The 71,918-nt window shown below is 47.3% G+C and overlaps 1 protein-coding gene and 2 long non-coding RNA genes across 5 annotated transcripts in view; 1 reads left to right on the top strand and 2 right to left on the bottom strand.

Moving 5' to 3' along the window:
* LOC149364358 (uncharacterized) overlaps window positions 1-278 on the top strand; it is a 2,988-nt gene extending 2,710 nt beyond the window's left edge. Inside the window, exon 2 of the long non-coding RNA XR_016288616.1 lies at window positions 108-278. This is a non-coding gene — a long non-coding RNA (uncharacterized LOC149364358). The remainder of the gene's footprint in view (window positions 1-107) is intronic.
* A 32,855-nt stretch (window positions 279-33,133) lies between these two features.
* On the bottom strand, window positions 33,134-42,868 carry LOC149364357 (uncharacterized). Of its 2 annotated transcripts, none has more exons than XM_089570086.1 (2): window positions 42,625-42,868; window positions 33,134-33,553 (listed from the first exon to the last, which is right to left on the bottom strand). In XM_089570086.1, the coding sequence occupies exons 1-2, from the start codon at window positions 42,742-42,744 to the stop codon at window positions 33,233-33,235; spliced, it is 441 nt and encodes a 146-aa protein (XP_089426212.1). In that variant the 5' UTR covers window positions 42,745-42,868; the 3' UTR covers window positions 33,134-33,232. The 2 variants fall into 2 exon arrangements, with proteins under 2 accessions (XP_089426212.1, XP_089426213.1); XM_089570087.1 differs by lacking the exon at window positions 42,625-42,868 and adding an exon at window positions 34,343-34,354.
* A 19,273-nt stretch (window positions 42,869-62,141) lies between these two features.
* LOC149364356 (uncharacterized) overlaps window positions 62,142-71,918 on the bottom strand; it is a 19,791-nt gene continuing 10,014 nt past the window's right edge. For both annotated transcript variants that reach the window (XR_016289177.1, XR_016289176.1), the window contains exon 3: window positions 62,142-62,383. This is a non-coding gene — a long non-coding RNA (uncharacterized LOC149364356). The remainder of the gene's footprint in view (window positions 62,384-71,918) is intronic.

Here is a 71,918-nt window from a genome sequence, read left to right as displayed (position 1 = left end):
ATGGCATAACCAGGATATGCCTTACATTGTAAAGCGCATGTGTAGAGATGGAATGGGAATTTTTTTGTCAGTTCCTCTTATATTATTTTTTCCTTTGTGCTGTACAGGTGAACATGCCGGGATGATTTACTGCAGACAACAGGCCACAAGAATGCTTCTGAGGAAACTAGCCGGACTGTTACTTTCAACTTTTATGTTACTGTGGTGCATTCTTATGGTGCATGTATTGCATATTCCCAGCCTGGATAGCTTGGAAATAAACTAAATTTGTAAGTATATTGATTGTTTCATGTGTGAACTCTGTCTGGTGACCTTTTTCAATGATTGTGGACAGTCTATACGCAGTCTATAGATAATGGTCTACTAATAGTTTAGTAGACACAGGTCTATAGACTGTCTATAGACAAAGGCACTGCCAGGTCACACACCTATGGAATGTCTATAGACAGTCTATAGACATATGTCTACTGGACCAGTGGACTTTTGTCTGTAGACTGTCTATAGACAGTAATCTACAGGAAGTCTATGGCCATAAGTCTATAGGTCGTCTATAGTCCGTCTATAGACAAGTGTCTATAGACGGTCTATAGACAGCTCTATAGGAAATGCATGACCATAAGTCTATAGATCGTCTATAGACTGTCTATAGACCTGTGTCTATAGACTTCCTATAGACCTATAGACTTTCAGTAGACATTTGTCTATAGACTGTCTATAGACAAAAGTCTACTAAAAGTGTATGGCCATAAATCTATAGACTGTCTATAGACCAGTCTAAAGGATTTGTCTATAGACAGTCTATAGACTTCATAGACTAAAGTCTATAGACAGTCTATGGACTGTCTATAGAAATTTTTATAAGGGCAAGCGTACCTGAAAGGTTATGCGGATTCATCATCGCAGACCCCGAGCTGCTAATAACCGCCACACATCGAGCATAAGCAATCTACGATACTCTTAAATAGATGGAGAATGATTTTGAATCCTTTTCGCATAAAGCGCCTTTTTGCCTTTAAGCAAAACAGTCGCTCAGGTATGAAATACAAAAGCAAGAAGTCAAAGAAAGCTGCACCCTGTAGTCCTGACAACTAAAGAGTCAAGTAGTCGATGAACTCATCAACTCACCAAATTATTCACTCAACCACTAATTGCACCATATGCGTTCACGAAATAATCAGCTCATCAATCATTCGAGCATATGAAAGAGTCGCTGCAAGGTTTGAAGAAAAAATTGCATCATAGCAAAGCTGTCGTGGGATTCGTTGCGTAAGACCTGCCTTTAGGGAAAATGGTGCGTAAGTACTGCATAGCATTACTTAAGAGCAAAAGATGGGTTGGAAACTTTGTATCATCGTTACTTGTTTTTACCTGTCTTTCTTTAATGTAGTTCCTTCCTTACACGCTTGAACGCTACTTCAGTGTGGTCGAAATGTTGCGTCACACGAATGAAGACGATTAGGGGCGCTTGTATGAAACGCGGCGCGACGACTACGATGTACGCAGGGGAATTCCAATTCTATATTTAACGGTGAACAAAGCGGCTTAGCAAAGAGCGAAGTTACGAAAGCCTCATTCGTCTTCTCTCCGTCGGCAGGAATTCTGACTCGCGCGGCGGATGCCCTCCGTGAACCGACGACGAGTGACGCGAAGGCGCTGGCTTGGAAGGGCAATTACGGAACATTTTCTTTTGTTCTCTTTCGACGGCTTTAGAGGGTAGGACCTTTGTCTGAGGGAAAGACCGTGCCCACAGCAACAACGGCTCACTGGCCTCTGTTAAATGAACAGCAGTACTACCCAAAAGGAGTGTTGCCCCAGAACGAGTCTTCAGAGGTTCCTGCAAGAATGCTTGCGCGCGCGGTTGACTGCTTCATTTTACCCAAATTTCAAGAACAGGAAAAGCAGAATTTTGGCACTATTCGCAGTCAACAACAAAAATAAGACGGAAAAGGCTGACAAGAAAAAATATAAACTTCTGGAAGCTTCTGAAGGACAAGTTTCTGTCACTTCTATAAAATGAGCGGTATGACTACCGCAAGACCCTTGCTTCAGTCACGTGGTAGCAAATAAAATTGAATTTTCCACCTCCCTTTACATCTCCTTTACAACAAAAAACAAAGGTAGACTACGAGTTGGTTCATTCGATAGGAAATGGAATCTGGAGACAGAGGTAACATATATTCAGTGCAGTGTATACGCAGGACGACCGCATCAGTACATAACACAGGAACATAGTATACGTACTGTGTACTCAGAGCACAGGCTATACATGTGGGGTTCGGCTATTGAACCCAAGGTCGCGAGATTGAATTATGCTTTGGGTTTCAACAGCGCAGCTGTATGCGCGTTAGCGATTAAATGAAGGGACTCCACCAACATCTGTGCTAGGAGCGCTCGGACGTGACGTCACCGGTCCCGAGTGAAGGCATGATCACGTGAGCCGCGCCTGTCACATGATGTGTTACATCATCTCCCAACTCAGATGAGACGACGACGACGTTCACTCGTCAAGCAAGCCACTAATAGCTTCGCTGTAAAATGCCTTTTCAATGCGCGATGTCGGTGCGCGTTAAAGAACCTCCTCAGCCGGTAGAAATTATCCTGTAACGCACCTGAAGCTTTTGGGCGTCGAACTTCACATACCTCATTAATTCATGTGCATATGGCACTTGATATATGCATTCCAAAATGCCCTTCATAAAATGTTCATCTTCGTCGTTCGTTGTCAAACACGTCATGTGAAACAAATAAGCATTGTCAGAGCGCTTAGCGGAAGGTCCCCTGCGGGGCATGGAATCGTATGGTCAGGTCAAATGGGGAAAGCTAACAGCGCTAAAAGACAAAATTTTTGTATCTTTCACATCGCGATGTGTATTGAATTGAACATTTTCATGGGCTACACAAAATAAAATATTCTGAGAAACTAAGTGCCCACAGCTCAGAGAAATGAATCAGTATCGAACTCCGGTTTCAATGTTAGAAGTATGCATATGTCCTCAGATGCTTCATCAACGTGTGAGCAGGGCGTCGACAAAAGCTACGAACAATGGGTTGACTTCTTTTATCTGACAGGAGAAAGATAGCCTTTACTTTATATCGACGCTTGGCATTGAGACATCGGCAAATCTGGCGGTTATGCTTGAGTACATTTCATTGTCTGGACTGCTCTGTATTACATCAACTAAAGGACTACTTTTCTTCCGTCGCTACTTAATTCTTCTCGGCGGGCAGGGGAGTATTTTACTCGCTTACATTCCTCACCATCTCGCCTTGAATAAGAACAACATAAAAACAAAAAGCAATGAGGCACGGCTGCTTGGCGAACTGTGCCTATTTTTGCGTTAGCGTGCTGACGAGAAGAGAAAAATCACGGAGAGAGAGAGGGGTCGAGATAAAGTGCGGGAGGAGAGGGCAAGGAAAGAACGAAGAATACGGGCCACACAGAGGGAGAGAGACAAAAGAATAAATGAAAGAAAGGAGGGTTCTTGCGTCGTCCGGCGAGCCGCCGCCATCTTGGCCGCCGTCATTCTGCTGCCTCGCCACGGGAGCCGGAAGCCCCGCGTGGTCTGCGGCGAGCCGCGAGGCCGCCGCGTGGCAGCAAAGAAGAGTTCCCGCTAAGCTGCTCGCCGCCTCCCTGTTGGCCCCCTCCGGAGAGCCGCTGCAGCAGTGCCTTTGCTTCATCGACGCTGCCGCTGTACTGCTGCTGTTGCTGCTGCTGCTTGGTCGGCGCTGCCTGCTACGCGGGGGTTTTCGTGCTTCGCCACCTCGCGACGAATATAGAGCACCGGCCCAGATTGTCTCGCGCCGGCCGGCGTCTCTTTCTTTCTTCCCTTCTTTCTTTCCTTTTATTTACTTTGTTTCGTTCCTTCCATCTTTCTTTCCTTCTCTCATTCCTTCTTCCTTTCTTTTCTTTCGATTCTTTATTCATTTCTTTCGTTCATTCCTTCTTTTTTTTCTTTTCTTCCCTTCTTTCATGCGTTCTTGGGTACCTTTCCTTTCTTTCAATTGGCCTCCTACTCCTTTAAAGCTATCAAAATTGAGCTGTTTCCACGACCCGGAGTCAAGATATGTGGGATAAAGTAGATCACTTTCTGCATCAGTGTCCTTGCTACTGGCTGCGAGGTAGTGGGTTCGATTCCTATCAAGAAGGCCCTCTAAAAAGCCAATTTCGGTGCACATCGATGCAAGCGGTCGAAATTTATCTGGAACCCTGCATTATACAGCTCGCTTCGTAACCACTCCCTCCCACTTGGCCACGCCTAAATAGAGTTTTTATTACTTATTATATGCTACGCAGTATTTACGTGTTACTTGTATCTTTTTTTTTTTTTGTCACCATCTTATATCTGGGTGAAGGCTGGGACAAAGTAGTCAAAGAACTCCCACAAATGCAAAAACTCCGGGGAGCAAGACCAAGTTTCCTAAAAATCGCGCACTCGCACGCACATACGCACGCACGTACGCACGCACGCACGCACACAAGCGCTTTGCGATATAGCCGCCGGCGGTTTTCAACATCCCTGGTATTATCTTGACAGCAGTGTGCGCATAAATGAATGACCATCGAAGTAACACAAGCGAGAGCGCGTCAAAACGAAACGGCGAAAAGTCCTGAGGGCGGTCATACGGTAGTAAGGCCCCGGAGCAGTATATACGCTTATGCGCTCCGCGCTTTTCGGAGGATAAGGCGAGATCCCTTTGATCTGTGCTGGATTTTGCGATCACGTTCGCATTGAGAATATAAGTACCTGAAGCTTTAGTTTCAGCCATAGGTGGAATTCATACGAGTAGACATGCAGGTCTGCATTATACAAGGAGAGCGAAATTACTCGGTGCATTTTATACTATATGAACGATGAAAGAGAAGAGCCCCTCGGCGATCATTCGCGGCCGCCGTTTGAACTCCTGTGGTATGCTGCATCGTATGCATGTGAAAAGATCTTCCTCGGGCTTCTTTCTCATATATCCCGTATCATGCCCTTCTAGATTGCGCGCACGCTTGTATTTCATTTTTCTCATATAGTTGCCTTGTATAAAATTATAAATTGCGCAAGTAGTTAGTTATTGCGTAGGCGATAAACGTAGCTCGATCTACATTAAAGGATGCACGCTATTAGTGACCGTTCTTTTTCATTTTATTTTATACTTGATGTCATTTTTTTTACACTTTGTTCCTTATTTTTTCTTCTCATCGTTTAAGCCTTTTGTTCAGGATCTCTCATCTCTTTACGCGCTAAAGACACGACACACAAGACTCTAAAGTCTGTTACCTGTGTTGATGCTGTTATGGGCACTACCTCACATTCTCCTGCCTTTCCGTCCCCTCTTCCAGTACCTCTTCGTTCATGCTCGTGTATGGAAGCGCCGACGGGACTCTGAAAAATCTAATTCATGGCAAATCGTATAGTGGAGCGACACAGCTGGTAGCTGCTCGTAGGTATGCAACCTCCAGTGAGGCATGAATCACTGCAGTTTCAAACGCCTCGGGTGTTTCACTTATATTTTTCAATTTTGCATGCGGATCCTTGCTTTACTTCTTCCCTACTACCTCTCTTTCTTTCTTTCTTTCTTTCTTTCTTTCTTTCGTTCTTTCTTTCTTTCTTTCTTTCTTTCTATCTATCTATCTTTCATCCTTTCTTTAATTTTTTCTTTCTTTTCCATCTTTCTTTCTTTCTTTAATCCTTCCTTCATCTCCTTCCTTTTTCCCAATCCTTTCTTTTTTTCTTCCATTCTTCTCTCATTCCTTAATTTCCTTGCTCACCACCTCGCTCGCTCGCTTGCTAGCTTTCTTAATTCCTTTCTACCTCTCTATTCTTTTCTTTTCTTGCTTGCTCTTTTTTTCCTTCATTTCTTTGTTTTATTTTAGGTTGTTTTTCCCGAAACGACTGCCGATGGACACTAAGACGTTGGGAAAATAAAACGTCTCCTCCGGAAAAAACTGTCTAGACCGGATGTTTTCCTGCGTTTTCGGACCTTTTATTCCTATTCGCTCTGCGACACGCGGCTGATGTAGTCGCGCTGTTTTTCTAACGAACTGAATTTGAAGTTTCTTCGCCTAATGCAATACTGACGAAGAGATTCCGGATAGTCGTCTGCACAGCTCCGCCTTTATTGGAGCCAGTCACACTGCTTTTAGTATGTGTATGGCTAAGCGGACAAGAAAGAATAGTTAACGCCAGGTTAGTAGTTTAACTAAACGGATCGTCGTTTTTTTCATGTGCTGAGTGCACTGTTTACGATTCGCGGCTTAATACACATCAAACTAATGAACGCCCAGTTTTCTAATGTTAATAAATCGCAACATGGGCTTTTTACTGTGCCTTTATCTTATCTTTTTTGGAAAATTAAGTGTAGTGAGCCGTCGGTATAGATTGCAGTACATTTCTTAGAAAAAAGGTAGTAGTACTTAATACCTTTTGGGGGTAGTAACTGGTCGTCACATAAGTTACTACCCTGCTAGTAACTGCAGTTAGTAACGGGAAGGTTAGTAACAGTTACTAACCAACTGAGTTAGTAACGGCTGCTCGCTGCAGTTAGTAACGGGAAGCTAGTAGCATTTACTAACAAAATGAATAGAAACTCGCATATGTTGCTAGATTCATCGCACGGTGCTGGCGTGGCTTGTCAAATTTATGCGTACTCGAAAAATAAAAAAATGCTTCCCAGTCAATTTGACTAATACCGGAATCCAGACAGAGCTATCAGAGCGTGCTGGCCGTAAATAACACGCTTAGGTTTAAGCTTATCGCGCATTACATGTAGAAATTATGCGAGGTGATGGCATCAGCAACCTTACCGTGCGCACACAAAGATTCAGAATGCAGCACAAATCAGGAAGAATAAAAGGGAAGTTTATTCAACAGTGCAAACAAACAAATCAGGAAGAGTCACACTCGCGCACTGCGCCTGCAGATGTAGGGAAATCTTTCTCATTCTTATATACTTCGTAAATCAGACTCTCATTTACGGGCTAGTGGCTCTTACCGGTTGAGCTAAGATACGAGCGGTAATTATGAAGTTGAGATTGTAGAAACAGCTTAGTCTACTAACCATATGCCCCTGCAGAAATGTTTAATTACAAAACCAGTTTATTAGTACGACAATCTGTGTCAGCTTATATTCTTTGTCTTTATTTTAGGGTTAAAGGAACGGTTACTAACTAGGTAGTAACTAGCGAGCATAGTTAGTAAAAAGGTAGCAAGGGCCACTTTTACTAACTATACATTGAAGAGGGTATTAAATTCGAAATGACCAGCGCGAAAACAGACGGAGACAACAGAAGAAACACAGACGGCAGCGCCCGTCCTGTCGTCTGCGTTTCTTCTGTTGTCTCCGTCTGTTTTCGCGCTGGTCATTTCAAATCATGTGCCACCAAGTCGCCCAATCAGAAATCTTGATTGAGGGTAGTAAAGAGATGATAAAAAGTGGTAAAACGAAGTCAGTGTTAGTATCTGCTGTACTTACTACCTTTTTACTAACTTTTTTTTAAGAGTGCAGACAAAGCCAAGTAATAAATTATTACAGACATAATTATCTCGAGGCAATATAAAACACTTGTCTGACAGAGGAAATTGAGAAAAAAATCGGTTCAAATAAATCAGCCTTAAATGCAGTACCCCCATGTTTAACGTTATTTGACAAGAAAAGATCGCAATCAAGGGTGCCTTTTTTTTCTCAAGCGTTGCCTCTTTTGGAAGGAGAAGAAAAAGCTATGTGTTTCCTGATCCTTCAAAGAAACTCAAGCAATCAAGTGTTACTAGGCGCCTCTTACTGCGCTGTAACTGCTTATCGTAAATTTTGAACTTAGCATTGGCTTCGTCGCGCCATATATATACTTTACAAATTTCTTATCTTTTTCTCCGTCCCTGTCGGCTACAGTTTGCGGACTGCGTTAAAGAGGTCCTGAATAAACAATAGTAATATCTTGGGATTAGAAAAAAAGAAACAATTTATAAAGAGTTTCCACAGTGGCCGGGTGCATTCAGGCCTTCTTTGGGGTGTAAAAAAGCGATGAAAAAGTACAGCAGTCAGGTTCATACAACAATACCCTTGGACGCAATACTACATGGTGTTAAGCCTGTAGTATTGAAAAAATTACTAAATCAAGAGCCAAAATAAGAAAATGGCCGAAAACTTATCATATACTCCAAATTATGATATACCGTATTTACTCGCATAATCCTCGCACTTTTTTTCGCAGAAAATCGGTGCGAAGTTAGGGGGTGCGATAATTACGCGGGGAAAATTTTTGAACAATGCTTTGGAGTGCTGAAAGCAAATGTAAATAGGCTGTGAACCGGGGGGGGATGTTTTTATGTAGCCCAAAGATTCCGCTTTGCTTTGAAGTAATCATTTTCTTTCCTATCTGAGCTGTAGTTGTCTTAGGCTGTAGCTGGGTCATCCGCTCCTTTGTATCTGTTAGTCCTTTTATCATTAGTTTGGTAATGCTATATTTTGATAGTGCATGCACTTTTCCTTAGTTCTGTCGAGTGATGTTGGGGATGCGATGATTATGCGAGGAAAAAAAAAATTCCAATTTTCGATAGGCAATGCAATGTGGGGGGTGCGAGCATTATGCGAGTAAATACGGTATATATATATATATATATATATATATATATATATATATATATATATATATATATATATAAACAGCCAATAGCGATGTGAGCGTTGCAGCTCCATCTCGAACCGAAGGTGGTATATCATCAATTAATTCTTTTATTTCCCACTGTCTAGAATGGAGAAGGTCGAGATAAAAGCTGCATGCAAGCAGCTTCAGGGGCCCTCGATTCCCGTACAAGCAACAGCAATGGGAGGCATACGCGTGTAACTTTGGGAGCACTTTCTTATGCTACTGGGTAACAGATCACAATGGCTGCAATACAAATGCTTAAGTTATAACGCATAATTCGGAATATTATGATAATTTCAAAATCAAAATATGCAGTAATAGCTCAATAATATAGTCTCAGATTAATGCAGCGTTAAAAGGTCTTGGAGAGCAGTGGAACATATCTATTAGGGGAGACTGATCCCGAGCAATTTGAATTTTGAGGGAGTTAGGTTGAAAATTTCTGTACCTCTGTCATGAAAACTGATTAAAAGTTTGGATAGACGATAGTGAAGCATTTCATCGCCACAATTAGTACAGGATCCGGGAACATTCCACATTTCAGTGTATCGAGTAGGTCATGCAGGTTCAGACTTTCCCAAGTTTTCTATTTCAGCGATTATCCTGGAATATATTCGGTAACCGGGATGAAATTGTTCAAGAGTCTTTTGGTGTATATTTGCTGAATTTTAAGAGGATTATATTTATCAAAGACAGGTTCAGTGAATTCTGTATAACGTAACGTTTCGCTAGTACGCGTTCTTTTTTTTTAATAGTAACAGTTTGTTATTGCTCGATTCAGTTATTGAGCCCTATACTAAATAGAAATGCTCTGTATGGGAGGTGAATAATGCATTATAAATTAAGAGCTTCACTGACCTAGCAATGGTGTATCTATTTCGACTCATGTAACATACAACTCCGCGAAGTACAATTCTAAACAGTGCATCAATTCAAGGATATCATAAAATTTTATAGAGACTGCAACACTGCATATGTTTACTGTTGCGAGGAAAGTAAAAAATAAGGACATCGGAGCAAACAAAAAAAGTAAGCATCTCACCGGACGTTTTTTAAACATACTCCTCAGTACATTGTGTTCATCTATAAGTACATGCAGGGATCAAAATTTTTGTAGGGCTAGTCGGTGGTTCATCTTAAGGAAGGTAAAAGCAGCGCAAAAAAAAAAAACTGGGACACAAGAGAGACACAGACTGGCGCTGAACTAGCGACTGAAATTTTATTGAAAACGGCTTAACCTCTGCCGTTTTAAATAAAATCCATCCTCGTCACTCCATCACTCGTCACTCCAGCGCAAGAATTTTTGAGCTACACATGCCATGAAATCAAGTTTGTCCCTACCACTTCTTTCCCACCGCAGATCAATAGCCTCATTGTGTCTTTTTCATAAAATTTACCACAACAGCTTTCTCAACCCTAAGTTACTGTCAAGACCATGTTACATATCAGCACGCGTTGATCACCGTCATAAAGTTGGAATCCCATCTTGTCACACCAAATGTTTTCATGACTCATTCATACCTCGAACTTGTGCCAGCTGGAATCACCTTCCCCACGACATCGCAGGTATTTCTGATAACAATGCATTTCGTCAAGTCCTTAATGTTTCTTTCTGAGTATGTGTCGTTTATTACTGTATATAAATTGCCTTTCACTGTCTACACACTGTTTTAATATATCCCTACTGCATTCTAATCTTATTGCCTTCCTGTGTTTTCAATTTGTCATGTATTCCTGGTTTATTTTTGTTTTCTCTTGTTGTTGCTGTTTAGACTGAAAATTTTATGTATTCCCACTCCCCTCTGTAATGCCTTCGGGCCCTGAGGGTACAATAAATAAATAAATAAATAAATAACAACAAAGTTATAGGCGATTAAAAATCACCCTCGTCCTCTCCCCCCTCAACTCGTACGCGCGGGGCACCATAAAAAAATAAAAGAAAACAGCTCCGGGACTGGGCTCCGCCCATGAAAACGTCATTCGCTGACATTCGGTTTACAACTTCCGGTTGTCGCACTCCCGAGGAGCAGCGTGCGTCGGCAGCGTCTCTCCAGTCTCGGCGCTTTCTTCGATTGCGGCGTGCGTCGGGTTTCTTTGCTAGTTGGCAGAATGGACCCGGACCTGTTCCCGGCTCACACAATATTTTATTTTTTTGTGCGCTGGTTCGGCCGTCACACCGATGCTGCCAAGTCTTGGCGTGAAACATCGTGCATATGCTGAGCCTAGCTGTCGAATGATGTTGGACACCCGGCTGCGGGATCGCAAAATCGCGCCGCCCGACTTAGAACACAAGGAACATACGGTATTACGGTCGTAAAACGGACGGGAGAGTGAAAGAAGGTCGGGACCGAGTCTGCATGTCGAAGCAGCAGCCGAATGTGAACCGCAGCAGTACGTAGCCGTCAGGCCAAGGCCCTCCGCGACAGCTAACGCTTCGAATTCGTCCTGTGTCCTAAGTAAATGCGGTACCTTTTTTTAAGTTCTCGTAGATAAAATTGTCTTCCATCGCAGATCATATCGTGTAAACGTTCATACCGATCGCTGTAAGCTGGAAACTCACCTTCCCGGCGGGAAGAAACAGTGTCGGCAGCGACTTCGGTCGAAACTTCAGGTGCTTGACATTCATGCCTGACTGTCGAACGAGCGCTGGGTTAGAGTAGTAAGCGTCAGGTGCGAAGTGTCGACCGCAAACGCGGAGTCTTCGGCGGGCGTGCGACGCTGGCAGTCCGATGCGCTCCATCCAGGCTGCTCGCTCACGCACGTCTCTAGGAATAACATGCCTGAGTTCAACACCTCGCCAGTCACTGGGTTTGCAGCCGACGACACAGCAAGGCGTATTCATCTTGGGCGGTCGAAAAAGGCACTGCGAGTGGCTCCCGAACTCGCGACAGAAAGAGGCGGCAGAGGTAAATTAAAACCATATGCGCGAAGGCAATGCCCTCGCTCGCGCTTGCCCGAGGGGGTTGCGCGGCAGCTCGAGCAGACGATTTCCGCCGCTACCGGAAGTGTGCCCGTGACGTCGAAACTGCCGCGGCTCTAGCGAATGACAGCGTATGGTGGCCTGCCGACGTCATGGGACTAGTGACGTCTGTTTTCCCGATTTTGGTTTCAGAATTGCTCCCTACGAAGACACCAAGCGGCCCGCGAATTTTAAAAAACACGATTTTCAAAAATTCATAATAAATTGCCGGCTCAGTTCCGAAGACTCATACTTGGTGTCAATGCTTCTGAGCATCACTTCTAACATTTACAAGCGGCTTTTAATTCTTTTCATGGTCCCTTTAACAAGCAGGGAGTCTACCCTACACACTTCGTGCCAAACTCCATTACAGCGAAGTCACGTTTAACCAATCTGCAGCAGCACCACTCAATAGAGCAGTCCTTGTAATGCGACCCATCGGTGATCTCATTCATTTCGACTCCGCAAGAGGATTCACATATGTTTCGCACCTCTCGCTACTCACCACGCTTGACGAATAAGGCTGCCAAGAGCCAGGAGGCGCCAAAACAAAAAGAATAAAGTCGGGTTATATTTTAACCACCCTTTCACTTGTAATCGATGGGACTGATGACGAGCCAACTTGATTACCTCCACCTCTCCCACGCCCTTCCACCTTTCTGTTCCACCTTTATATGTATACATTTTAACGAGTCAGTGTCCTGTACTCACGCGCGCGTGATTAATTGATCTGGGTCTGAAACAAAAACAAAAAGGAACAAGGAAGGAAGAAAGTAATCATTAGGACATCAATAGAATCCACGTGCCAGAGCAGAGCTACCCCCAAAAAGAAAAACAGATGGAACGAAATGATTAAGCGGCCGATGCCCCGCCCTTGGCGTGTCTTGCCTGTTTGCCTTTCCACGTGTTCTTTGCGCGCGGCTCCCTCTTGTCGACTTTCTCTGCACGCAGTGTTTGTAATTCGTTGCTAATTCCTTTCTGGATACATCTGACGGCACGTACGAAGAGGTATACATAGATGCACATACACTGCAGTTTATATGTGTGTAGGTAGGTGGCTCTGTATTTAATTGTCTGTGCACGTGAGGAAAAATACATACCAACCACGAATGTACGTACAGTCTGTTGCGAAAGTTTACAGTCCACCGCGCTATTCGAATGAACGGCGCGGTGGATTGTAAACTTTTGCCATGGACGGTACATGCTTGTAAAGTAGAATGACACGTGCAGAAAAAAAAAAACAAGGTTTTACTAACGTTTCTAGTGGGGACTAACGTTTATATATATATCGAAACATCGACAATAAGTGTCTCACTGAGTGGTGACACACACACGCGCGCGCACGCAGGCACACGCACAAGGGCGTCCGCAGAATTTTTTGCAGGGGGGGGCCCATTGGTTGTTGGCGCCGGAGGGGGGGGGGGGGGGTATATTCGTGGCGAAAAGGCACTATTTGCGGAGTAAATTTATTTATTTATATATAAATAAAAAATAAGCAAAATACACACATGAAAGAAAATTACAAGCAGCAAATTAAAGCGCGGATTGTAGAGATACATTGGAGTTTATCAACAAAGAAACAATTAAAATTAATAAAAATGCAAAAAGATACTATCAATACTCGAAGTGCTCAGTCTTACTGCATACGGGTTCTCGACTCACCCGAATTGATGACCAGCACACAGCGCAATATGTTCACAAACACGCAACTACAGTCACTCAGTCAGTCTTCCTTGAACAGCAACTGTAGGCGCCTCGGATTTTTCTGGGCGAATTGCGTAGTTACACGGGTGATAAATTCATTTCTGTGCTTCATTACACGCTCTCAGTGCACAGTCATCATATATATTGATTGGAAAAATGGCTGAACGAGTACGTTGAAAACAAAAGATGACTATATATACAACGAAAACTTATTTACAAGATAAATGCACGCTCGCAGCTTCATACACCTCGCTCCATCTTGCTCGCGCATCCGCACAGTCGAGCAACCGCACACACACTGCTCGCCGCTCGTCGTTTTCTCGTCCGCTGTCTTGGTTGTTCTCACCTTCGTTGACAACCCGCCACTAAAAACACCGAAGCACAAACACAGAGGCGCGCACACGTGCAAGGGCTTACTTGCCACAATATCCACGAATGCGCACTTTTGGGGTGTAAGGAACGCCGCGCGACTTCCGAGGGGAAGGGACACCCGCAACTAATTCGGCCGGAAAATTTGTTTTTGTGCTTTTATGGGGTTCAGAGCCCCAAAACGACTCAGGCTATGAGGGACGGAGTAGTACAGAGTTTCGGATAATGTCGACCACCTGGGTCTCTTTACCATGCACTGACACGCACAGTACATGGGCGCTGTTGTGATTTGAGGCCCAGCCAGAGGTGACAGGCGAGCCAGGCAGGCGCCATCGGGCTGCGTTGACCAAAGGCGCTGGTTTTCGGAGAAGACGCGAGGAACGCTGGTGTGGGGGCGCCTCTGGAGACTGCGTCGCCGTGAACAAAAGCAGCTAATCCCCTTTGCCGAAGGTTCTGAAAGCGGCGCTTCTACCGCACCGAGCTCTCCCGTGGATCGGAGGAGACAGCGCGCGGCGGCGGCGCCAACTCGTCGCCCGCTTGCCCCTGAGCAGCCTGACAAAGCGGGGGTGGACACGGCTGATTTGTCCTTCCCCCCTCAAGAATTCATCGGTGGCCGGCGTACGAACGTATCATGATTATAGCGAGCGACCTGTGCCCTGTGCACTGTCTGCCTCCGTGTCGCTATCTCTCTAGAGATCAAAGAAACAGACACCCATCTCAAGACGGCTCGAAACACATGCTCGCCGGTGCCGCTGCATGTCTGCAACAGGTCGTCCTTCAGCAGAGCTGGCGGTGGCGTGGTTTGAAAACAGCGGAACGACGCGCGCCCGGACGCGGCATTTCGCAGATGTGACCAAGCGTCGAAGCGGGGCTGCTTTTACCCTTTTGGCTGAGCGCACCACCGCCCCTGGCGTGCGGCCATCACTCACGGTTCGAGTGAGTGATTTTCCAGGGGGGTGCAGCCGCCCCCCCTTGCCCCCCCCCCCCTCCGGACGCCCATGCACACGCACGCGCACCACTCAATGAGACACTTATTGTCGACGTTTCGACTGGGGACCAGCAGGTGTCAGTATATAGATGTGACACTTCTGGTTCATATATATATATATATATAATATGTGTGTGTGTATTTGTGTGAGCGTGTGTGTCAGCGTGTGTATCAGCGAGAAAGAAACGTCCTCCACCGAGAAAACGATAGAACTCTTTTCGAATTTAGTGCCGTCCTCACGGGAGAAAGAAAGAAAAAGATCCGAGAGGCCGGCATGCGAGAGGCCGGACGCGCATGCAACTTATCATTTCCCCGCCGTGCCAGTTCTATCGGGATGAATGATTCATGCCCTTCGCGCGCTTCGGCCGAGCGAAAGCTTGGAACGCTTGCAGCGTTTCTCGCCCCTTCTTCCTTTTCTCCCATTACTTCTTCTTCCCTCCTCCCCATCTTCCCCTGAATCCCCCTCCACCTCTTCCTCCCTTCTTTCCGGATTCGATTCTCGCTCGCACTCCGCTAATCTGATGAAGAATGTCGAGTATGAATAAAAGAACGGGGCGCAAGAAGGTACAGCTATTGACGGGAAGTTTTTTTTTTTTTTTTCGTGTGGGAGGAAAAATAATAGATGGAAGGAAAGGATGGGGCATCCAAGAGCGGTGTGCGCGTTTATTTGCTCGGGCGGGTGTGTCGGCCGTGAGCTGTGCGAAAAGAAAGACGGGCGCTGAGAAGAAAGAGTTTGCGCGACTCTGCCTCCAGGCTTCCTTTGAATGGGATGAAATATTCGCGACGACGGGTATTAGAGCCTGGCACTGATGAGTTATTTATGCAGACCGGCAATTAATTAGCGTGCAGATTGGTTGGTTGAAAATATAAACTCGAAATCGCCATGAAAATTTCAGTCCACTTTTTTTAAGAATGAAGTCGCACTCTGAGGGTAAAACCAGGGCGGTGTAAGGGGCCGGGGACCAACAAAACCAGAAATTTTACTTAGCGAAGCCATGCTGAAACATTGAACCCGATTTTTTTTTAGAAAGAAAGTCCAAAAAATGCATGGTTCAGAACTGACAGCCCCTTCGTAGAATGGCCCATAAATCCTCCAGTTGCAAACAACCGAAAGAAAATGAAAAGTTCGTTTACTATGAACGTTTCTCTTTTTATTTAACTCTCCGCTAACACCAGTCACCGCCTTTTCAGAGCTGTCGTTCCTTTAAAAAAAAAAATGCGAATGACATGCATGGCTTGATCGATCCATCCGTTCACGCCTCAGATGTTTTCGCGTGCCGACGCCTACAGAGGTAAAAAAAAAATATCTGTGCAGACTTTTAAGGACATTGTCTGCAACCCCCCAATGCGTTTCTATTATCTCTGTTTCGAGCGTGAACCCTTTCGATACAACTGCGAAAAAAAAAAAGTTCCTATATTCACGGCTTCGGAAATTACAAACTTTTGCATTCCTATTTAATATATTTGTGCAAAGGTCGAGATCAGCTGTTCTGCTGGCATAAGCACTAGACACACAAGGCCTTCCTTCATCGGAGTCGAACGAGCCTGCCTCGACGGACTATTTTATGTTTCATACACCAGGTGCAACGCTGTCAAAGCTAGCGCTCTCGTCAGCGCTGCCTACATCCGCCTCCCTGTATTTCTTCATGCGGACTACTTCTCTACCTTTCGTAGCGTCGCACGTGATATATGAAACGGAGTATAGGGGTAGTGCTTCTGACTCGCGACCCGAGGATCGCTGGTTGGATTCAAAACTAATTACCGATTTTTTTTTTTTTTTACAGCGCAGTTAATTTACTTCACATTCTCACGCGTCATAATGACGTTTGAGTCATGTTGCGGCATTATAATCACCATTTATCGAATGTTTTAATCACTTTTTTAACTCCGCAGCTCCACTTGTGACGCTACGACCATCTCGACCAAACCGGATTTTCTCGGCACGTCAACGCCATCTACGACGCCGGGTACTGCGCTGAAGGAGCCTCTATCTCTATCTGGTTAAAATTAGTGTATTTAGCCCAGCCATGCATCGCAAGCACAAAAGCTCGCTCGGTCAACAAACATTCGTACTAGTAACTCCTTTGCCGACTGTGTAACCATGTAATGTTTCAGAAAATATCATGTGCGAAAATTGTTCATTCGATACAATCTTATCGCGAAAGAGTTAAGAGGGGAAAAAGCGCTGCGATACTTCCTAGAGAATGAAAACGAGGACGGTCAAAACAAAGCCGCTCTGTCCCCGAGCAAGCGAATCCAGAAAACAAACGTTAGCGTGCGGGTATAGTCCCCAGCGCAAACAAATATAATCCAGCTTAAGCCCACTCGGGAATCGCTGCGCGGTAAGATGGCAACGAGAGGAAGAGGAGGAAAATACGAGCCCCTCTAGCGGCAAAGCAATGCACAAGGAAGTGCTGTATGGCCGCTGATGACTTATGAAACGCTGGCCGCAATCTTTACGCATTTAGTGTACAGCGCGGTCATATACAGACTGAATACCGTACGCTTATGACCGTTAGTCATAAAGCTACTGCGTCGTACCCGTGGGGCACGAACTGGGTCGCGCTTAGCTTCACTTTTTTAACTCCTGAGTAAACAGAGCGCCGGAGCCGGCAAATCCTCGGGATTTCGTGAAACGGCCGCTTTCAGAATGCGTTTGTTGATGTCTCCAGCGGTATACAGTTTATTGTTCCATAAGCCCAAGTTATGGGACCAGCAGTTACGAGTGAACGAGCTCGATGTGACTTGACCTGGAGGTAAGTGGGCCATTTTTCGCAAAGTTTACTGCAGAGGAAACCAGCTCATTTTAAGAGAAAATATAAGATGAAAAATAAAATAATGAAGAATTATCGCGTGAACTGTGCGAGCGCAAGTGACAGGCCATATACGTTGCTAGAAAAGCGAAACGACCCTCCATTAAATTTGTTTAATTTTCCCGCCAGGAGACGGCACAATCTCTTGGCACCAAAATCGGAACGCATTGGCAATAAGCGGCAGAAAATCTCGACAACTAAGTAGGCTATAGTCAGTAAACACTCTGTGCAAGCTTAACCCACTTCTTTGTAGAAGAAAACAAAAGCGCAAAATTTTACCCAAACACATGATTAGAACATGCCTACGAATTCTCGACAAGCGCATTTTTTAGCGGGAAGTTGCTTATGAACGCAATTTTCCCATATATCGTAAGATTCCACAGTAGCAATCGATATATGCACAGATCTTCATTCGGCAGGCTTCATTTTTTTTTTTTTTTGCTATTAACGGTTTTTTTTACCATTGCTAAGGTTCCCCATTGATTTTCAGTGGCAGTCTTAACTACACGATGCGAGTGATGGACAAACTTTAAAAGAAAGTTGTTGCTACTCTTCAGAAGAATGGAGCAATACCTTCAATATTTCTATAACAGTACCTTACGATATTCCACAGTTGCCTCGCAATCAAAAAATATCTCCAAGAAGCCTGGACTTGATAAATGTAAGGAAAGCCTTTTTACTAGCGCAATAAACTAACCCTGCAAATAAATTATGTCTCAAATCCATAGCAGAAGACTGTGTTCGACGTAAGAAAGCAAGAGAGTTTTTAACAGAAGTCCGAAGGAAGCGAGAAAACAAAAACACTCAGAATCCTGATTGAAGTACACCGCGACCAAGATAACTAGGATAGCAAGCGGCACATCAAACAAGTTGTTTCTCGGTTCCTTTGCCAGGCCACCGCTTCGTCGTACAGACGCACGTAAGGGGTGAGACGCACGTAAGGGGAGAGCTCCCCGCGGCTATCTGCTCATGTTCTCCGACAGGAAAATCGAGAAAGAAAACCAAAACTAAAGGAAAAGGCAGCAGCCCGACGGCTCGAAAAGAAACGGGGTGGCAGCCGTCGCCAGATCTTCGGAAGCTCAGATGCCTTTCTGTCCGCTGTACACACGCACGCCTTTGGATGCTGCCTAGAGAGAGAGAGAGAGGTACAATTATGAGCGGAAAGGCAGAAAGGTTAACTAGGCGACGCCTGGTATGCTACACTACACGTGGGAAGGGGGACGAAGGAAGAGATAGAAAGGGGAGGGAGAGGAAGGTAGATGGCTTTTTCGCGTGTCCTTAACTAACACTGGGCACACATTGAAAGTTTGCAGCCTTGAACTCAATCTTGAGTTTTTCAAGAATTTTGCTGCCTAAATAGACGAGAAACGCGCGCGACAAACGCAGAAATGGCTTGCGGCATTTTCGCCGAGGAAGTTGTCTCCCAATAGTGAATTTTTAACGTTACAGATCCTTGCTTGCAAACAGTCTGCCTAAAGGATTCATGTCTTGTTCTTTTCCAAGGTTGCTTGGTCGACCCCGACTATGGCGGCCGTATTTTTATGGAGGCGAAACTTAAAAGGCGCCCATGTGTTGCGCGATGCCGGCGCGCGTTAAAAAAACAAATGTGGTCTAAATTAATTCGATGCCCTCCTTCATGTGGCATCCCTGTAAGCTCATGTGTCGCTTTGGGGAGTTAAACTTACTAAATACAACATATCTTGTTTATAAGTTCTTTGTGTCCTTGAAGTTGGCTATTGTAACCTTTGTTCAAGGACAAGTTAAAATAAACCAAGCATATCTTAAGTGTTTGCTGAAAAGAGGCTCGGCAAACTCCAGAAGCCCTTGCCGAAAAGAGATTACTGAACACTGCATCTGCCTCTGACAGGGTTTCCGCTGCACTCCATCCACTTTGTTATCACTGCAGGAAGTTTTAGTGTACCGTCTTCGAGAATTTCGCTGCCTACACATGCTCATATACACTTCTAACAAGCCTATATACCTAAGCTTGTGAAAGCGGCCTTTCTTTATTTTTGCGCACGTCACCAGCAGCTGCCGCGCAAAGCTCGCTCGAATTATACAGCGCACGCATGGCGAAAGCGTCATGCTATAGTATAGTGTGACCAGCGATGCCTGCAAGGCGCCCGCGGTTATGCGGCGACTGCTTCGTTAACCGCTACCAACCAAGATTACAAGATTATGGCGATTATTTCCGGCAGGCTTCCTTGTAGCAAGCGAGTCTGAAGGCGCAAAAACGTTGGAGCGAACCTATAGTTCCAGGTAATGAGGCTGAGTGGTTCGATTAATACTTATCGAAGTAAGTCTACTACTCTCGCTCCTCATTACGGCTGGAAAAGTACAGTAATTAAGGCGCTGAGATGTGATGACGCTAGTTAGTGGTTGGAGGGTTAGCCTTTTATTGTTATTATCGTTAGTGTCGTGTCATCGCAGGCGTATTCGGGGATGAATATTTCGCCTAAAGAAACTAATAAAGAGAAAGAAAAGTAGTTTAACGATTGTTTAGCTTATACTCTAGGAAAATCAACATAATTACTTGATTTCTCCGTCCGAGGCGTCGAATCCTCCGACTGTTCACGGAGCAAATAGCGTGATTAGTGAGATTATGTTCAACGTTCAATGATTAATTCTTATGTGCCAAAACCACGGTGCAGTGGGCTATGATCCACCTCAAAGTGGCGGACAGCGGATTAATTTAGACCACCCACGGTTCTTTGATCCTCTGATCAATGTAAATAGAGCAGGCGCTGCATATATTAATTATTTTCCCCGTCCTCTTCATTCCTTCCGAGGGCGTTTAATAGCTTCATTCGCATCTAAGGTTCTTTGCAGCAGCTCAACTCTCTCTTTCTGCTCAAATATTTCTTTCTCCCTGTCACTTTCTCTTTCGCGAGAGCGGACAAACCATAGGCTCGATGGGGAAAGGGCGAATCGACCGACTCCAGGCGCATGTAAAGTTCCAGTGACTTTAGGCGCATGCGATCGCGAGCGCTCAGCGCAGCCCGCGGGTGCGGAGCGGCGGCGCCTCTACAAACCTGCCGCCACGCGAACCGCGCCAGCGGTTTCACGGCTTCCCCCATGGCGAGCTCCTCGCCAAGCGCGCAGCGAACGAGCGAGTGGGGTGGGTCCCAGCGACCCCTGGACGAGAGCCAGCGAAAGGGCTTTCTTCGTTCACGGCCGCTCGCCAACGGGGATTCAAGGTTTCTCACCGCGCACGAACAGACGATTGTGGAGAACAAATGGCCGACGCGGCCCCATAACTCGATACGCTAGGGACTCATCACTTTCTTCTGAATTACCCGACGTTATGTCCCTTCTGTCTGACTTCGTTCGTTTGCAGCATTCATTTTACGTAGGCCGGTGATGTTGATGTCGTACGTTTATGGGCGGCTGCGCCCTCGATGAGAAAAAACAGCGGTTCCTCTTGACCACGCAGACACGGACATTGTTTTCTCTTTCACAGTCACAATCATTAATGAGAGCCCACACGAAATACATATAGAGCCTTGCTTTAACCAAGCAGTACGAATTTGTCTGCGTGAAGTAGCGGTAGCGTGTCTTGACTTCGCAGCCCGAGGACCCGAGGATCAGGGTAAAGTCACTGGAACTCTGAAAGTACCGCAGCTGTTTTCTCTTCGCCGCCGCGCCGCCTATTGGCCAGTTGCGATCACGTGATCAGGCACCTCCCTAGATGGTCCACTCGCTCTGGCAGCCGACGGGGCGCAGTGCTTCCGAGGAAGTTGGACGGCGTGTTTTACCAAGTAGCACGTTCAGTATCGCGTCTGTGTGCGTGTGTGTCTGTCTGTGTGCGGGCGTGTGTCTGTGTGCGTGTGCGCGCGCTTGTCTGTGCCTCTATCTGGCCTATGTCTGCTTGCGTGTGCGTGTCTCTGTGCGCGCGCATGTGTGCTGTGCGTGCGTGTGTCGATGTATGCGTGTCTCTGTCAGTGCGTGTGTCGGTGTATGCGTGTCTGTCAGTGCGTGTGTCTGCGTGCGTATCTGTGTGCGCGCGTGTCTTTGTGCACCGCGTGTGTCGGTGTATGCGTGTGTCTGTCAGTGCGTGTGTCTGCGTGCGTATCTGTGTACGTGCGTGTCTTTGTGCACCGCGTGTGTCTGTGTGCGTGCGTGTGCGTGTCTCTGTGCGTCGTGTGTCTGCGTTTGTGTGACAGCTATAAATGTCTTCGGAGACGTTGCTTTACGAGATTTTTTTCCCTGCAGGTCATCAGTATTGAGGCTTAAATAAAAAATATTTAATTGCGGAGTTTAACATCCCGAAGTGACACGTTAGCTATGAGGGGTGCCGAAGTGGAGCGCAGTGGGAGAATTTATGCCACCTGGAGTTTTTCAACGCGTACTTACATCGCAGTGCGCACGGGAGTTTTTGTATTTAGCCTCCATCGAAAAACAGCCACAGCGCGTCCGCATGCTATCTGGCTATCTGGCCGCACAGTTACGAGCATTGGCCCCCTCGTCGACCTATAAAATAGGGGTCGCCCAACTACCTCCCACAAGCATCCGACCGGCGACTGACCACACGGAGGGAAGAACAGGCGGCAGTAAGCGTAAAGGGAACGTTTTATACGCATCAGACTTCCAAGTGAACCGATTTACTAAACGTTTTGCTATATCCCGCTGATATGTACGCAGCCTGCCGGCTTTAAAGTTTTCCGGGTCCCGAAAACATGCATTTGCGAACCTCGCACGGAAGCGATAGGACAAACCTGCTTCTTGCATTGTTAGCTCACACCCGTGGGCTAAAGAATACGAGAGGCTGCGCAGCTGTCGTGCGACGCTTTCAAGGTTTTCGAAACCCTCACCTCATCTAAGCGCTCAATCATGAATACTTTCATTGATTAATTTTGTGCGCAAAACCGATGAGCAAGGCGGCCGCAAGGGAGACTTTCTTCGCCTAGCAGACGACGCGCTCGCCGCGCTGGACCACCTCTGGCAACAACACCCCAATGTTGCCCGCGCGCCGCCCGCTGGTTGCGGTACTTTCAGAGTTCCAGTGACTTTAGATCAGGGGTCACCGATGCGCCGCTGGTGCGGCTGTCGCCATCTGTGGGATCCTGTTGTAATTGAATAGTTCGATTTTTTTCTGTCACGCCGACGGCAACGCCGACACCGGCTTTTGTGCGACACGGGGCCTTTACGCTCTCGCGTAAACAATGCAAACGGCCATAGTCACAGTCAACATGTCTTTTGCCGATCTCTATAGTAGAAAATCTTCCACTTCGCACGTACTGTCGATTCGCAAAGTCTATTAAAACGTATTTAGAATGTTAGTGGACATTAAAGCTTCGCCGCGAGCCGCCGAAGGAGGAGCGAACACTCCACTTTCCATGTGGCCGAAACTTTGCAGGGAGCGCGAACAGTATGCGAGATCGCTATTACTGGGGCTAATCTACAGAAGCGTAACCCAACCCCTTCTTCTAGTCCCATTAGGACTCAGGCCATCCTTTTAACAATTAGGATACGCTCCAAACCACTCTTCCTATAACCAACACGTGTGTTGCGTTCTTCGACTGGCGGTTAGTACATCTGCCGCACACGATTGGCCGAGCGGCAGATAATGCACGAGCTACGGGCAACAGCGAAGTGGGACCCCCCCCTCCCGCGCATGCGCATAATCATACGCCCGTGGGCCCCACTTGTATTCGATGTACGCAAATATGGTCACGCCCCGCGTGCGGCCGTGCCGACCGTGACGCGAAAATTGACGGCAGCAACGCGCGCTGGGGATCGCTGGAGCTGACGGCGCTGAAGGGTGGAGCGCCGTGCCAGTGCATGCATGTGGTTTGTTTGTTTGTTTGTTTGTTTGTTTGTTTCACCCCCACAAGAAACGTATTACCTACACCGCACACACTGAATCAAACTGACCACAAAGAAGATTGTGGTGCATATAGCCTACCACTCTCATTTGACGACCGCTTACGATTGCGACGTAAGAAACTAGAGGGAAAAAACAGTTCTGACCCGCCATGCACAGTGACCAGGGTAATGAAACGGTGAAAAAGAAACCAACGACAACTTAACACATGACGAGCGATATCGAAGCAAGCACAGCGTATACGCCTGTCACGATATGGTGGGCGGCTAGATGTTTGATTGGCGCCGAAATTATAATTAATCGGGCCAACCTGCCCACCACTGCACTCTCCGTAAATTCGGAGGGGGAGGAGCGACAAACCTCTCCACCCCGCGTGCGGAAGATGAGGTTAGACTGCTGACCGGCGATAGGGGCCACGCCTGATTAGCCGTTGACCGGAGGCATGAGGCGTATAGGCAAGTTTCCTCAGCAACCCTTTTACTTGGGTAAGAACAAGAACAAACAGCTACAAAACAAACCAAGCAATATTGCGAAAATACACAGGCGCGACGCGAATAAACACAGGATCAGAACACAAGCAACTATTGACAATAAGAAGGAAAACAACAAAGTTACACGATTAAAGCAATATACAAAAGAATAGGACGAGAACAGCGACAGAACAAAGAAAAGAGAAAAGCGAGTGGTGAGAATCGGTGATTTAGCTGCGTAGTGGCAAGGTCCGGTCGCAGGGAGCGTCGGGCTGCGGAAGCGCGCGGTGCTGATGGGGGGGTGCGGATACGGGCGAACTTGGGCCCCGGGTTACGCGTCTTCCACGCGTCTTTCGGGGCCGCCGTCGCCGCGCTCTACGCGTCAGACACCGCCTAGGCTCGCTTGCCGAGCACTTCCCTGGCTGACCCCACACACGTCGGCACGCACCGAAATCTCAAAACCAACTAACTCGGTCGTGATTTTCCCGCCACCGTGTTCACGTGACAAACCAAAAAAAGACAAATAAAAGCAAACGAATCCTCTCGGCCCCGTGCACCAACGATTTACAGATGTTGAGAAGGGGGGAGAAGAAACATGAAGAAACTGAAGGGGATGCGAAGGAAAGGTATGGTCCTAACGAGGAGCGATGTTAACTTCCCAAGGTTGGGACGGGTGCTAGGGCATTCACCGGCCGCTTCCCGCCCCCCCCTCGCGAAAGCACTCGCTTCCCGGCGATAATCCTGAGGAGGGGGGCGGCGTAGTCTTGACCCCCCCCAGCGTCGCGAGGGGTCAACGCCCACGCGGGGGGAGGCAAAGTCATCGCCGCTGCGTCGCGACATGCCCGCATACTACCGGCGCCGTGGCCAGCCGTGGCCACTTTGGTCGGAGAAGAAAGAAGAAAAATAAAGCATGCGCGCACTTTGTGACAACGCCCCACCAAGGAAGTTCGTAAAAGCAATTAAGCGTGAAAAGACATTATACGGGAGGTATAATAGGTATAATATTAGAGCAAAACAAATGAATTTCGAATAGATTTACTGACGTACTAGTCATTTACTATTATCTATACTTATTCCATCTTCAGTTCGCAGAGATCGCAAGCAAATGTCGCTAGCAATTAATTAACCGACTTAACTGTCTGAGCATACTAACTTTATTTACATTGGTGATTAGTGTGATTTGTATATGAACTGACGTTTGCCACGGCTGACAGTTTGTTGTTGAAAATATTTTCTTGCTGCTGCGACGACCCTATATTTAGGAATTTTGGAAAGTGTAGGCATAAACGTCCGCTATTGGTATTGCTCCGATTTAGAACATTAAGCGTTGTGTTAAGTGTTATGTAACACCACAAATGCCTTATGAGTGTGCATTACAAGCAAGTGGACACCTTCCGTCTTAGGCCACACTGCGCACGGAACACGAGTCCTTACTCGTGGTCTTCCACAACCAAGTTCTACTGTCCGGAATGGCTGTAGGTTAACTCTGTTAGTCTAGATCATAAGAGTGACAAATGTTCATCGAAGGTGGGAGTTTGAGGTGGTCACGACTTTATTTTTCCCACCATTTCTCCCTCAAAATGTTATTAATGCTCATTGCTTAGAAACAGATCGATACTCCCTTCAGCTCTTCCTAATTAGTGGTAGTTGATATTTATCCTAATTCGCTAAACGTTGCAGGGGTTAGCCCCCCCCCCCCCCCTCCCCACCGCTTCAACGTACGAAACCAATAAAAATAGCCCCATCTTTAGTCATTAATTATTAATGAGAAAGATAGAAACAAAAACAAAGATGGTTTTAATCTACGTCATTATCCATAGTAATCATCAGTCATCTTTATCCATCACTATAATTAGTGATAAGCAAAGCAGTGGGACTATGCAGCGGCTAAGCTGGCATTAATAACAGGCACCCATTTTATCCCTTTTCTGTTTTTTTTTTTTTTTTTCGTGCCACTGTTCTCTCTTGAAGTGAAGGAAACAAGGCGTCGCTTGTGTCGCTATGCTTAGACCAAAGTGAAGCCCCATGTCGGGACATCCCCTTCTTTCTTTACACATGCCCACAACGGTTAACCTTGTTAAGGACACGCTGTCGCGGACGTTGTTAAAGAGAAGCGTGCATGGTTAACGAGCTTGCATGACCGCTTCGGGAATGGCTCGGTGGCAGCAGCTTGGGGAAAAATAAAAGAATGAACGAATAAAAAATAAATACCTCTGGTGTGAGACTATACTGCAGGCGATAATGTTACTATGCATTAGCGGGCTGAGTGCCAAATTGCCGGTCTTGAGAGCAAGAGGCGTGTGACGTATATCGCGCTGAAGCTTGCGCCGCCCGGGCGTGTAGTCCCGAGTCGTTTGCGTTTGCCGAGCACGTGGCAGTTAATCTCGACTTCTTGAGCAACGGGCTGCGTGGATGGCAACGAATAGCAGCGATTACTCCTTTCATGTAGCGAGTTGTTCACGCGTGAAGCAAATGACTGCCCACCCATCGTCAGTGCTATATTAGGACCCCGGCCGCCGATATCCGTGCAATTCGTTCTTTCATCGTAGCAGGGACTGGAGCTTACTTGAAAGCTGCATTAACAAAGCGCAAATATTGGACCAGGAAAAAAGACTGTTTTCCTTAACAGCTTCGCCCGTTCTCATGAAATTTGCTGAGTGAAACACCTGAAATAGAGATTTCCAGACAATGCACTATATATGTCTGACCGTGACAGATGCTGAACTTCGCACCTGCTGCTAACACTCGCATGGGGGAATCAAATGAATCAGCTGTTATAATAGTTGGAATCCTCACAATTCAAAGGCAACGTGAGCCATTTATAACGAACTCGGACAGGGCACTGGATCGGACAGGGCACTGGATCGGACAGGGCACTGGATAGGGACACAGGAGACGGCTTCATCCGATCTTTGTTCTCAGTAAAAATTGTTAATCTAGCTCTTATCTGATTACGTTGACATTTGTCTGGTAACAATACTCATTTTGAGGCCAGAAAATTGGATTTAAAATCTTTTGCCAGCCAGTAGATTCAAGCTCGTGACGCCCTTAACAAAAGCGACGGGTTTCCCCCGTTTTAAAGTGAATGGCAGCGTAGTGTATCCTCCGAGATTCGCAAAAAATAAAAATAGAAAGGGACGACGCACACGCATTTTATTTGCGAAATGGGGCGCTAATGGCGACACCTGTATTTGATTATTTTGATCTGTTGTAGCTTATAAACCCTCCATTTTCGGTGCGCGTGGCCTCTTTGGGGTTAGAACGCAAGAACCTATAGCTGCATGCCATTTTTAATTAGTTTTCTATGCACCTTTAATGAGAACAGAGCGTGAATACATCCTGTCCCTCTAAAATGTAATTTCTCCCATTGTTCGGCTTCCTTGCACTACGTAGTGAGGAAATGGAAATAGAGATGCCCACGGCCACTTGAAAGGGACCGCGACTGTGACGTCTACCAGCGCGCTCGGCTCTTCGCGGAGATACAAACGTGATCACCAGCTATGAGCGCCTCCTCACCCGTGCTGTACCTTGACTGACACCTATTACGACCGCCTTTAATTCCGCTTCACAAACTTCATGATAGAGTCGCAGGCTGGAGCAATTTGCTTGAGGACTAACATCTATACCTTTCCTTTCATAAAGCTTTTCGCCAATATCGCGCCTGACAACACCCAAGAAAGTCACTTTCGGAAGCGCTTCAATGAGCACGGATACAGATTGAGGAAGACAACTGGTTGGTTTGGTTTGGTTTATGGGGTTTAACGTCCCAAAGCGACTGAGGCTATGAGAGACGCCGTAGTGGAGAGCTCCGGAAATTTCGACCACCTGGGGTTCTTTTACGTGCACTGACACAACTCTCTGCGTCTGTGTTGATTGCAGTGCACCCGAAAAATGCCGTGTACGCACCAACTAGCCCTATCCATCGAAAAAGACAAAAGCACGAAAGGGAGTAATCGTGGTCGAGACTCACCTCATTTCTCCGGAGCGCACAATTTTGTTAAGGATTCTAATCGGATGAGCATGAAAGCGTGAGAATAAACTGTGCGCATGGAAACGTTTCCTTTCTGGCACGTAATTAAAGAGCCCGCATCCCCATCATTCACTGAACGTATCGACTGCTGCAAACTTGAAAGCAGCGTGTGATTAAAAATCGATTGCATCATAGCCTCAGTTTGCGAGCGGCAAGTGAGCGTGACAACAGTGGGAAGCCTACAGACATAACTACACTCTCAACACCAAAACGCCTGAATAAGAGTAAAACGGGTGTAAAGCTGTCGTCTGACCCACGCGCGCTAGAGGGCAGCTTATTCTCTTTTTAATCCTTCCTGTTTCGAGTGTATTTAGGCGTGACCTCTTCCTGCCATCCCGTATGCTTAGCTTTAGGCCTTTCTGTGGAGGAAATATGCGTAGATTTGTGTATAGGTATATGTTTGCACGAGATTCAAGGATTGATTAAGGCGTCTATGTTGAATCCCAAGCCAGTTTTCTTTTATTTTTATTTTGGCCTTCTCAGCTCCTCTCTTTCACATTCGCGCCTTCATCTGCATTCGCAACGCTATTCAGCGGGTGCTCTATTGTGGACTCCTCACACCTGCCGCGCATTAGCACATGAGGCGAGCCAGCGGACCACCAAGCAGCAGCATCGCTAAGCCGAGGCTTCCCGCGCAACACACGCACACACGCGCACAAACGACCTGCCGCCCCGCACAAAAGGCACTTGTAATGGAGCACCCGCTAAGCCTCCGCATCTGCCTGCCTTATCTACAAAGACACGAGCAACGATGAAAAACGCGGGCGCCAAAAGCGCGGCGCGGCTTTCCTCGCGGAGGAGTGAGGTTCGGAGAGGAAGGGGAGCGAGCGGCTGGCGAAGCAGCCGGCTCTGGAAGAGCTGGGAAGCTCGGTGGCTGCAGGTGTTTCGAAAACGAGCGGCGGTCTGTCGCGCGCGCGCGCCTAGTTGAAGCGCCTGCGAAAAGTACATGTGCGCTCCGCGTCGGAGGGAAATAAAATGTAATAACGCTTGGGGCACCGGAATGGAACTCGAGGCCCCTCTCGCTTCCCGGGGAGTCGCGGTTGAGAGGCGTTGCTCGCAACGCGGTGCACTACAAGTGATTGAGGGGCGGAGAGCACCCGTGGCTGAGAGAGAGGGCGCCCTGTCTTCTACCGCTTCTGCTAAAACTCTCTCGCAACAGAAACACGTCGCTGTTCGTTCTCTATGCAGTGCTCGTAGATTTTGATTGCGCAAATATATAGTAGTCTCTCCATCTGCCTTCCTCAGTCCTTCTTTCTGACGTTTCTCCGAGCGCTGTTGATGTTACACTTCTCAAGAAACGCCCTGGCAACAAAGTGATGTTTACGTCCTGAATATATAAAGAGAGGTGGGAATGGCGCGCTAGACCAGACAAGCGCTGTACAGACCTCAAGAAGCAGTTTCAGAAATGGTGGGCTGAGATTTAGAGTTGCGAAAGGAACGAAGCGGCACTATAAACAGCAGATCACGAAGGTGAAGTAACGTGCATAAATGGTTTCGAGGTGACACGCACACATGAAAGGCTAAGATTAAATCAGTGGAAAAGTTAGAAAGGAGAATTTAGTATGCAATTAGCTACTCAAACAGTAACAAAATTTACTGATAAAGTTCGCGGCTTACCCGAGTACACTCGGCCCGTACTGAATTACGCTCACGCTTTTGCAAAGCGTTCACTACTGCAACTGTTTCCTTTACTGCCTCGTTGTGACATCGGCCTTGGAACCCCATCCCTTTATCGACTTTAAGCGTGCGACAGAACACGCGCGAACGGTGCCTGTCGAAATGAGCGAAATAACGGGCGCAAAAATTGATTTTGTTGAGCACAAAGCTAACATCGAGAGCGGGGTCGATTTCGATCTCGTCCGACAGCTGCTCTGCAAGAGAGACGTCGAAAAACCCAGTAGCTTGCTCTCGCTTACTCTTTCCTCTTTCCTGGCGTCTCCTCGTCCGACTTGTCAGTGGCTGAATAATGCGAACCACACATATACCGTGATTTCCGGTATGCAATCTGCGGGCTATACATGTTTAGAAGTTGACATTTCGCGCTTTGCAGACTATGTGTGCGAACAACACAGTACATATATTTTTAATATCACCGAACATAGCATGAAATTTCCGACGCTTATTTTATTACGAGCGTTTGTGGTACTTGCACTGTACTTGCACGTACTGTCGGGGACGCGCGTCTGATGATTTTTCCTGTAAGCGCGATGCGAACTAGCAGTCGCCTGATTTATATACGCATGCGAGAGCTCAAGTCCGACTTGGCAAGTCCGCAAGTATGGTCTGAAACTACTGACCCAGCAAACCTATGCTCTTTGGTTGTCGTTAAAATAGATGTTGGGCTAGTTGGTTTCCTCACAAAGCATTCTTTTTAGCGCAAGCACGACATGGGACTGAAAGTGTTTGTCTATCTTTATTTCTGTGTCATGTCTTGTTTGCGCTAAAAAAATGAATGCTTTGGTTGTTGTTACCGTCTCCTGTGCACTTCTGGCCCCCGATCATACATTTTTATGGGCTCCTTGTACACCTTGCTCCTGCAGGCGATGTATCGAGTGCGGACAATCTAGTAAAAAAAAAAAATGAGTGAAAATGGAGTCCTGCATGCAGTATACACCAGGTGCGGACTGTGTACCGGAAGTTGCGGCATGCTGGGAGTGCACACAAAACATTGTGCACTCAATAGGTTCAGAGCAAATGGACGAGTCAGCATTGTCCGATATCAGATTGTGACTTTCGAGGAGAGAATGCAGCAGGTCGAATATGACAAATACTGACCTTACAGGTATCGGTTATAAATAATGACTGTCACACCAGGCGTGAAGGTTAAGTCCCGGCTTTTGTCACGCTTGGTGCAAAGAATGAGTTGACACGCACAGGGAGATACAAAACAACCGCGAGAGTAATGGGTGGCGCGCAAGATAATCCTTCGACGCGGAAGCTTTTTGGGGCAACAGGAAATGCAAGGACCGAGTAAAAGACGGTTTTTTGCTGCACCGCCAGATTGAAATTTATTTATTGCACGGGAACAACGCAAGACAAGCGCCGACTAACAACTGAATTTATTTAAGGACGGGACGGTCGATATATACAGATATATTTCAGCTTTACACAATGAAATTTATTTCCTTTTCCTGGGTGCTAAGTTCTATACTTTTTTTCCACGCGTCTCTAAATTTTAGGCGCTGGCTTTCTCCACAAAGGGATTAAATTCAACTACCCTTAAATACTGTCCTTCGCTGGAGCTTTTAAATTACTGTACGTATACCAGAGAAACCAACTATAGCCCAGAAATGTGCGCCGAGTCAGGCGCCCTTCATCCTGGCGGTAGTGAGCTGTCGGTGATTTGGTTAGATAAGTCTTCTCCCTCTCTCTCTTTGTGCGACTAATTTTTCAATACTGATCCCCAAACTCTGAAAGCTTCCTTACCTGAGTCAGTGAGGCCCCCTTATTTCAATCTGGAAGCTTTCTTACTAAAGGAGCCCAAGCAAAGTCGTCGGACAGCCAGAAAAATCGGACATTCTAGTCAGCTGTGATACTCTGAAGTTTTATCTTCGGAACGAAGGATCGCTTACAGTGTTTGTCTTGAGACACGCTGGTTAGAGCGTACGAGTTTTGAGCCGGAACTCCACTTTGCAGTGAAACACGAACCACCTTTGCAGGCTGAGTGCTCGGAACTATAGTTGCCCCCGAAGGGGCGCAGCGGGGTTTGTGGAGCCTCTTCCAAGCGCACACCCCTGAAGAAGCCGGGCGCCGGGCCGGGGGTGGCTTGTACCAATTTTTACCGGTGGGTGTCTGGCGGTGGGTTTCGAACCAACCACCTCCCGCAGCTGAAGCGGACGCCCAGACCACTAGGCCACGACTGCTATAGGCCACGACAGCTATAGTAGCTGCCTTCGTGCATTCTTTCGTCGATCTTGGCCTGAGAGCTGGATTACAACGCTACTTGTTGCGTTATTTCGGGAACTATAAACTATAGACAGATGCAACTCAAAAACAAAGCGGCAAATGCTCCTCACAGGTGGCCCTTCGGCCAATGGCGGTGACCGGTTCTCGTGACGTCGTGGTTGATCCCTTTGATCCCGGTAATGTCACATCGCATGACACTGGCACGTGGCAGGTGATTGACTACGGATTAATGGATTAACCGCGACGGATGAACCGAACCTTCGTTGTATACCCTGCACGAGGCCTGTTCTCTTCCTGGTAGCGCAGAACACAGAAACGAAACACTGCGAACGAATCCGAACTAACTTTTCGTTTATTATATTTCTTCTGGCGCGTACAAAAACCCTACCAATGTGGTGATGCCTTATTGTAACACATGGTATGTAATTTTAGAGTGCTAAGCATGCAGTTCTTTGCTGTAGTTCGTAACTGATGCTGCCGCCACTTCAAACTGCCTGCTGAGAATCCTTCAAGCTGTTTACGGGCAGCTTTTTCTTGCAGCTTCCCTAGATATGCAATGTACCTGCTGCCACAAAATAAATTTATTTGATTTATTTGACTGTCATCGCTGCTTCACGCCGTCACTTCATCGCAAGGAGTTCGGCGCTTGTGCCACCGCAGTTTGTTGTTTTTGTTCTTGCTATGCTGGTTGCAAGGATTACGTTTTCAGAGTTCCACGTTCTTACCACCTTTATGTATAGCTAGCAGTTCCAAACAACACCTAACCCGCTCATTCGTGTTCGGCAAAGCTGGCCAATACGCCAGACTTCACTTCTGCGTGCAGTGAAGGCACTCATGCAAAGCACCGGAAGCCAGTTGAATTTGTAATCAGTGAGCGTCGACGGAGCGATGCAAATCGTGTAGCCTCTAATACAACATGCAAGAAGAAATGAACCGATGATTCACGCTTAGAACGCGTAACGGAGTTAAGGGCGTGTACACGAGCCGGGACAGCTCATGGCAGGGTGTAACCGGTGTAAAGCACACGATACAAAGGCGTCTGGTATGACTCACTCTTTCCTTTATTTGCAGCGCGACCACAGGCATCTGTACAAAATATACAACGCTGTAGAAAGCAGCAAGGGACTCGCAATGGGGCATGAAGAGCAGACATCCGATCGCAATGGCGTGGACGGAGTACTAGCCGGCATGTATCACTCTTGCCAGCAGGGCTGCACACGGGCTCACTCGTATAAGTCCTCCAGCTTGATGCACGTTCCTCAGCTGTTCAGTCGGGGATGTCCCTCCTGAACCTTGCCGGTCGAAGCTTTCCAGTTTCTCGCACAGTACACTTCGGGTCTCCAGAGGCCACTAGTCCTCGCATTCCCGAGAGATGTCGCGCGCTACATGACCCCGAAGCTGCCCTCCTTTATTTTTACCGCGACTGTACAGAATAGGAGGGAAAGGGGAATCGTAAAGGGGACGATGGTCTGGGGGAATTTCTCACACACGGTTGCGCATGCTCTCTGGATGTATGCTGTTTTGCTTGCTCACTCCTCTAGCCCTTGAGTCCGTAGCCTCCGAAGCCGCCGAGTCCGTAGCCGCCGCCGAATCCGTAGCCGCCGCCGTAGCCTCCTCCGTAGCCACCGCCGTAGGCGACGCCGAGGTCGTAGTTGGCGAGGATGGGTCCTCCGTGGCTGACCTTGCTCACGTGGTGAAGGCTCTTGATGAGGAAGGAGGGGCCAGGAAGGGACTTGCCGTAGCCGCCGCCGTAGCCACCGCCGTAGCCACCACCGTAGCCGCCACCGTAGCCGCCACCGTAGGAGACGACTCCAGCGAAGCAAACGCCGACGAGGGCGGCAAGAGCAACGGTAACCAGCTGCAGGGAAAAGGTCGGACGTCAGGTTGATGTATAAAATGCACCCCAGCAGCAGCTGTATATTCATTTTGATCTCAAGCGTGCATTTTCTTGGTTGTTGTAACGAAAGGTTAACTAGAGTAACAGGGTATCATCTGGGTAACATAGCAAGACTGGGCGGACTAGGGCACTGTAAACAATTTTTTTCTCTTTCGTGGCATCGCTTTTCCTGAAGGTGCTTGGCATACTAAACACTGCTTAGTCTGTCTCAGGGTCAAATCTGCTCAGCGTTGCATAATGAAGGTAATTAGTCTAAATGTGCTTATTGACCTCTACCGTTATTTTTCTTCTTCCGTTACGAGACGCCTATATTAATGCCTCATTCATCTTGCTATGCGATTTAGTTACACTGGAGGTTCCACGCCTGCTTTCCCGAGAAAATAATGTTCAATTTCCTGAATAACTTACGAATTAATTAATGATTGCTTCGCAAGCAACAGCTGTTCTAATCGAAATTCACTTCTCAGTAAGCGAAAGAGCAGAGCTCATCAAAAATTGGAGGCGTAATTTGATCACTTCTCTCTCTGCACTACCAAGGCAGTCTACGAGGTCCTTGGATGGCCGAATTGAATATCAGAGAGTCTGGGATGCAGAACTAAGGCTGCCAGCTTGCTCGCAGCGCTTGGAGTTGTGCGCCCTACGAAGCCGACAAAGCTCGGGCAAAATCCTTTGTATCCGGTAAGAGCGTGCGTTGAATTGCAGCTTAGGGCACGTATTCTTCGGAAGACGGCGGAGGAGCTGTTCGCTTACCATGGTCCTCATGGTGTCGGCGTTGGACGTTGGGCGCTGGGGCTTCAGCAGAAGACGATTGAGCTACTCGAGAGGAGTGGAGCTGGAGTGTGTTTGGCCGTTCTCCCGGCACGCCTTTTATACTCGTTCGGGCGCTGGGATACCGGAAGGTTGGATGCACTTAATAATGAGGCGTACGGCAAGCAGCCCTCACTCTCTCTCTCTCTAGCGCCCAAGTGTGGACTGAATTCTGCTCTAATTCCTGTCACTTCCTCTCGCGTTTTCTTTCTTTTTTTTTTCTCCCTCTCTTTCTTCCTCGAGATATGAGCACGATGTGGTGTTGGGTGTAGGCAGGACCGGTGATGGAAAGAGGGAGCTAGATGATTGTTGAGGAAATGCAGTAATCAGGCGGCGGACAGCGGCCGCTTGACTTTCTAGCCGAAATAACGCGATAACGCAACTGGTCCCCCGGTCCTCCCTTCCCTTCCCCTCTTCCGCGCCGCCGCCTGCAAAACTACACTACGACTCTACTCTCCTCCCCACGTTCTCCATCCGCACTGCAGAGATCTCGTCGCCGACGGAGACGCAACGTCGTGCCGACAAACGAGCGTCGGCGGAAAGCGGACACCCGCGCTCGGTCACAATGGTCTCCGAGATCTGCTACTCGCAAGGAGCGAAAGAAACAAAAAAAAAAGAGAGACCGGCAGAGAGAAAAAGCAAAGGAGCAGAAAAGAAAATGTGCCTCTTTATCTGTGAGCGGTCAGAAAAAAGAGCGCCTCCGCCGTCGTCTCGCGCCTAAAAGCGCCCCGCGCCGCACTTTGACAAACTAGTTTACAAAGGGAGAGGGCGACCGACGGACACGCCAGAGAGAGGGTGCCCCTGTATGCAAGTGGAAGAGCGTGCTTGGTGCTTCGTTCGCGCTGGTTTCCTTGTGCTCTTTTCTTTGTTTTTTGGTTATTACTTCTCTTTCGCCCGCCCCGGCTCTCGTGATGTCCGAGTGGAAAACGGGAGCCGCGCCGCGCCCATTGCGGCAGCTTCTATTCCAGCCTCGCTTGGTAGCCGTCGCCGAATGTCCGTCGGCGATCGAGATTACGTCGGTGGGACGCCGGTTGGCCCATTTGTTCCGAGATACGAGTGGCTCTTTTCGGAACCGCGCCGTTACCGAGTATAAGTACCTCACGCCTTGCGCTTTCTACGGCTCTTGTTTCTCGGGCTGCGCCGCGCGAGCTTCGCTTATATGCGAGACGCCTTCGGCCGTCGACGCCCAAAGTCTGCCTGGGACCCTGTGAATTGGGCGCTAAGCGCGGCGCCTTTTTTCACGCTCGCAGCCTTACGAGGCTACTTTTCTGGGTCGAAATTCGGCATTTTTAGCTCGACGAATGTGGAATGTGCTGTGTCTGCCTGTCCTGTCGCAGAACATGCGAGTGAAGTAAGTATGGTATATAAGCAGTCCCGGGGGACATAACGGGGACCCTACCAGGGGGATCATCGTGTTCGGCAACTATGAAGGCACGGGACGCATGGGCTTCGACGCGAGCAACGCAGCGCGGGGTGTACCCGGGGAATCTAACTGCCGAAGAGGCTCGAATTGAGTCGAAAGCCTTCGATTAGGAGCCTGGATTCTGGGATAAATTGGTTTCACAAAGTTTCCAGTGTGAATTGGCCTCAACCCCAAAATTTTAGTCTCTGGGCCAACGAGAGCGGTAAGTTTGTAGCGGCGTGCATTCGAACTCCGGCTACCTCGGTCGACGTCGCGTAAGTATGTAAACACCTACAGGCGCTCCAAACGATTTAATTAAGCGCAAAGGCATACTGATCGACTCTGCATGCTTCGTTCCTTCGTAACCTTCCTTCGTAGCTTCCTTAAGTGGCGCTTAGTTTAAACCAAAGGCTGCAATAAGTGCCTTCGAAAGAAAAGGCAGCAAATTACTATGCCAACCTGGTTCACTTTACTATTTATTACTCGATGTATAACGTCGCTTGAGGTATGTGGTTCAGCCCAAGGTTGAATAGCGGGATCGAGGTATTCGACTTTCGCAACGCCTCTTTATTTAGACACTGCGTTTTTTTTTTCGTATAATTTAAACTTGAATCCGTTTTTCGCTCAAACAGAACATGCCAAAAAGGTACGCCAAGCTTATCTAGTAAATGCATTCCTGTACAAACAGCTTGGTACTCCGTAAAACAACGCGCAGAAAAAATTCAGTGTAAAAGAGTAGCAGTAGTTGACACGACAGGGAGACGAAGAATTAGCTCATTTTTCATTTCTGGTCAGGAAATTAGTGTTGGTATGCTGCCATCGAGAATGACAGTGGTAAAGTGAGAGGTGAGGTTTTTAGAGGCGTTAAGGACAGTTTTCTTGACGCAGGCACCTTGTGATTGCAGCCAGGCATCTGAAGCATTCCCCAATAAGACGTGCAGGTGAACTTGTAGAGAATCTCGTAGCCACTTTGAAGAATGTAAAGCACTGCGCTGACAGTTGAATTCATCCAATAGTCAGAAATGAGCCTCCTCTCGCTCAGTGCATTCGGAAGAACGGTAAAAGAGCAAGTTACCGCATACGAAACACCCTCACTCTAAATAAAAAGGAGTAAAAAGGGAGTAATCTGTCCTCTAGCGCACATGACTTGTATAAAAGGGAGTGCGCTAGAGTACACCTTACTCCCTTTTTACTCCCTATATAGGAGTATTAATGTTTAGAGTGCAGGCACACTAAGGAACAGCTAGGGTGCTAGGGAACAAATTACTCTCTTTTTACTCCCATATAGGAGTATTAATGTTAAGAGTGCAGGCGCGCTACGGAACAGCTAGGGCGCTAGGGAACAGCTTACTCCATTTTTACTCCCATATAGGAGTATTAATGTTTAGAGTGCAGGCGCACTAGGGAACAGCTAGGGCGCTAGGGAACAGCTTACTCCCTTTTTACTCCCATATAGGAGTATTAATGTTTAGAGTTCAGGCACACTAGGGAACAGCTAGGGCGCTAGGGAACAGCTTACTCCCTTTTTACTCCCATATAGGAGTATTAATGTTTAGAGTGCAGGCGCACTAGGGAACAGCTAGGGCGCTAGGGAACAGCTTACTCCCTTTTTACTCCCATATAGGAGTATTAATGTTTAGAGTTCAGTCGCACTAGGGAACAGCTAGGGAGCTAGGGAACCGCTTACTCCCTTTTTACTCCCATATGGGAGTTTTCGTGTTTAGAGTGTGATGCGAATTTTGAGCACACGATATTGCTCTACATCAAGGTCCGCAGAAACTACAGGAGCCATATATATAAGCGGACGATACAGGAAGACGTTGAAAACAAATAGTCTGATTATTAGGGACAAAACCAAAGGCACCGTCTGCTACACGGCGCAGGCAATATGTGGGAGCGCAATGCGCATGCAGACATCCGAAATGCAGTAATCAAAAGACAGCTCAGGTAGAGCGTGTATCAGGTATGCCTTGAATCAGCGGTGAATGGAACAGGAGATGTGCACTGGAAATGAAGCGACCAGCTGAATACTAAAGGGACATAAAAAAAAATGCTGCGAATTAAGTTAGCAACCAGGGTGCTTGTAGTCAGCGTCGCATTAGATGACCTGCACTTTGTTTTACGTTAAAAGGCTACTCCAGCATTCTTTGCACCTCCAAGGATTTTACTGAAACTTTCCAGGTGAGTTCTCCGCAGTTTCCTGGCCATTTGTGCCAAATTTCGCAGCCGGGCGACGTTTTGTTGCAGCGCAAATTGATTTTATTATTTTGCATTTCGTGGTCTTCGCGGCACGATTTCTACGGGCAACCTTGAGTGTGTGACGTCACATTCTGGGCAGGCTAGTTGATATTTGCTCTGGATTTGCTGAAGGACAAAATTTCGCGCTTGTTTTTGGGCACTTCAGGCAAATAATGACTCTAGCTATCGCTTACAATCGCCAGTTTAGCGGATCAAAGCGCACACTATAAATTTGGGGACAGTATCCGTGACGTCATAGATTGGTACGTAGTGACGTCTTAGTTTGGCAGAAACCCAACATCAGTTTCAGTTTCCTGGTTTCTGCTGTTTTCAAATACCTCTACTCAGTATTTTGGAAAACGGTTTTTTGTATCGGACAGAGGGAATTCTACTGATGTGATTACCAACTCAAAATGTTCAGCAGAAATAAACGGATTTGTCCTTTAAAGATCCCGCCAGCCTCCGGGGGGTACTACTAAGAGGTTGGCTAAAACGTTATATTCAATTTTTATTGCGCAAAAAGTCGTTAACCTGTTTGATATGGTTCTGCGATAATCTCTTTTAAAGTAGGCTATCAAAGCTGCTGAGACCGACATATTCGTTTTCCGGAGAAGTTCAGCTTGCGAATGGCGAACGTTGCTTGAAGACGCTCAGATGAATACGCGGAGCGGAAGGTAAAGATTGCGCGTTGAACGGTCACATCATAAAGGCGACCGCGGTGAAGGTCATAGATACTCACGGTGAAGTCCAGCAGTAAAGTGTAAGATGGCCACGTAATTGTATCAATGTGGCGACGAGCACGGAGAAGAGTAAATACTCGAGGGCTTCTCTGGAAGAGGCCGCGAAGCCTTGGAGATTACGACGCAGTTAACAGAGCGACTTAGATAACTAACCCACCACAGCGGCTCAGCAGTTAGTGATGATGATGAATTATGGCGCAAGGAAAGCTGTGGCCAAAGTGCGTCATGGCACAAGGTATTTTTCGTCTACACAAAGTGGGATCAAAGACCCGTTTTCGAAGCATTACACCTCAGGAAAGCCGATCACCAGGCCAGGGGAAAGCTTCTACCCATTGTAACACCGGTGGGTACCCGGTGGCACTGGATATCGAACCCCCACCTCTCACTTACGAGGCGGACGCTCAAACCACTAGGCCACAGCTGTAAGGCTCAGCGGTTAGTGCGCTCGTCTAGTGAGCCGAAGGACGCGGGTTCGAACCCAGCCGCGTGGCCTCATTTCGATCGAGGCGAAACGCGAAAGGCGCCCTGATGCTGTGCGATGTCTGTGCACGTTAAAGATCCCCAGGTGGTCGAAATTATTCCGGAGACCTCCACTATGGCACCTCTTCCTCTCTCTCCCCTCTTCCTTCCTCACGTCGCGATTGGGGTGTCCACCGATAAGTGAGACAGTTACTGCGTCATTTCCTTTCCTCGAAACCAACTCTCCCTTTTAATCCTGATAGTTAAGAACACTGCCGCAGGAAACCTGACGAAGGCGACGTAGGCGGTGCCCTGCATAGCCTACTTCCTCGACAATGCGTATACATAGTTCAAACCCAACTAGTTAAGGCGCCGGCTATCTGCCTATAACCCACTTCTAGGCCTGAAAAGCCTAAAAAGCCTAAAACAATGGCAGCACATCCACGCCGCCGTTGTACTCTCACTCCATTGTCGGCGAACGCAACAGCAGTGCGGGGGGGTTAAGGGCCTTGCTTGCGTGCAAGGACGCGAGGAAGGCGGGTGGCACGTGCCAACTAGTCCGTAGCGAAGGGCGGGCATGCTCGCCGAGGGACCGAATTTGCCAGCTCTGAATGGTCCAGGGCGAGCGACAGACGCTGCGTTTTCGTTTGTGCGCACGAAATTTGTGGGGCCATTTCGCTGCGTTTAGTGGCAGAAAGTCCGCTGGTGCCGGCTGTTTCCGGGCCCGCGTTTGCTGGTCCATTCGCAAGCAAGCGGCGTACCATATATACATAGTGCGAGCGGGATACAAAGGCTGCTTTATTTATATATAGGCGGCTTATGTCGGCCACTTATGAAAGACGTTCGAAACACTACGTCCTTGCTGAAAAAAAAAAAAATAAAATTATGAAAGAGCAGTGCAAGGGTTGTTATCAGTCAGAGTGAGATTAAAACAAAGTCATTAGTTGTGTAAACATAGCCGAACTTGTATTTTGCTTTGTGAGCGCACAAATTCTGATCCTTGAAATTAAGTATACTCGCATGTGTGTGGATGTTCGAAGGCCACGAACGACATTCCAAATGTGTGACACAGGTTTCCGTGGATCAAGCGTTTCATCCAGTGACCTCCAGCGTCACTTCAATTTTCTGCTACTTTCTTTTCTCTTTCATTTTTTTGTTCCCTCACCCCTTTTTCCATGTGTAGGGTAGCAAACCGATTATTCTTCCGGGTAACCTCCCTGCCTTTCCTCTTCTACCTCCTCCTCCTCCGTGACATGTGTTTTCACTTTGATAATATGTATAGTATGTGTTTCAGATGTTTATCAAGGATTTGGATGTTGAAGAGAAGACGCAGCTGTTGCTTTAGTGCACCCGGAAGCCTCAAGCCAAAGTCAAGGGAGCGCCTAGGAGTTTCACGATGTAGCCGCATACTACGCGGGGCCCGATCGCCACCAACAGATTGCACGACGTATAACGCCAAATACCCGTGACATCAACGTCGCCACCGACGCTTTCGCCCTTGTAAGCAGTCTTGATTCAGCCCACAAGCTGAACCTAAAGCGTTGAAAAGAAAACCGAATTTTTTTACGGATGTCTCAGTCTGTTTGGAATCGACTCCCTCGTATTTTGCACACGCTGCATACATCAGCTCCGGTGCACTTTATAGCGATCAGTTGCCAGGTGTTTTTGTTTGATTGTAACTAATGATATTCTGCTTGTTGTAATGTTTTTGCAGCTAAAGCAATTCTGTCGACACAAAATAGGGTATATAATCGAATTTCGCTTTCGGCGATTCCATTATAGTCTCTCTTTTCATTGCTCGTAGCATGTGTGCGGTCCCCCACTGAATAGCGCACACAGCGCCGCAGCTCCGACGGCCTTCGAAATCTCGATAGAGAACCGCGCTGCCACTTCGACTCAATAGGCCATTGACTTGATGGCCATCGGAGCTGCCCGTGTAGCAGTGCTCAACCGGCCTGTGGGTCGACAGGCTATCGGTTCAAGGGCCTTCCTTCTTCGAGGCGCGTTACGATAGCAAAGGACGCAGTTGAAAGAGGGGACGTAAGACGTTCCCGAAGTTAGCTTGACGGAGTTGCAAGCTTCAACATGACATTTCGGATAAAGGAAAGGGGCGCGGAAGTTAGAGAGGCGTGAATAGATCACTGTTTTCAGCGGCATAACCCATATAATTCAGGCCGCGGCGGTAGCATTTCGATGGAGGCAAAGTGCTGTGCGATGTCAGAGCACGTCAAGCGAGCGCAGGCGGTCGATGGTGGAAACTATCCGGAGCCCTCCACTACGGCGTCATTCATGAATTGAGTCGCTTTGGGATGTTAAATCCCATAAACCTGCCCAAACGAATCATATAATTCAGAAGAATAAGGATAAGATTTACGTTTCACGATGTACAGCAACGAATGCAGAAATAAACTGCATCATGTGTTCAATCACAACGAAGATTTCAGGAAAAGGCGCCATTATTGAACTAGTTCAGGACACAGTTGAAGACCACTCACTGTCATTATAGAAAGTAAAAATAATATCATGCTAAAACTCTTTGTGGGACTAGAGGCTGTAGAAAATTGACATCGCCAATTCGAAACGAAAATTGTTTCTTTTTATGCGGCTGGAGGGAGGGTATTTGGTAATCGGTCAGACTTTAGTTCACCATAAAACGCAGCTTAATGCCACTAAGCGATTATTCAAAATTTATATCGCACTCTGAATGTTATTCTGGACGCCCCTCTTCTAAATCCAGATATGAAGGATATTTTCTGCACGGAACAGTAATATATGGCTCCTATGACAAACATGTTGATGGTGTCCTTGAAGCTACATCTCTCGATTTTATGTTGGCGCTTTCAGCAGTCAGATAAACCTCTTTTAAGTCCACTGTCTTCGTTTCTCATGGAAAGGCTTGCATACATTGTTGCTTTTTTTTTTCTCCTCGTCATAGGGCATATCTTTCTCACTGTCTCCATGCGTGACATTCTAGTGCATTTCTTTTAATCCTACGTTCTCCGCAAGACGTTTCCCCCCTCCCCAGACACTAAATTCTTAACAGCGTGTAAACAAATCCCGAAAGAGAAAGAGCAAGCAGAGATGAACACATGTAGTTGTTACTTCTCTTTGGAAGACTTTTTTTGTAAAAAAAAAAAAAAAAGGGTAGCAACAACAGGCAGCCCAATATGAAGGGCCGTTTTACTTCCTCCTGTTATAAATCTTTCTCCTTTCTCAAAAAAATACTCGCCCCGGGCGCAGCGCACCTGCGGCTTTCTGCGAATCGCCGTTGATCTGACGGGGAAAAGCGAAGCAGGTGGGCCGAAGCGGCAGCCGCAAAAGCAAAAAGATATAAACGATGAAGGCACTAAAAAAAAAGGAAAAGGGGGGGGGGGATAAAAACGCACTTTCATATCTGGCGCTCCGCTTGGATGGCGCCCGTAGTTCTCACAAATGAATAAAATAGGACTGCGCAACGCTTTTTGTTTGCTTGCTTTACGTGGAGGGTCCACGCATATGGCAGTCATTAGAAATCAGACACGCCCGCGGAGGAGATGCTATCCTTTACGCGCACTCAAACAGTCGGCGCGCCGAAATGCTCCGACAACCGCATAGAGAAGGTGCGCGAATTTCCGCATTCTCTCCCGGGGTACACACTAACACACAACTGCACACCACGTAGTATACGCCATCCTCACTCCTATGTCCCCAACACACGCACGCACGCACACACATGCACACACACACACAAGCACACGCACACACAAAAAGGCTCGCGGCAACAGCATTAGAGAGCGTGAGGCAGCGCCGAAGAGCATGCCGGCTTGCGAGCACGTTATATACTCTGTCAGCGACAGATTGCGAAAGCACGACGCGACAAGGCCGCCACCCTCCTCCCCTCCCTCCCTCTCCCCACCGAGTGACGCAAACCCTCTCTGCGTCGCGAGGGAAGGGATCATCTGGCTTTCGCGCAATGCCGTGTGTAATTGCGGATGTCAAGCGCCTTCCCCGCTTCCTCCACTTCCTTCGTCCGTGCCTGCGAGCGTGCGGAGTATCATGCAGCATTCGTTGGCGCACATGTACACGCATTCACTACGCGGCTCAACACCCATCGCAAAACCCCTTTCCACCCTCTTTCCTCCTCCTCGGTTCCGGTGCCCGTCCGAGCGCGCCGCTTTTTCATCTCTTCCCCTGCGGCTACAGAGACCCCACACCACGTGCGAGCCGGCGCTAAGAGCCGTCCAAACGAGCTACGCCAGCGGCGGCTCGCGGGGGTAAATATTTAAAAAGGGGGCAGCTGTAGCTCGCGCCGCTGCACGACGGCTCCTCCTCGCTACGGTTTTCCCTCCCCTTTCACCCCCCCTTCTTCGCTCCGTCGCTTCAGCCGTCGTCAGCAAACGCTCTCCGTTACGCAGCGTTATGTATACGCCGTGTGTAATCTAGATGCGCGCACTCGCGTCGTTCACAGGACAGCTTATGAAAAGTCGCTTTGCAGAGCCGCCAACTATGCGGTAGCTAAGAGCCCCATTTGTGTGTATAGTATACGTGTATGAATATAGAGGGGGCTTCTGAGATGCGCGACAAAGTGTCGCAATCGTGTCCTCGTAAACCCACAGCGCGCCCTGTTTTCAACGTCTGTTACGACTTACGAGGCACATATATATGTATATAAGTATTATATGGGTCTTTCGACGTCAAGTGCTTGCGAAGAAGGCATTCTAGAATGCCCCCGCAACTGACGCAAATAAAACAATACGAAGCACGATATATATACAAACACACACATACAATAAGGCCCGCGCATGTTTATCGAAGCAACGCATTGCGGCTTACGTTCGTGCTTTGTCTTGTTTTATTTGCGCTTGTCGTGGGGGCATTCTAGAATGGCTTCTTCGCAAGCACTTGACGTCGAAAGACCCGCTTTGGCAGCGCGCTTTCGCCGAGTGTTTCCTTGCTAGCGCATGCATAATACGGCGCCTTTTTGAAGAAGACGGCGAAGATGATGTCTGCACTTGTCACTTTGCAGAATCGCGTTCCTCCCCGAATCTTTTCGGAGTATTTTTGAACGGAAGACGCGTCATTCCGCGAGGCAAGGCCAGGCATAAACACGCCACGAACAAAAATAAAGGAATGGGAAAAGTCGTTCGCGAAGAGTTTTATTCCGGCGGAGCTAGAGCAACCGTCAGACCGAGCCCCCTCGTACACACAGAGAAACTCACGTTTCGTGTTGGAAGCGTTTGGAAATATTGCTCCTGCTTGAATACAGTCTGGAAAGACTAAAGCGAGGAAAGTGAATGTTTTGGAGGATAAGAATAGAACAGACCTTACGAGTCAGGGGCACGGCTGCTACCTGGAGCAGTTTTTGAAGAAACGGAGGTACGCAATATAAACGACAATGAAAGGCCGTCTGAAAAGGCATTGGAGCAACCATTACGTCCAGGAGCCGAGTCAGTGAGTAATGCAGTGAATCTGGCCGTAAGACTGCCAGCGGCCCATGCATAACTGATACAGTTCCCGAGGAACGTTGAGGCCGGGAACTAGGCTCTGCGTCGACGGAACACATCGAGACCGTTTTTTGGCGGGATGGAAGAAAAAACTTGTTGGCTACCGCTTCAGCGGAGCGACTGCTACGCTGAAGCGGTGGTCCCGAGTTTGAACCCCGGACCAGGGCCATTTTCCTTTAACTTCGAAGTTTCTGAGAAAACTAGCTTTCCTTTGTAGCCGTTTGGCTGCGCTAGGGTGGATACCAGTAAGTAATTACTCCCTTGTTATTAAAAATCTTGTATTCACGTTATGTACTAAAGCTCACGAAGAGGCGTGTCTTCACAAGAGAGCTCGCAGTCCACATCATGAAGCCGAATCCCGGGTGCAACAAGCCGGGGCCTACACATTCCACGCTATATACTCCTAATATTCCACGCTTACCCAGCAACAAAAAGAAAAAGAAATGGAACCGAAAGACTAGAAGAAATAAAAACGAAAAACATAAAAGAGGATGAGAGACGGTATAGTCCGCTTGCTCAGCTCACGCGAGCCCGACCTCAGACACATTGTTGTCACGTGAAAAAAGAACAGCGGCATACGATGATGAAATACAACTAAACGAGTGTTGCGCCCGGTCCGAAGCTATTTTATCTGAAAACATAAAAGCAAAACAGAAACAGCTACACTGTGCACGATGACCAACTATAGTAAGTATCACTGACATTTTTCGTGAAGTCATTATTGTTTTTCGAGTAGTACCAACAATTTTATAGAGGCACATTTTAAAATTTTTTATCCCTTCCGCGCGACAGAATTTTTTAATGCAAGACGGAAACCAGATATATCATGATTAAACCACTGTCTCGCTTTGTCGCAGTGTGTACGTAGTGTCCCTGTTAAGGTGAGCTTTGAATAAAATGAAAAAGAATTACCCAGGTAGCACCGAAACACAAACTTTTTGTTTTGTTCAAACTTCATTTCAATGTCCTTTACGTCCGCTTTATTTTTTTTTTGAACGTTTCTGTAACGTTACAAATAAACGCTAGAATAACCTTTTCCGTAGCATCAAAACATTTAAACAATGTAACTGTAACGTTCTCAAGTATGGTAAAGCAACACTGCAGGAGCAGGCAGGTCCGCCAGTTGTGAAGGTACAGTCTTTGTCAAAAGTTTGGAGCCGAGGTGGTTCACTTCCAAGATTTATATTGGGACTCCAGGAGAATTCATGGAAGTCCTACCTATCGCAGGAGGCAGTACCAGAAATCTTTTCATGTCCAGGAAATTTGGAGTGCTGGAGATTGATTAAGAACGACACAGTGTGGCTCAAAAAAAAAAACAAAAAAACCCGGGCTCCAAACTTTTGACAAACGCTGTACATAACGCTCTCCAAGGGCCAACAACGAGGGCGACACTTGGGCTCCACAATGTAGCACTACATGATACTCATACACTCACCTCTCAACGGATAACATGGAGTCAAGCGATTACAGACGGGGTCGTCCACAATACAGCGCAACATGCTACTCGTATACACCCACCTCCGAACGGATGATGGAGTCAAGCCATGTCCAATGAGTGATACAGGCAAATGGGTAATAAGCAAGGCTTTCTAACGACATAATGGGATTGTACATGCAGTATTCAATGGCTGGCACGATCTATGAGGTTTAGGTGCAAAGTGCTTATAGCTGAATAAGCATCTTCGTTTACGTTCGTTTATTGGGGTTTAACGTCCCAAAGCGACTGAGGCTATGAGAGACGCCGTAGTGAAGGGCTCCGAAAATTTCCACCACCTGGAGTTCTTTAACGTGCACTGACATCGCACAGCACACGGGCCTCTAGAATTTCGCCTTCAAGAAATTCAGCCGCCGCGGCCGGGATCGAACCCGCGTCGTTCGGGTCAGCAGCCAAGCGCCGTAACCACTGAGCCACCCGGCGGGTGGCTCAGTGGTTACGGCGCTTGGCTGAACATCTGTACAAAAAGAACAGATTGGTCCCAGAGCTTGAAATATATATGCACCTTTGTTTTATAGTTATGACTCAAACATTTTTTAATGTATAGAAGGCTCTATTAAAACAATTTCTATTTGGAGCGTTAAGTTTAAAGTTTATGGTGCAACATGAAAAAAATTTGTTAATTTTTAATATTATAATAACATATGAAAGTAAGCGTGAGCATAATTTTGACTTTTGATATTCAATTGTTTTCGGTATAACACACAATGTTATTTGTTAGTTTTCAACATTGATGGAACGTTACTGCAACTTATATAACATATTTATAACATTATTCTAATGTTAGGTCCTATATGCAGGATAGGGTATGTGGAATCCCCGAACCGAAGGACGCGATGATCTCCCTGCCAGCGCCCTCGATCACGGCATCCTGTGGAGCGAGTAAGCAGGCAAGGTAAACGGAAAGACAGTAAACACTTCCTCGCCTTTCAGCCGTACCGAAGTAAGCCTTGGAATAGGCGCTGATAGTCTGAATCAACACAACTACTACGCGTACTGAGCGCTTCGCACAGCCTCCCTTTCTTCCCCGCTTTCCTATTCTTCACCTACGCGCTGTTCTCTCTCCTCTCTCGTGACGTGCACACAACCGTGTATGTATCTAGTCGGGTTGTGTACGGAGGACAGCCTCGCAGTGGCCCAACAAGCGGACAAGCAGAGGGACGGCGGCACTTTGCCCAAGGGAACCTCAAGAGAGCCTGGGTGGCCACAGAATCCAAGCCACGCTGGCCCCAGCTAACGATTCGGTACGCCCGTTTGCCTACTCCTTTCGCGGCTCGCCGCCAACTCCACGCCGAAGGGACAAAGCCGGCGGAAGCCGCACACACGCCGAGCGAGCACTGCCTGCCGGCACACTGCCCCCGCCGTTGCGCCAAGAATGCAATTAGAGCGAGCCTGGCCGTTAAATCGATACGGTCTCCGCGGCCGCCTATAAATTACGGACGCCGGCCGCTCGGGCATCCACAGAAGGCAGGATGGGGAGGAGTAGAAAAGAGGCTTCGACCAGGGCTCGGCTCATCTCGTGTAAGGAGGCGCTCGCGCGCTGCTTGGACTGCTCGCTTAACGAGTGTTAAGTCATTTCACGAGCGATATATAGATGTGGAAGGTGAAATGATGCCCGCATTGATCTCCATGGAGAGGAGGATGCCGCTCAGGGGCCGGGTTCAGCAGCGAGCTACCACCGCCCTCGGAGTCGTTTCTGAGCTCTGGGTTTGTGCAATGGGTCGATGTTTTGCGGCAAGAGAGAAGATACTCGAGAGCGATATAGTTCGTGAGCAGGAAATAAAAGAAATGCGTCCGGAGTTTTTGGCCTCTTCTGAGGAAAAGGTACAAATATTAGGTTTGGAAAAAAAAGAGAATGAATATAGAGAAGACGGGGGCACGTCGTGATTATCTGTGGAAAATTAAAAGCGGTCAGCAATGGTGGGAATCAACCTGGCACCCTTCTCTGTCACCGATAGAAAGATGAAGCTCTGTAAACAAAAATTCGCCCTGGTTTGTTGTGATAAATCCTGAGGAAAAAAAAAATAAAATTCGCAGTACGATTAATCCAAGTGTGTTGGGAATGATAGTGACAGTTGTGTCAGCACATGACTGACACGACAGAAAGATAAAGAGGTAGAGGGAAAGCAGGGGTGTTAACCAGATGTGTGTTCCGGCTGGCTACCGTGCACTGGGGAAGAGGGATGAGGTGATCGAAAAGGGAAAGAGAGAAGGGGCGAGGAGCGCAGTCAAAATTAGTCCCACAAGCCATTCTCTCTCTCAGGTAGCAAAAGTGTGGTTTCGTTTGGTACCGCAGTGTCCATTCAAGGTCCTCACAAGAAACGGGGTTTGCTTGTTAGAGACCGTGCGCTGAAGATGATTTGACAGATGACGCTGAGACGTGGTTATGAGGGATGCTGTCTCAAAAACTGCTTTACTGTGAAACTGTTCATGAGTCGTTCTTGCATTATTTGGGGGTTCCGTTGGTAGTCCTGTGATCCGCGTAATATGTCGAAGGCCGAAGCCGGGACGGCGCTCTCTTCCTATTGAGGATTGTTGTTCGTCGACCTCGGCGGAATCACGCGCTTGCCAATTCGTACGCGCCGGCTTCCGTACTTGACAGTCGTGGTAGGGGTCACAAGGACACGCACGTGGCTGCGACAAGCAGCGAACGAAAACGCAGCGGCGACTAAAGGGTAGAAAGCGCGTGCATTCTTATGCAAGGGGCTTTTTCTTTATGTTTCTTCTTGTCGCGCGTGCGCACTTTGTCGCAGCATGCAGATTTGATCATACGGGGCAGTAAGGGCAGGGAGAAGCCGTGACTCCTCAAGACGTCCCACTGACAATTACCATTCTAATATTGGTCCGAGAGGCAGAACCAGCTCGCCTGTTCTTATCGCTGAGACATCTGTATTGCACACGCACATGTAAAACGTGTATGCGCATCTGTAGTGAAGAGCAGTAGGCATCGCTAACCCGCCATATCGAACCCACGGAGATATCAGTACACGCGATTCCTCTTCGGAGGAAGGGCACTGAGCTATATTTTGTAGGAGTACATCGATAAGAACAGAGTTGTCGGTCTTCCTTGGCTCTTAAATACACAGCCCCCCGCCCTTCCCTCAGATGTCTACGTGCCCCCCGACCTCTTCCCATTCTGACTCTCATCGCTCGCCGATATCGTGCACGGGGGTACACCGCATATCCGTTTCAATTTGCATGAGGTGAGGACAGCGTATCTTTCCCAGTTGCAGCCAATTTATCGAGCTGCCTTCTTCCACTGCTCCCCACGCAAGCTGCCCTCGGCTTCTCTGCACGGGCCCTGCGTGCCCGGCTAGCACTCGTGCGCCGGGCCACTCCGCCGGCTTTGCGCGGGCAGGATATGCGAGTCACGTCTTTTCGAGCCTCCGCGCAGCCGGCCGCCCCAGGCACTGCTCTTCACATCTGCGGAGGGGGGAGGGGGGGGGGGGGGAGGAGGAGAGAGAGAGAGGGAGCGTGCCGTCGTCGGCGGCAGTCACTCTAGTCGGCGGTGACCAAGCGAGAACTGCCGTCTCGCCCGCCTGCATCATCCATCTGCAGCGCAGCACCGTGCCCGCCGCCACTGCGTCGGCCATATTCTATGCGATGATGTTGGTTGGTTGTTGGTTGGTTGCCAGGGGTTTGCCAAGGGGTGACAAGTTTGGAGAGAGTTTAGTTTACTGGGTGGAAAACTCGTGTTGCACAGTCCTGCACAACCCGTAAGGCGGGTACACGCACGTCCTCGAGCAAACAGCATGTATACTAGCGGGAGCGAAATTATGAAAAGCACCGTTATATTAATTTACTGACACCGTATTCTGGCACCGTAAGTTATGTTGATTGGTTGTATTTGGTTGGTTGTTGGTTGGTTGGTTGCCAGGGGTTTGCCAAGGGGTGACAAGTTTGGAGAGAGTTTAGTTTACTGGGTGGAAAACTCGTGTTGCACAGTCCTGCACAACCCGTAAGGCGGGTACACGCAAGTCCTCGAGCAAGCAGCATGTATACTAGCGGGAGCGAAATTATGAAAAGCACCGTTATATTAATTTACTGACACCGTATTCTGGCACCGTAAGTTATGTTGATTGATTGTAGTTGGTTGGTTGTTGGTTGGTTGGTTGTTGGTTGGTTGGTTGGTTGCCAGAGGTTTGCCAAGGGGTGACAAGTTTGGAGAGAGTTTAGTTTACTGGGTGGAAAACTCGTGTTGCACAGTCCTGCACAACCCGTAAGGCGGGTACACGCAAGTCCTCGAGCAAACAGCATGTATACTAGCGGGAGCGAAATTATGAAAAGCACCGTTATATTAATTTACTGACACCGTATTCTGACACCGTAAGTTATGTTGATTGGTTGTAGTTGGTTGGTTGTTGGTTGGTTGCCAGGGGTTTGCCAAGGGGTGACACGTTTGGAGAGAGTTTAGTTTACTGGGTGGAAAACTCGTGTTGCACAGTCCTGCACAACCCGTAAGGCGGGTACACGCACGTCCTCGAGCAAACAGCATGTATACTAGCGGGAGCGAAATTATGAAAAGCACCGTTATATTAATTTACTGACACCGTATTCTGGCACCGTAAGTTATTGGTTGTAGTTGGTTGGTTGTTGGTTGGTTGCCAGGGGTTTGCCAAGGGGTGACACGTTTGGAGAGAGTTTAGTTTACTGGGTGGAAAACTCGTGTTGCACAGTCCTGCACAACCCGTAAGGCGGGTACACGCAAGTCCTCGAGCAAACAGCATGTATACTAGCGGGAGCGAAATTATGAAAAGCACCGTTATATTAATTTACTGACACCGTATTCTGACACCGTAAGTTATGTTGATTGGTTGTAGTTGGTTGGTTGTTGGTTGGTTGCCAGGGGTTTGCCAAGGGGTGACACGTTTGGAGAGAGTTTAGTTTACTGGGTGGAAAACTCGTGTTGCACAGTCGTGCATAGCCCGTAAGGCGGGTATACGCAAGTCCTCGAGCAAACAGCATGTATACTAGCGGGAGCGAAATTATTAAAAGTACCGCTATACTAATTCACTGACACCGTATTCTGACACCGTAAATTTTCATTTCCTTCCTCGCGCTGTAACCGACCTGAATGATTGTTTATTGCCGTTCGTCACGCTTTGCTGTTGTGTTAACTTTTTCTGTTTGTCTATTGTTTACCTGTTTACTCACCATGCTTGGACATGAGCAAGGTTTGCAGTATTGGGTAAATAAACAAACAAATAACAAATAAATGTGTCTGCCGAGTCCTGCAAGCAGCGGCATAGGCCGTCAGCTGTCTCGGCACACTCTGTTCTAGCCCTCTAAAGTGTGGAAGACAGTAAACTCGCAGGACAGTGCTGTCTTATTCTACTCCGTGAGTTAAAAAGCCATGATCGCCACGAACGCTATAGGGAAGACTGCTTCATTGCGTATGATGGGCAATTCTTAGACCGCAAAATTAAACAGCATGCCCCCCCACCCTTCCTGTTTAATTTCACGGTCCTGTTTCAACAATGCATGCCGTTAGATTTTGCTTTGATAAAAATGGCTACGACTGCGATGTTTCAAAGTATGGTCTCTGGCGTGGGGCAAGCGAGACATTTCACCTTGAGAAATCACTAGCCTCGTACTAACCTAAGTCTTTCACATGAACTAAAAGGAGAGACTGAAAAAGAAATGAAGAAAAAGAAATATAAGGAAATATGAAAAAGAAATGAAGAAAAAGAAATATAAAGAAATATGAAAAATGAAGAAAACCTGCGACATACAAGCAAAACTCATGCGGATACAGTTATTTTCACGTATAAGCATGCAACTTCATTAAAAAAAAACATATTCAGGGTGGGTGCAGTTATTGTTCTGCGCGATACTCTGTATCACGGTGCTGCAGCTATAATGCTGATCCTTATTGTTTTCTTCTCCCTGTGTCTGGGTGCTTGCTGCTGACAAAGGAACTCCTGGAAAGCTGTGGCTAAACGACTGTGCGCAAGGTGGACAAAAGAGGCAGAGAGACAGATGACCGGAAAAGCAGGGAGTTTATAATCAGGCAGTTCGCGGTTGGCTGCTCTACATGTGAGTAGCGATCGAACAAAGGCGGACAAAGTTGCAGTATATGCAAAGACCTCAACATTGAAAGGGCAGAGACACAAAGTTCGTGAGTGTCCGTTTTTATGGCTTTAAAAAGGAATACGGGATCATGAAAATAGCTCAAATTATCAGTGAAACACCAGTAATTAATTATGAACGATTTTGTGTCGGCAGTTTCGGTCTCGGTCGGCGCCAACTCTGAAGTACACCATCACCTTCACGGTGGAGCAGCCAACCTGGATTACAACATACCAGATGTCCGCAGCGTCGCTGGCAAGCCCTGGCAATTTCTCTGAACAAACACTGGGTTCGGTGACGTCACAATCATTGGGGCAAGCGCATTTTGACGTCACTCGATGCGGGTGGAAATGTCGAGCCGCTGTTTGGACAACCTTCAAAACCGTATTCAGTTATCTTCCACTCAGCGCCTGCGGCCGAAAACTCGCTCAAATGCACCTCTTGCGTGGACACTTTGGCAACAAATGTGTTGAGAGGTGAAAGCCGAGGACACTATGCCGTGACGACTTCCGATGGACATGACGTCACACCGTTCCCGTGGCTATATCCATACCCAAATTGTACATCTTTCGGGGATCTTAAGTGTTTCTTACGCTTAATTACACAATTATCCATCTGATTCGACACAAATCCGACGTTTTTACGAACATTCTGCGACAATTTTCACTATGCCGTGACGACTTGCGGTGGATGTGACGTCACATCGTTCCCGTGGCTTGGAAGTAGTTGGAAGTAGCGCTCGTCCTTGTCTGTTCCTTCTTCGTCCTTGTTGTCTTAGCGCTTGAAAAATGTCAAATCTGCACCAACTAGCCCGATCCGCTACCCTTCTGATCCGCTACCCTCCCGTGGCTATATCGACGACCGCGCTATTTAGACGCAATTTCGGCATTTTTGCCTATAATTAACTAACTAATTATTCTAGTCATTAAACTTTGTTTCTGGGTTTATTTTTTCCTCCTCTATCTTAAGCAACCTTTGATTTTCTTCTATCTTTTTTTTTAGTTCCCGAGTGAAACGCGTGTTGCACGCTTTGTTAACGGACGACAGTATGAGCCAATAAAAGCTTTCGCCTTAATAAAAGGAAGCACAAGAAGCGATGCCTTTTGACCGAATACGAAAGATATATATATGTGGGTCTCCGAGTGCTGCGAAGTACAAGTAAGGTGCAACAGGGTCGTTTCGCGTGCGGATATTAATGCTGTTGCCCCCTTGCGGACCAGTCATTTCCTCGTATAAAACAACCGTCTTCCACGGAGGACGGGACGTTTACACGACGCATAAGGGGGAGACCATTCACTATGGGCTTACTCAACCCTTCAGACGCACGCAAGAGCGCCACCCATTGCATACAAGTAACTTCCTTGTTGCATCTCTGTCGCCTTGTCGAGGACCGGTTTGGGTTGTCTAACACGGAGGAACCCTTTCATGCCAGCCCACTGAAAGGTCGACGGCTGAAGGAAGGCAGCGGCGGTCTTCCTTCATCTCTGTTTTGACGTCGCTTTCAGCGGGATACAAAATCCGTCTATTGCGATTTTGTTGTCTTTTTTCTTTCTGTCGTATAGTTTGCGCAGGATATAGAAGGCTGATGCAGTAAGGCGTGCTAAATGACGTAGCGACGTTATATTGAGACGCTCAAACTATGCTTCAACGAGCTGTGGAAGAGGGCAACCGTTTTTGTAGTCGCCCTTCGCACCGGACCCGGAGAGTAATGCTTGAAAGCTAAATCTGGAAGCGCATTTCAGAGCACATTTCCACGATTGCACAGTCGGCGCGGATCAAGAAGCCTAACTACATACCAGGTGTCGACTGTCTCTCTCTATATGTATTAAACACACACGCAGAGGGAGGGGAGAGAGTGGAGAAGGGGACCATGGCGTTTCTCAATCCGGGTACGGGTGGGACTTATAAGCTTTCCGTTGTTGGTCTATAAATCTGATTCAGGATGATGCAACACGCAGCGCTATTCTTTTTTTAACATCTGCTATATCGCTTCGGGGCTGTTCATATGAAGTCTCCCTTACAAAAAAAGGTTTAGACAGTCTATAGAGTGTCTATAGACTTCTGTTTATAAAGTCTATAGACTGTCTATAGACAAAAGTCTATAGGAAATACAAATGCCATAGACAGTCTGTACACAATCTATAGATTTATAGCCATACACTTTTTAGTAGACTTTTGTTTATAGACAATTTATAGACTGTGAATAGACAAAAAGCAATATCTATAGGAAGTCAATAGAATCTATAAGAAGTTTATAGACCATTTTTATAAGGGTAATTTGCTAGCCTGCGATACTGAGCTGAAGCTTGTGGGACATGGTTATATTACTCCTTTATGGTTGATTGTTTAAGGCCATTACCAAAATCAGCTAATGATTAGAGACGAAACTACCTCTGAAATAAAAAAAAAAAAATTAGATCTCCGGCTCACCTGTTAATTGAGTATAAATGACAACCGATGGAATTCAAATGCGTGCAACAAAAAGTATTGTTTATTCAAGACTTTTTTTTTTTTACAAACCACACAAACGCTGTAGAGACCATTATAAAAAAAAATTGGTTAACAGTGAGTACCGGCAACACACGACAATCTCTGCGTACAGCCGCTGCACTCCAAGGCGCCATTAGCAATGCAAATTTAATCGTGCTGGGTGTAGAATACTAAGTACACCCCAGTAGCTTTCATATATTAGATACTTTAAGCTTGGCTAATAGGTAACAGTAACAATTGATAAAGTCGACGATCCACAGACACCTTTCCTAATTGGAGTGCATTAAGTCACTGGTTCAGCAAGTTGTTCTAAAAATAGTAAATTGTGGGATTAAACGTTCCGAGGCAACACACGGGTTATTAGGGAAGCCACAGCGGAGGGCTCTGGTTAAATTTAGACCACCTGGGGTTATTTAACCTGCGCTGACATCTCACAGCACACGTGAAATTTTGTATTATGCCCCAATCGAAATACGGCCGGGATCGAACTCGCGGCCTTGGAATCAGCGGCCGAACGTCGAGGCCACTCAGCCAAAGCGGCAGGTTCGTTATAAAAGCACCGAGGCTGTTCAAAATCACTTACTTACTTAAAGCATACTTACTTATTCACATTACCCCTAAAGGCCTTCCAGAAGAGGGTATTACTTGGGGGCGATACAGTCATTAATAAACGCAATACATTTCAGGAACATGCATTAAGAAGTAAACGTGACTTTTAGATACCACTTTGACCCTGTCTTGAAAAGTTCTTGAATTAGACCGCTCGGAACTGAGCGTCAAACAAGTGTCAGTAATGTCCAAAAGGTGGAGATTGGTTTCCCTCTGCCAACATCGCCGTCACCCCCACATTGGCGGTATTCTCAAATCAAATCCACTTCAATACAATTATGTATGATGTGCTAAATTTAGTCTTCAAAAAAGAAAAGTGGGGTGGGGGAGAGAGAACCCAGGAGGTGAAATCACTTGCTTATACTATTTATGCTCGCGACTCCGTGTCTGAAAATAATCGTGATGTGTTCTGGTTGCTAACAAAAGGATAATCTTGAATGTTGTTTTACGATGGATGAACAGCACGTAAGGGCACGGTCTATCTTGCGAAATCGTGACAGACGCAGATATGAAGAAAGACACAGTTGAGAAAAATGCTCGCCGTATCCTACACATAGCATGTTTTCGTCCAAAGACGCGAGTTTTTGTATTCGTAAACACTTGTGCCACGACAGCTGACAGCAGATTACACCGACTGGAAGAAAACAAGTATCGTTGTATGCTTCTTTAATAGGCTACTTATGCATTAAAAAAAAAAAAAAATACCGACGATTACGTTACTTCCTAATGCGAAATTTGAGCGCAGCAAAAAGCTGTTTCACCTTTTCGATAGATTGAGACAAAGAAATCGAGCAACACATGTATGCGCTATCACAGAGTTTTTTTTTTATTTTTCACACGTATTCCTTTAACAAAGATTCCACTAACAGTTCTTGACAGTCATGAAGGAAGCTTTGTGGTCGGAGAAATAGACTGATATATGTTCGACTTGGTACACCAAAGCTTGATTCTCAAAGACGAGATCTATACAAGTGCCTCGCGAGGTTGTCACAGCCGTGGGACGCGTTACGAGCGAGAGGAACGGGATGTTCTCCCGCATAAGTGTTAAGAAATTGCTGTTTGTCTTTATGTCAACATTAAAGTCCCCCACTACTAACATCGGTGTGGATCGATGGACGGTTAATGCGAGTTGCAGGAAGTGCACGACGTCTTTCGTGAGTGCGGTAGGGGCGAAGTAGGCAGCTACTACCAGCAAGCCGTTGGGCAACTTTGCGGCGCACAGTTCGCCAAGTTCATGTGACGTGCCAAACATTTCGACTGGTATTGCAGAGAGACCTGTGCGCAAGTAGATAGCGACTCCCGCCGCTGTGTTGTGGTCTCTGCGAGCACCACAGCAGTATAGGAAATCTATGATTTCGAGAGGCTCTTCGGGATCCATCCAGGTTTCAGCAAAGCAAAGTACAGAGGAATGGCGCAGAATGTGATCGTGGTGTACGTCCTTGGCATGTGCGGCAAGGGAGCGTACGTTAAGAATGTGGTTGTGAATGATGAATCAAGTGCTGCCAGCGAATGACGCGTCCATTGGCTGTCTGCGTGTGTTACTGATGTGTGGTTAACATGTTAAGCTTCGCCTGTAAGAGTGGAACGCGACAGCGTCTTGCAACGCTGCCAGGGAGTCCACAGAACGCCATCGCCAATTCGGCTGTACGCCTTGCTGGACGGTAAATTTATTTTTTGAGGAAAGGAAATGTATCTCTCTCGCATATCTGGGTGGACACCTGCACCTCGCCGTAAGGGGAAGGGGGAAGATGGGAGTGAACGAAGACGCCGTATTAGCTAGACGCGCCTTTGTTCATTCCAAACCATTCAGCTGGCATTACGGAGTGGCTAGCGTGCTCGTATCGCACTCCGGAGACCCTGGTTCGATTCCCCAACTCGAACAATTTCGTTCTCGGTTTTATAGATTTATGCGGTCTAACTAGAAAGGTTAATTAGGCTATTTCATATTTACATTATTGCATTTCTATCCATCGTGTTCTGTCATTAACCTGTCAATTGTTGGAACTGTCTAGGATGTTCGACACAACGTATATGAAACGAGCAACGTCTTACTGAGTGGGGCTTCGGCCACGGGGAGTATCTGTCCTCGCTTCGGCGAGCGCGGCTTCGGCCGCTTTTTTTTTTTGAGCAGCGTCCGCTCCGGCGGACGCAGTTGTTGCTGCGACGCGCGTCTTTTCTTTCGTTTTTCTCTTTCCTCTGATCTTTTAACTCTCCTCTATCTGCACGTGGCAGCGGTGGTGGCTTGGCTAGAGCCAGTAGCAGGCCCGTGCAATTTCCTCTTCATCCTTCTCTCAGTCACAACAACAACAACTTACTGAGTGGGGAAGTGCGTGGTGGTGGAGGGAACGCGGCTTCGTACTTATCTGTTTTTTTTTTCAGCAGCGTCTCCTTCCGCGGACGCTGTTGTCGCTGCGGCGCGCGTCTTTCTTTTCTTTTCTTCTGACCTCTTCATTCTCCTCTATATTAATTAGGCTAATTGATTAATTAAGCAATTAACTAAACTCAGTCCAACTTAGTTGCAGCATCACTATACGATCCCTTTGATTGGTTGCATGGTTACTAGCCAAAGTACAATTGGCCCCATTTGAAATTCGCGCACTGTGACGTCACGAGCATTTCGACCAATTGAAAAGCATGACATTGGGGGCGGAGCTGGTTACGAGGCCGACGCCGACGCCGACGCCGACGCCGACGCCGACGACGACGCGAAACCCAGGAACGGACGCCAAAGAGCTGCGCTCTAAAACGGAAGAAGAGAGGGCTTGGGGCGACACAATAATAGCCTAATTAAATTTCTGCACCATCACCGTTTCTGTACGAAATTACGAGCGCGTCAAACAGCCGCCGGACAGGACGTGTATAGTTCATCAAACGAATGTAACTGCGAGAATGTAACGCCATTTGCATTAAGCATTTTTAGCAAATACTGTTGCCATTCTCGAAGTTTTTCAAAATAACGATACCTTGTTAGGTGCGCATCTAACGGAACGGAAAGAAGCTTCCTGTGTTTTAAACGACTAGATAAGTACGACCCCCATGAGCGTGCGAAAAACAGAGGGAGGGGGAGGGGGTGGCGAATATAACTGCAAATGCAGGGTTTCTGTAGCACAAGTTAGGTAGTTTTTATATGGCACTACAGTCGAAGCCTCGTTATAACGAAACGGTTTATAACTAAGTAATGGATATACCGAAGGAACGACGATTCCCCTTGGGTGCTCTGTCAACACGGGCTATAACGAAGCTACGGATATAACGAAGTAATCGCCAGCCCCTTCAACTACGTTATAACGAGGTTCAACTCTATAACGGGCACACTTGCATGCATATAGAAGAAGGTACACATATTGTAAACAGCCGCTGGAAGGGAGAAAGATCGACGCTTCGCACCTCAACAGTTTCTCAGCTCTTTGTTGACGTGAGCCGACAGTCGAGAGACGGGAAACAAAAACATCGCAATCGTGTCATTTTCATTCCGCCCGCGCAACTACTTCCGTTCATTCACAGACGCACGCAAGAACGGAACAGACGCACGCAAACAAAGCAAGAGGGCGAAAGTACGAACGTGGAAAAAGCTGTTCGCGTTTCTGAAAACAAAAATGCTCTGGCAACCGAACAATCGCAAAGGTAATTAATGCCTCGACATGCCTTCAACACCATGTTGTCGCGATCTTCGTGCATTACCATACGAAACCAAAAAAAAAAATCACAAAACCAATCCTAATTAACTTGCCGACGACCAGGAGAGCGCCGACGACGCCTTCTCTTCTTTGCCTTATCTCAAAGTGGAAACAAAAACGAGGAAAGTGAAGATTAAAAGCGAAAGATTGTAATTACATTCGTGATATGTAATTAGTGTTCTGTTGAAAAGGCGTCGGGCTTCTTGGCGTTGTGTAACAAAAATATATCTTATTCTGAAGCTTCAATATTTTTGTATTCGGGTATTATTTATTGAAAGGCCGGAAATTCAAATTGCGTGTCAAGCAGCCATAAGACGCTTCCATTGTCTTGCGTGGACATAGCCTAGCATCGCCTCTCAGCAGCTAAATATATAATCCAAACCAAACCACTTTTCTGCGGATGATTACCGGTTGAAGTGCTTCCGCGCATGTGAGTTTCCCAGGCACGTTGAAAGGAAACTATTACAGTCGTTTCCTCTTTTTTCTCGAAGCATCAGGGTAATTACGGGAGCCTCAAATAAGCCAAAGCTTTGTTGTTTAAGTTGTAATGAAAGTCATTTTCAAGCTGGAGGAAGCTTTTTTTTTTTCTCGCTGTACTCCAGCACACAAATCGTCGATCGATGGGCATTATTTATGACGCTGCTCCTTGCAGACGGCTTTTGTTGACGTTTTCGCATCCGAAATTATTCGTACCTTGAGAGAAAATACCATATTTCATGCAGAGAACTGCACGGGCGAGTTCAGCTTTGCTGCCTGAGCCGCAGAACCGCGAACACATCCTTGATTTATGGTGTTGGTTACTGTTGCAAAAGCAACACTGCGCGAGTCGCCGAGCCATTTCGCGGAGCTGACGAAAGGCCATAATGCGCATGCGCGAGGAGCAGTGACGTCACACGGCGCACAGCTGGCGCCCCGTCGCCATCGCTGCGCGGGTGACTCGGAGGTGCCGCCGCCGCGCTCGCCAGTTGCGCATGCGCAGTAGCGGCGCATAGCTAGCGTGCCGAGGCCGCCGCCGCGCGCTCTCCATAGCCTCTCTCTCTCTCCTCGTTGCTTTCGTAATCCTCCAGGTTCAACCAGAGCTAAACCACTCCCAATTTTTTCTTCAGTTTTCCAGCGTCAAAAATTTGAAATGCGTGTCTCGGCATGGGTGACTGTAACTTGCCTCCCCCCCCCCCCCCCCCCCCTTTTTGCCCGCATGTATAATGCCCTCACAGTGAGGACCTTTGCGAGTGTTACAAGCAAACAAACAAAGTGGTTGACCGAAGTACATGAATTCTTGTGCGATCTCTTCGAATCAATTAAGCACTGAGGTTGATTTCGAAGAGGGTTTCGAATTCTAGTAAGGCCAGCGTTTTGAGTGGGTAGTCAGAGTTCCCCATTCTTGACAGCAAGTTCTTTCTCTAAACAGATGTGACCCAGCGAGCCAAAAAGAGTAACTGTTAGCAACGGTCACACATCGGACATGAGTTTAGGAGCCGGCGCAGAAAAATTTTGTTCACATATTGGGTCTGAGGCAAGTTTCGATACTCGGCAATAATATTTACTAAGTCTGCAGATGAAAATCCCTCGGCAAGTGGAAACCACTGAAACTACATCTCTGAAAAATGTGTGTTCTGGAGAACAAATTGCGGCAGTGGACACTGTTCGTTGAGTTCACTTTAAAGGAGTATCAGTGCACACGTCTGTGAAGCTGCTAAGATCACGCTTTCACAACTTGCAAGCCCGTCTAGTTTTCACTATATCTTGTGACATTCAGTAAGGTAACAACGGCCTTACAACTAATTTATTGTATGCGCAATCAAACTCACAGCATCAGCAACTCGCAGCAGAGCATTCTTATGGGCTGTTCTGTCCTGTTGCGTGGGGTATATAGTACAGTATCTTCCCATTCGACACATTGATTGATTGTGAAACATTTTATTCGCCGTAAAGAGGCCGCGTTAAGTGGTCGAGAGTACGCAGCCCTCGACGACTTTGTCAGCCCACTTTACCGCCAAAACTTGCGTTCTGGGGTTAGAGCTAGCCAGCACGGTCTCCCACCGCTCGAGAGAAGGAGCGGTAACTAGATCACCCGGAGGTGGCTCTATTTTGCAGTCCCACAAGATGTGATCGTAGGTGGCTCGCTAGCCACAGTGTTTACAGTTTGGGTTGTAAAGATCTGGATAAATGTGCGCGAGGAGTGATGGGGTGCGTATCGATCTCGTCTGTAGACGACGCCACGTAACCTCTTGTTCTTTAGTCAGGCTTTTGTCCGGAGGGGGGAAAATTCTCCTCTCTAGTTTAAAATGATTGGTGATATCATGATATGTGATCATGCATGAGTCCTTCGTGAAATTCAGGGAGCCAGACTCATCCACTGCCCAGTCGACGAAACCTCGGGCTTTATTGTGGGCTGCCTCGTTCCCCGGATTCCCCGAGTGGGCTGGGACCCATATCAGTTCGGAATAATTTGGTGATAATTTGGTTGCGTTAAGGATTCTAAGGGAGGTGGTTGTAATTCGCCCTTTTGCGAAATTATTGATACCCATTTTGGAATCGCTGAGGATGATGCTCTCTTGGGTATGCGCTAGGGCGAGGGCTATAGCCGCCTCTTCTGCCGTTTCAGAGGATTTCGTTTTGATTGTTGCCATTCGACACATATATGCTGTAAGTTTCGGCATTCAAAAAGGGCGCCTTCTAGCGTTCACTACCATCATCAGCGCACTGCGCGCGAGAAAAAAAAGGGGGGTGGGGGGGGGGGGGGTGCCTTAATTGCGCGAGGAAAGAAAGAAAAAAATTGGCAGTGGTTTAACCTGGAGGATTGCGAAAGCAACAAGGAGAGAGAGAGAGAGGCGATGGAGAGCGCGCGGCAGCGGCGGTGGCCACAGCACGCTAGCTATGCGCCGCTGCTGAGCAAGCGCAACTGGCGAGCGCGGCGGCGCAACTGTGCGCCGTGTGACGTCACTGCTCCTCGCGCATGCGCAGTATGACCTTTCCTCGGCTCCGCGAAATGGCTCGGCGACTAGCGTAGTGTTGCTTTCGCAACAAAAATCTTTCTGACAGCCAAAGTATGGATTGCGCTTATTATGTGAGTGTTACCATTACGCGAGTAAACACGGTATATTCGTTCTGAAGGCGTTTGTACAACCGGTTAATTGCGTTAAATAAAGCTCATCACATCAACCGCCATTCAAAGCACCGGTCCCGCCAACAGAAAACGCAACGCCAACGAGTCATCGTTTGCAGCTGACAGGAGGTTGCTGGGCTCCAGCCAGCTGCCGCCGCTTTGTCGAGCACTGGGGCCCGGCGACGCCGCCTGCTTCCCCCGCTGACATGTGCACACCTGCGACAAACAAGACAAACAATATCACTGCCGTTGTCACCACTGTGAATAATGCTGGTTATAAACGAGCGTTTGTTGCTGAACAAGACGTCAAGATGTAGCGCTTACGTTTGACAGATGCAAGCGCGCTCGTTACAGGTCCTCCTTAACTCGTAAACACAGCTCACTCAATGCGACTGTCGACACTGCGGCTCGCAGCTGCCTCAGACCAGAAGGAGCACCACAAGGCACGAGACGCAACGAGACATGGATGAATTAGTGGAGTCCCTGCAGCATCAGAAATTTATTGGCTTATTGGGGTTTAACGTCCCAAAGCGACTCAGGCTATGAGGCACGCCTTAGTGAAGGGCTCCGGAAATTCCGACCACCTGGGGTTCTTTAACGTTCACTGACATCGCACAGTACACGGGCATCTAGGATTTCGCCTCCATCGAAATTCGGCCGCCGAGGCTGGGATCGAACCCGCGTCTTTCGGGCCAGCAGCCGAGCGCCGTAACCACTGAGCCACCGCCGCGGGTAATCAGAAATTTAGTTTCATTGACATTAAGATGAGCCTGAAAAATGACTTGCTGTGCGTACAGACGTAGCTGGCAGTTTTGCGCATACGGTGAGGATTGGCGGCCTATCAAGGCCAGGCAATGCTCTTCAGTGAGTACGATAACTACTAAACAAGATAAACAAAACAGGGCAGCTACTTTTGAAGAAATCAAAAGTTTCCTTCTCTCATAGAAGTACACAGCCAGAGTCATTATGAAGTACTAAATGTTTTCGTTTTTTGTTTTGTTTTTCGGTTTCGTTCACGTCTCGTTATTACGGACGACTTCGCCTTATGCTCAGGAGCCCAAGTGCCCACATTAGCGACAAACGACTTAGCTCCTGCGTCGGCCGACCAAGACTAATAAATTCTCCCCGGGATTCAGTCGCGATTCGCCATGGTCATGCCAGGCATGGGGAGTTCGCCGGCGTCTGGCGTGCATAGGCAGACGGTGACTTCACAGATATATACAGAGCAAAGCAGCGAAGGAAGCTGGTATGCCACACGTACTGTGACCACCGCTTAACATCCATGCCGGTTACTATCGTGAGGTGCATTTGCCGCTATCGACGCCACTTACTTGTCCCGCGGCTCGAAGGAAGGCGAAGTATCTGTAAGTGGTTCTGGTCGATCGGTTTTCTTATTTGGCGTTCTTTATTATATTACAGAACAGGTTGGTGCCAGTTGGGAGAGGCTGCTGCCAGCAATTTTTTTTTTTTTGCCAAAGTGAACAAAAACGAACAAAAACGAACAAGGACTTATAACGTAGTACACAATACGACATAGCCACGACAAGTAACACAATTTAGTTCAGGACACAACGGGTCGGTAATATTAACTGAGTGTCAAACGGGGAGCCCGAAACAGCAGCATGGACGTCGGCAAGAAAGCAAATGAAAAATAACAAAAAAACACACACGCTGAGGAGAACGGATAAAAAAAAATCAAGATGCATTCCGCACAGCCAGTGGGAGAACTTGTCATAAGACAGCATGCAACAAAAACGGGGAACCCTAAATAGCAGTATGCACGCCAGCAAGAAAACAAACACAAAACAACAACAGAAGACGCAAAGAAAGGGAATGAATAGACGGAAACAAGACAGTTCTACATTGCAGCTACAGAACCAGGCACGAGGCAGCATGTAACAAAGACGGTAATGAGACAGTCTAGTAGTGACAGCACCTATAGAACACGAAGGGTAACAATTAAGGCGCTATACACAGCGGCATTGTTGACATATTGTCCTAGAGGGTGCATGAACGGACAAACTCAGTTCACGAGAATGTTGCTGGTTTTGAGAAATATTTTCCCCCGATATTTGAGTAAATTTGCATCACTTCCTTCCAGATTCCATTGTTTTAAATCCGAATCTGCAGTTTTTCTTTGCGACATATTCGTGGTTACATAGGCAATAATCGCTACGAACTAAGTTTACGATGCGTGATGAAGGACATTGAACTATACGGCGAGCCTAATCTCGCTCGTCTTAGAAAGCAGTTTAGCACAGTCAGCCTGCTAATACATCCAACGCTTACACCTCTAGAACCTGCATGGCTCTTGCATCATGCATGGGCCCGGGATGGACCTGGAGTATATGCAAATAAATAAAATAAATATAGAAATTCTGCAAGCCCCGCTACCGCTTAACTCCGTTTCGGACGGCGCAAACCACGGTGTAATGGGGCTTCACTTGATGCCTCTGCATACACAAAAAACTACAGGATTGCCTTAAGTCTGCTTAAGGGCGAAAATGCGATACACTTTCACTTTCCTCTCTTTCTCCTTCCCTTTTTCATGCTCGAACCCACGTCCTTCATGGAACTCGAACCCATACCTTCTGCGGGACTCTATTACGCGACCTGAGCGGGACTCGAACCCAATACCTTCACAGGATTGGAAGCCACGGCATTAGCAAGACTCGAACCCACGGCCGTCACAGGACTCGAACTCACGACCTTCACGGGACTCGAACCCACGACCTTTGTGGACAGCCTCTCTCTTCGATTTCCGTCCACGCCACTAATGAGCCAAGAAAGGCTTTCGCCTTAAAAGCGCGGTATAACCGTGCTCAGGTTGATTCGCTCCCTGGTGCCACGCAGAGACGTTTTCCTCATTCCACTGCGGATATATGATAAAAATAAAAAAGAAATAAAGTTGACAACGCATAAGCTCTGCCATCTCCGAAAGCAAGAGGCAGATATGTAAAGCGCAATAATTGCTCGGGCCGTTGCGCAAACGCGCAGGCAGCGATGCGACGCTACAGTTCACGTATTCGCGAGAAATATTAATTACGCCTGAGTGTCGTTAGCGATTCCCGTCGTGGGTGGTGTTCAAATCTCCATACTTCCTCAATCACGCAAGCCGCGAAGCTCTTGTTCGAAATTCACCGCGCGGGCAGTTTTCTTCAGGGAGATGGACGCCACTAATGAGCTCTGGCGTCTGCTTATATATAAAGTGGCTGCTTTCTTGCAGCTTTTGAGTAGTAGCTAAGAGTGATTAATTTGATTACCACGCGTGCGACGCGGAATCTGTAGATCTCCAAGTTTTTTTAGTTTTTTTATCAATCATCGCGCTGACTTTCAAAACACGGGATCCGTCTGGAGTTCTCTAAGTTGGACGCTACTGCGTATTCAACTTGACATTTCAAATAAACCGTCACGGCATACTGTCTTCGGCTTTCGCCTCACAACACTATAGTTGCCAAAGTGCCCTCGCAATTTTGCCGTGGAAGTTTACAATCGCCTGCACTTGTATATTTTCTTCAAAAGTCCTTTCTGAGGTTGCTTTTGCTGGTGGAAGTATGAGTTTGCCCTTTCTCCCACCAAACTCTGATCCTTTTTTCTTTTTTATTTTCATTTTAGGGAAAAGCGGCTGTCAGAAACACAGCATGCAGTTGAGCTCACATCACTGACCGTGGTTGTAATTTCGGTGGGCATTGTCGACACGCTATATTATTTAGGTTCCTGTCCTCTATACAATATAGTTCCTTTTTCAGTGACTCTTCGAGAGAAGTCCGAATACGGTTATGCTGTGAGCAAGCTTAGCTTGTCACAAGCACCGGTTACCGGCGGTCAGTGGCCCGTTACCGTTTATTTATTATTTACAGAGCAGTTTGTCTGAACTCTTGAGTCTGCATCGACTGCACGCCCGCTGATAAGGGTTGGTTGCAACTGCACGAAGGAGAAAACAAAAAATAAAGTTGAGCACTGAGCGCTTGTCTGATCAGCAGAAAAACAAGAGAAGCGAAGAGGGAATCGTTCATAAATTATGTCGTAACGGAAAACATCGAAATGGACATCCAAAGAGCCGCTGAATTGGCCGCTTGCAGACATGTGTCATTCTCTTGTTTCTTTTTGCAATACTTCCCGGCACGGCATCATTCAAGGTTTTCGTAGAATCTCTCGCCAGAAAGTTTCTAAGTGTGCTGATGTGCGCTGTAAAAAAAAAAACAAAAAAAAAACAGAAAAACAACTCTTCCAGAGCAAAGTGCAGGTTCAGTTACAGGCTTCGGAGAAAAACTGCAGGTAAGTACAGTCAAGGCTATAATTTGCATTAACGAATGACCTCAGGTGCATCTTATGTTTTTTTCATGAGCCCCCTGCCCAGCGTAGCACCTTCGTCGTGTGCGCCGACAAGAGAGAATTCTTAATTTCGGTTCTCGCTCGCATATCCTTTGCGCCGGCTTCACTTCTACGCACAACGGCCACCTCTGGGATTACGTGCTTAGAATTTAGAGCGGACTGCGGCTGAAAGGAAAATTGTGATTTCCATGTCAAAGATAAGTTCACGTGAAAGCAATATGCAGATGCGTAGTCTTAAGTCGACACAAGATACAAACGACCAACGAGCTGAACGCTGAGCAGATACCTATAAGCGTCTTTACAAAAGAGAAAGGAAGGACGTACAATTCATGAGTGTTATTAACAATAATTGCCGGCTAATTACCGGCTCAGTCATAAGTGTAACGAAAAGGAACCCGGCAACTTTCTAGACTCTCGAGAATGAAATAATTGACCGGAAATTTGAGGCGAAATAGACTCTGTGCATGCGAAATGCGAAAATCACGACACCAGGCCATAATGAACACAGACAATTGCGAGCAGCCTGCATTTTTCTTTTTTTTTTCTTTTTATAACCAGCTTATTGTAAAACAGTTCATGTTAGCTTCCTGTAGCGTGATAGCCTGTGCTGCTTCTGCAAAGGTCCCCCTAAATATGAAAGTGAACCACGAGTTTGCCCAAAATGACAATTTTTTCGGTTGTTTCTCTACTGAAGTCAAAAACAACTTATGGGGAACTGGCAGCCGGCAAGAATATAAGTGTTTTACTGAACTTATGGGGAACAAGTTAGAATACGGCGAAATGTGTGTTTTTAACACAAAACTGTCAAGTAATCATTAACCGAACGCTCAGACTTTGTTCCCTCTAATATTCGAAGGACCTGTACTGCCACGCACCGAAGGATGGCCAGCGCATTCTCCAGTCGTCATGCTTTTACGTGACAATAATTATTCTGTGACCAACGCGTTCTCTGTCTGGCCAATGTTGTCGTTTACGTTCTTTTTTTTTTTTCAGAAAGAAAACCTCTTCCTCTGGGACCATGCGCGGTGGTCATGGGGCCACAAACCAGGCCCACAGTAGCCGCGTTTACATAAATGCGACAGCAGCGCATCGTATCAACTTTTTTATCGCATCATGTAAACTGTGACAACGCATTAGGAAAGCGCGTCGCATCAATGCGCCAGACGAGGCTAGATCGAGAATGACAAGTCGACTTCAGCGGTGAATGTAAACTGGTTAGTAACTGTCTCTCCTCATCCCTGTCCTGGCTATACAATACTCCCCCCTCCGCAATGGGCGAAGCGTCTCAGCCCCGCCAGACTTGATGCGGTACGCGCAAACACTAGCGCATCGGCCCCGCGAGATACGCAAGGAAATGCGATGCGCTACTGTCGCGTTCATGTAAACGCGGCTAGTGAAGAAGGGGAGGGTGCCTGACGCAAACAGGCGGTGCAGGTAAGAGAACAAGGGCAGCAGGCGAGGACACGGTGTTGTCGGTTCGTCAGCCTCTTGGACCTGCTCCCCTCATAGTAGTATTAGTATCTGCACCCCCCCCCCCCCCAGAAAAAAATAAAAAAAAATAAAAGTAAAGATGAAATAGCACGGGCATGTGGAGTGGCATCAACGTGGCCACCGTCACTGCTTAAATTCTTCGCGACGGCTTCGGTTCGTATTCCTGTACCACTTGGGGAGCTCTTGCCTTTCAGTCTGCCTCGAAGCAGTCAACCCCGTCCAGCGCGTTTACTCCCAAGGCGACAACCTATGCAACACCTGTGACCGGTGTCATACAAACTCTTTATTACTATTTTTTTTTTGCCGCACAATGGCAGTTCTCCACCATAGTTCATCGTCTTCCACTTCAGCATGTCGTCGCTTATGTGCAATAAAACCTAACCCAACCAAACCCAACACAGTACAGCACAACAGTCCAGCATGTCGACCCCCGGGTTTCCGTTGCTGCTCTTGCCTTGTAGCGTCGCACAGGCCGCCGTTATGGCACCGGAGGACTACCACACACACACACACACACACACACACACACACACGCACACGCACACGCACACGCACACACACACACACACACACACACACACACACACACACACACACACACACACACACACACACCACAACTACACGTCATCACCAAACACATAATTGCAACTACACTTCATCACAAAACACATAATCACAACTACACGTCAACACAACACATAACCGCTGTACATAATTGCAACGCAATTCATTCCAACACGCATTATCACAATCTCTGGAGCATGACGAGACCTCGCGTTCTAGCCCTTCCGGTCCTCTGGAGTTTCACGGCTGCAGTGAGTGACCAGCTACAGAGCTGGAAAGCAAAACCCATGACCCCCCCTTTTTTTTTTAACCCAGGCTGCGAGTAAAAATGCGATCCATTGGCCTCCTTCTGTCGGCACTGGTAGCGCGCCTTAACTCGAGCAGATATACACGTAAGGCGCTCCTGGATCCTGGCGCTGAGCTAGAAAAGGTTCGAAACTATTCCTTGTGTAGGTATGTGAAAGCTAGCGCCCATTCCAGTGCGTAAGTACTTCCGCGCGGTTGTACACGCGAGAAAATAACAAAGATGCGAAATTTTGTTCACTCACGGCTGCCACATAAGGTGAATGACCTGAACTCGAGATGACCGCCATGCTTTCCGCTGAGCGTCACACCTGCTCTCACTGACGGTTCCTTTTGCAAAGAAGCACGTGTAACGAAATCATCCTATAACGTCTGCAGTCGACCTCTGCATTCTTACGCAGTATTGTGGAGGTCATCATTTTATCTCTACCTCCGGTATATACAAGAATCTCTGCCTTTCAGGCAGAGACAATGCATCGGCAATCTGTTCGGATACGTTAGCCTTGTTTCACTTGAAGAGCTTGATAGAAAGATTAGACAAAAGAAGCAGGCAACCGTTTTGCACTACGCGAAGCTGTGTGCATCTAATCGCTTGACGCGGGGTTCCTGCAGCCGCGATAAAAAAAAAAAAATCTAGAGAAAACTACCAGAGAGTTCCATGGTTACGAAGACACAGAGATGTGAAGGGAAAACGCTAACATATCTGACCTGATATATGCAAGTGAACAGATAAAATGTGAACAGATAAAATGTGAACAGTAAAAGTGAACAGCTCAAAACATGCGTCTGGAGGTTTCACGGTTCCGGAGCCGAAAGTGCTGCTTGGATAGGCGAGCGAAAGATAATATCGAGAGCGTAGCAACAGCAATAAGCCCTCTGATGACGGGACTGCTACATCGCCAAGGATCGATACGCACTATCAGATTGGGCAAATCAAACAATGGTTATCTAGCGAGCTAATAAGGGGCAGGAATGGCGCCAAGTAACAAAAAAATAAAGAGCATCAAAAGGCACCGCATTCTTACGCCATGAGTTCTGCAATGGGCATAGGCTCTTGAACGGGGTTCTCAATGGGGCTTTCGAAAGCGTGCGCAGCAACAGTGCTTTTCGATGTGACTTGTGAAATACCTCTCTGAATGAAAACGATATTGCGTGCGCTGCCTTGGGTCAGGGTGTGTTTTTTTGTTGTTGTTGATGTTGTTTTGAACGTTTATTTTGTTGTACAGAAGAATGCCTCTTTCAGGAAGGATCTCTGTGCTACGACGTGCAGCCAAGTATAGCAGAGGAGAAAAATATTGCGCAATTAAAAAAAAATAAACAATACATGCATACAGAGTAGAAATAATATACTCAAGAGTATAACATTGTTATGCAATAAACCCAGCTTAGCTCGCCAGTTTTTCCGGACACATGTTTATTTCGCACGATTCCCTCATTGTAGAACACTACTTCCTATTAGCTGATATTACTGTGTTTACGCATATGCTGGTAACCTTGGTAATGTTGGCCCGTTTCGTTAATGGAATCGGCTAAGGACGATGTTTAAAGGAACGCGATCCGACGGTCTTCCATGTATCCTTCTCTTGACAGCCAAGTATCCAGGCTGTCAAGAGCCGAGGAAAGCTTAGGTGCCGAGTCCTCCGCAATTAAAAATTTCACCCGGCTAATAATCCCTAGCTGCTCACCGCAAGGCTTCGGCAGCTGATTTCGGGGCTGGCTTTAGCTGGCCATTCTCTCGAGATTTAAAACCATGAGTTACCACGCGTGGTGGCGATACACCGATAGTAAAAGCAAAAAAATTCAGGGGGCACTTTGACGGTCTAAAGTGCGTAGAGGCGAAAGCGTTTTCCGCACCCCTTTGACTGCTTCTGTGGCACTGGTGGCGTCACATGTAATTGAGTACTAATTATTAAGTGACGACAAATGACTAATTAATGGTTAATTACTGATTTGTGCCTGAATACTAATTAACTGCTGATTAGTGACGCTTAAGCTTCGCCTTTAGGAGTGGAACGCGACAGCGTGTTGTAGCGGTGCCAGGGAGTCCACGGAACACCACCACCCGTTCGGCGCGATGCCTTCCTTGCCCTTTGAACGCTTTTTGAGGAAAGGAAAGGGCGCAGTAATTCTCTGTCATCTCGGTGGACACCTGAATCGCACCGTAGAGGAAGGGAGGAAGTGGGAGTGGAAGAAGAAAGACAAAGATGGCCCGTAATGAAGAAAATGAAAATTGTATTTGAGGAAAGGAAATTACGCAGTAACTGTCTCACATATCTCGGTGGACACCCGTCAAAATTCAGGGGGGCACTTTTTTGACCTAAAGTGCGGTCACTGATGTGTGGTTAAGATTTTAAGCTTCGCCTCTAAGAGTGGAACGCGACAGCGTCTTGCAACGCTTCCAGGAGTCCATACAACGCCATCGCCCATTCGGTTCTATGCCTCGCTCGTCGGTAAATTGGTTTTTGAGGAAAGGAAATGTATCTGTCTCTCACATCTCGGTGGACACCTAAACCTCGCCAGAAGGGAAGGGAGGAGGATGGGAGTGAGCGAAGACACCGTATTCACTAGACGCACCTTTGTTGTTCCCAAACCATCGAGCTGGCATGGCGCAGTGGATAGCATGCTCGTCTCACGCTCCGAAGACCGGGGTTCGATTCCCGAGCTCGACCAATTTCTTACTCGGTTTTATTTATTTATATGGCCTGACTAGAAATGTTAATTAGGCTAATTGAGTAATTAAGCAATTAACTAAGCTCAGTCCCACTTACTTGGAGCATCACTATACGATCCCTTCAATTGGTTGCCTGGTTACTAGCTAGAGTACAATTGGCCCCGTTTGAAATTCGCGCACTGTGACGTCCCGACCGTTTCGACCAACTGAAAAGCGTGACATTTCTGTCGACAACTGCTGCTTACAACGATGAGACATTAACGGCTTTCGCCTTAAAAATTAAGCACGATGCCGTAGAATGACGTCAGAAACGACAGCGAAAGACGCCCGAAGTGTTCTGTGATCACTTCTTCGGTTTGTGCTAGCCAAGGAGGTTACGTATAA

Source organism: Amblyomma mixtum, chromosome 2 (assembly GCF_055824585.1).
Source record: "Amblyomma mixtum isolate Tamu chromosome 2, ASM5582458v1, whole genome shotgun sequence".
In the NCBI taxonomy this organism is placed as follows: domain Eukaryota; kingdom Metazoa; phylum Arthropoda; class Arachnida; order Ixodida; family Ixodidae; genus Amblyomma; species Amblyomma mixtum.
This window is presented reverse-complemented; position numbering and strand designations above follow the sequence as displayed.

Excerpts from the sequence above, each read along its gene's own strand:
- LOC149364357 (XM_089570086.1), bottom strand. The coding sequence starts at position 42,744 with ATGACTGCCATATGCGTGGACCCTCCACGTAAAGCAAGCAAACAAAAA. Across the intron at positions 33,554-42,624 it reads GCGGAGCGCCAGATATGAAA|CTGGTTACCGTTGCTCTTGC; the intron begins GTGCGTTTTTAT and ends TTTTCCCTGCAG.